The following is a 72,089-nucleotide window of genomic DNA, read 5'->3' on the forward strand; positions in this document are numbered from 1 at the left end:
TGTGTTTTAAGGTTCTTTTGGCTTGCCAACATTTTCTGGACCTCAGGGGTGTAGGATGCATTTTCTCAGCCAAAAATGTTTTTGGGAATTTCAGGGGTCTAGGGTATAGATTAAGGCCCTTTACAGTCTGCTGATATTTTCGGGACAGTCGGAGGTCTGTGACACATTTTCTGGACCAGTAACCTTTCCTGGACTTTAGGGGTCTAGGCAATTTGTAAACCCCTTTTTTGGGCCTCCAAAGTTTTCTAGATTTTTGGAGGGCTAAGATATGTTTTTAAGGCTCTTTTTGGCTTGCCAACATTTTCTGGACCTCGGGGTTGTAGGATGCATTTTTTGGGCCTAAAATGTTTTTGGGAATTTCAGGGGTCTAGGATGCGGATTAAGTCGCTTTACAGGCTGGCGATATTTTTGAGACATTCAGAGGTCTGTGACACATTTTCTGGGACACCAACTTTTCCTGGACTTTAGGGGGTCTCGGCAATTTGTAAACCCCTTTTTCAGGCCTCCAAAGTTTTCTAGATTTTTGGCGTCTAAGATGTGTTTTAAGGCTCTTTTTGGCTTGCCAACATTTTCTGGACCTCAGGGGTGAAGGATGCATTTTTTTCGGCCAAAAATGTTTTTGGGAATTTCAGGGGTCTAGGGTATAGATTAAGGCCCTTTACAGTCTGCTGATATTTTCAGGACAGTCGGAGGTCTGTGACACATTTTCTCGGCCACCAACTTTTCCTGGACTTTAGGGGGTCTAGGCAATTTGTAAACCCCTTTTTCAGGCCTCCAAAGTTTAGTAGATTTTTAGAGGGTTAAGATGTGTTCTAAGGCTCATTTTGGCCTGCCAATATTTTCTGGACCTCAGGGGTGTAGGATGCATTTTTTGGGTCAAAAATGTTTTTGGGAATTTCAGGGGTCTAGGATGCAGATTAAGGCCCTTTACAGGCTGGTGATATATTTTTGGGACATTCAGAGTTCTGTGACACATTTTATTTCCCACCAATTTTTCCTGGACTTTAGGGGGTCTAGGCAATTTGTAAACCCCTTTTTCGGGTCTCCAAAGTTTTCTAGATTTTTAGAGGGTTAAGATGTGTTCTAAGGCTCATTTTGGCCTGCCAACATTTTCTGGACCTCAGGGGTGTAGGATGCATTTTTTGGGCAAAAAATATTTTTGGGAATTTCAGGGGTCTAGGATGCAGATTAAGGCCCTTTGCAGGCTGGTGATATTTTTGGGACATTCGGAGCTCTGTGACACATTTTGTGGGCCACCAACTGTTCCTGGACTTTAGGGGATCTAGGCAATTTGTAAACCCCTTTTTCGGGCCTCCCAAGGTTCCTGGATTTTTGGCGGGCTAAGATGTGTTTTAAGGCTCATTTTCGCTTGCCAACATTTTCTGGACCTCAGGGGTGTAGGATGCATTTTTTGGGTCAAAAATGTTTTTGGGAATTTCAGGGGTCTAGGATGCAGATTAAGGCCCTTTACAGGCTGGTGATATATTTTTGGGACATTCAGAGTTCTGTGACACATTTTATGGCCCACTGATTTTTCCTGGACTTTAGGGGGTCTAGGCAATTTGTAAACCCCTTTTTCAGGCCTCCAAAGTTTAGTAGATTTTTAGAGGGTTAAGATGTGTTCTAAGGCTCATTTTGGCCTGCCAACATTTTCTGGACCTCAGGGGTGTAGGATGCATTTTTTGGGTCAAAAATGTTTTTGGGAATTTCAGGGGTCTAGGATGCAGATTAAGGCCCTTTACAGGCTGGTGATATATTTTTGGGACATTCAGAGTTCTGTGACACATTTTATGGCCCACCAATTTTTCCTGGACTTTAGGGGGTCTAGGCAATTTGTAAACCCCTTTTTCGGGTCTCCAAAGTTTTCTAGATTTTTGGAGGACTTTGATGTGTTTTAAGGATCTTTTTGGCTTGCCAACATTTTCTGGACCTCAGGGGTGTAGGATGCATTTTTTGGGCAAAAAATATTTTTGGGAATTTCAGGGGTCTAGGATGCAGATTAAGGCCCTTTGCAGGCTGGTGATATTGTTGGGACATTCGGAGCTCTGTGACATATTTTGTGGGCCACCAACTTTTCACGGACTTTAGGGGTTCTAGGCAATTTGTAAACCCCTTTTTCGGGCCTCCCAAGGTTCCTGGATTTTTGGCGGGCTAAGATGTGTTTTAAGGCTCATTTTCGCTTGCCAACATTTTCTGGACCTCAGGGGTGTAGGATGCATTTTTTGGGCAAAAAATATTTTTGGGAATTTCAGGGGTCTAGGATGCGGATTAATGTCCTTTACAGGCTGGTGATATTTTTGGGACATTCAGAGCTCTGTGACACATTTTCTGGGCCACCAACTGTTCCTGGACTTTAGGGGGTCTAGGCAATTTGTAAACCCCTTTTTCGGGCCTCCCAAGTTTTCTGGATTTTTGGAGGGCTAAGATTTGTTTTAAGGCTCTTTTTGGCTTGCCAACATTTTCTGGACCTCAGGGGTGAAGGATGCATTTTTTCGGCCAAAAATGTTTTTGGGAATTTCAGGGGTCTAGGATGCGGATTAAGGCCATTTACAGGCTACGATAGTTTTGGGACATTCAGAGGTTTGTGACACATTTTCTGGGCCACTATCTTTTCCTGGACTTTAGGGGGTCTAGGCAATTTGTAAACCCCTTTTTCGGGCCTCCAAAGATTTCTAGATTTTTGGAGGGCTAAGATGTGTTTTAAGGCTCTTTTTGGCTTGCCAACATTTTCTGGACCTCAGGGGTGTAGGATGCATTTTTTGGGCCAAAAATGTTTTTGGGAATTTCGGGGATATACGATGCAGATTAAGGCCCTTTACAGGCTGGTGGTATATTTTGGACATTCAGAGCCCTGTGACACCTTTTCTGGGCCACCAACTTTTCCTGGACTTTAGGGGGTCTACGCAATTTGTAAACCCCTTTTTCGGGCCTCCAAAGTTTTCTAGATTTTTGGAGGGCTGAGATGTGTTTTAAGGCACTTTTTGGCTTGCCAACATTTTCTGGACCATCATGGATGTAGGATGCATTATTTGGCCCAAAAATGTTTTTGGGAATTTCAGGGGTCTAGGATGCAGATTAAGGCCCTTTACAGGCTGGCGATATATTTTTCGGACATTCAGAGTTCTGTGACACATTTTATGGGCCACCAACTTTTCCTGGACTTTAGGGGGTCTAGGCAATTTGTAAACCCCTTTTTCGGGTCTCCCAAGTTTTCTAGATTTTTGGAGGGCTAAAATGTGTTTTAAGGCTCATTTTGGCTTGCCAACATTTTCTGGACCTCAGGGGTGTAGGATGCATTTTTTAGCCCAAAAATGTTTTTGGGAATTTCAGGGGTCTAGGATGCAGATTAAGGCCCTTTACAGGCTGGCGATATATTTTTGGGACATTCAGAGTTCTGTGACACATTTTCTGGGCCACCAACTTTTGCTGGACTTTAGGGGATCTAGGCAATTTGTAGACCCCTTCTTCAGGCCTCCAAAGTATTCTAGATTTTTGGAGGACTAAAATGTGTTTTAAGGTTCTTTTTCGGCTTGCCAACATTTTCTGGACCTCAGGGGTGTAGGATGCATTTTCTCAGCCAAAAATGTTTTTGGGAATTCCAGGGGTCTAGGGTATAGATTAAGGCCCTTTACACTCTGCTGATATTTTCGGGACAGTAGGAGGTCTGTGACACATTTTCTGAGCCAGCAACCTTTCCTGGACTTTAGGGGTCTAGGCAATTTGTAAACCCCTTTTTTGGGCCTCCCAAGTTTTCTGGATTTTTGGAGGGCTAAGATTTGTTTTAAGGCTCTTTTTGGCTTGCCAACATTTTCTGGACCTCAGGGGTGTAGGATGCATTTTTTGGGCCAAAAATGTTTTTGGGAATTTCAGGGGTCTAGGATGCGGATTACGTCCCTTTATAGGCTGGCGATATTTTTGGGACATTCAGAGCTCTGTGACACATTTTCTGGGCCACCAACTCTTCCTGGACTTTAGGGGGGTCTAGGCAATTTGTAAACCCCTTTTTCGGGCCTCCAAAGTTTTCTAGATTTTTGGAGGGCTAAGATATGGTTTAAGGCTCTTTTTGGCTTGCCGACATTTTCTGGACCTCAGGGGTGTAGGATGCATTTTTTGGGCCTAAAATGTTTTTGGGAATTTCAGGGGTCTAGGATGCAGATTAAGGCCCTTTACAGGCTGGCGATATATTTTTGGGACATTCAGAGTTCTGTGACACATTTTCTGGGCCACCAACTTTTGCTGGACTTTAGGGGATCTAGGCAATTTGTAGACCCCTTCTTCAGGCCTCCAAAGTATTCTAGATTTTTGGAGGACTAAAATGTGTTTTAAGGTTCTTTTTCGGCTTGCCAACATTTTCTGGACCTCAGGGGTGTAGGATGCATTTTCTCAGCCAAAAATGTTTTTGGGAATTCCAGGGGTCTAGGGTATAGATTAAGGCCCTTTACACTCTGCTGATATTTTCGGGACAGTAGGAGGTCTGTGACACATTTTCTGAGCCAGCAACCTTTCCTGGACTTTAGGGGTCTAGGCAATTTGTAAACCCCTTTTTTGGCCCTCCCAAGTTTTCTGGATTTTTGGAGGGCTAAGATTTGTTTTAAGGCTCTTTTTGGCTTGCCAACATTTTCTGGACCTCAGGGGTGCAGGGTGCATTTTTTGGGCCAAAAATGTTTTTGGGAATTTCAGGGGTCTAGGATGCGGATTACGTCCCTTTATAGGCTGGCGATATTTTTGGGACATTCAGAGCTCTGTGACACATTTTCTGGGCCACCAACTCTTCCTGGACTTTAGGGGGGTCTAGGCAATTTGTAAACCCCTTTTTCGGGCCTCCAAAGTTTTCTAGATTTTTGGAGGGCTAAGATATGGTTTAAGGCTCTTTTTGGCTTGCCGACATTTTCTGGACCTCAGGGGTGTAGGATGCATTTTTTGGGCCTAAAATGTTTTTGGGAATTTCAGGGGTCTAGGATGCGGATTAAGTCCCTTTACAGGCTGGCGATATTTTTGAGACATTCAGAGGTCTGTGACACATTTTCTGGGACACCAACTTTTCCTGGACTTTAGGGGGTCTAGGCAATTTGTAAACCCCTTTTTCAGGCCTCCAAAGTTTTCTAGATTTTTGGCGGGCCAAGGTGTGTTTTAAGGCTCTTTTTGGCTTGCCAACATTTTCTGGACCTCAGTGGTGTAGGATGCATTTTTTGGGCCAAAAATGTTTTTGGGAATTTCAGGGGTCTAGGATGCGGATTAAGTCCCTTTACAGGCTGCAATATTTTTGGGACATTCGGAGGTCTGTGACATATTTTCTGAGCCACCAACTTTTCCTGGACTTTAGGGGGTCTAGGCAATTTGTAAACCCCTTTTTCAGGCCTACAAAGTTTTCTAGAATTTTGGAGGGCTAAGATATGTTTTAAGGCTCTTTTTGGCTTGCCAACATTTTCTGGACCTCAGGTGTGAAGGATGCATTTTTTCGGCCAAAAATGTTTTTGGGAATTTCAGGGGTCTAGGATGCGGATTAAGGCCATTTACAGGCTACGATAGTTTTGGGACATTCAGAGGTTTGTTACACATTTTCTGGGCCACCATCTTTTCCTGGACTTAAGGGGGTCTAGGCAATTTGTAAACCCCTTTTTCAGGCCTCCAACGTTTTGTAGATTTTTAGAGGGTTAAGATGTGTTTTAAGGCTCTTTTTGGCTTGCCAACATTTTCTGGACCTCAGGGGTGTAGGATGCATTTTTTGGGCCAAAAATGTTTTTGGGAATTTCAGGGATATACGATGCAGATTAAGGCCCTTTACAGGCTGATGGTATTTTTTGGACATTCAGAGCCCTGTGACACCTTTTCTGGGCCACCACCTTTTCCTGGACTTTAGGGGGTCTACGCAATTTGTAAACCCCTTTTTCGGGCCTCCAAAGTTTTCTAGATTTTTGGAGGGCTGTGATGTGTTTTAAGGCACTTTTTGGCTTGCCAACATTTTCTGGACCATCATGGATGTAGGATGCATTTTTTGGGCCAAAAATGTTTTTGGGAATTTCAGGGATATAGGATGTGGATTAAGGTCCTTTACAGGCTGGTGATATTTTTGGAACATTCAGAGCTCTGTGACACATTTTCTGGGCCACCAAATTTTCCTGGACTTTAGTGGGTCTAGGCAATTTGTAAACCACTTTTTCAGGCCTCCAAAGTTTTGTAGATTTTTAGAGGGCTAAGATATGTTTTAAGTCTCTTTTTGGCTTGCCAACATTTTCTGGACCTCAGGGGTGTAGGATGCATTTTTTGGGCCAAAAATGTTTTTGGGAATTTCAGGGGTCTAGGATGCAGATTAAGGCCCTTTACAGGCTGGCGATATATTTTTGGGACATTCAGAGTTCTGTGACACATTTTATGGGCCACCAACTTTTCCTGGACTTTAGGGGGTCTAGGCAATTTGTAAACCCCTTTTTCGGGGCTCCCAAGTTTTCTAGATTTTTGGAGGGCTAAAATGTGTTTTAAGGCTCATTTTGGCTTGCCAACATTTTCTGGACATCAGGGTTGTAGGATGCATTTTTTAGCCCAAAAATGTTTTTGGGAATTTCAGGGGTCTAGGATGCAGATTAAGGCCCTTTACAGGCTGGCGATATATTTTTGGGACATTCAGAGTTCTGTGACACATTTTCTGGGCCATGCCACCAACTTTTGCTGGACTTTAGGGGGTCTAGGCAATTTGTAGACCCCTTCTTCAGGCCTCCAAAGTTTTCTAGATTTTTGGAGGGCTAAAATGTGTTTTAAGGTTCTTTTTCGGCTTGCCAACATTTTCTGGACCTCAGGGGTGTAGGATGCATTTTCTCAGCCAAAAATGTTTTTGGGAATTCCAGGGGTCTAGGGTATAGATTAAGGCCCTTTACACTCTGCTGATATTTTCGGGACAGTCGGAGGTCTGTGACACATTTTCTGGGCCAGCAACCTTTCCTGGACTTTAGGGGTCTAGGCAATTTGTAAACCCCTTTTTTGGGCCTCCAAAGTTTTCTAGATTTTTGGAGGGCTAAGATATGTTTTTAAGGCTCTTTTTGGCTTGCCAACATTTTCTGGACCTCAGGGGTGTAGGATGCATTTTTTGGGCCTAAAATGTTTTTGGGAATTTCAGGGGTCTAGGATGCGGATTAAGTCCCTTTACAGGCTGGCAATATTTTTGAGACATTCAGAGGTCTGTGACACATTTTCTGGGACACCAACTTTTCCTGGACTTTAGGGGGTCTAGGCAATTTGTAAACCCCTTTTTCAGGCCTCCAAAGTTTTCTAGATTTTTGGCAGGCCAAGCTGTGTTTTAAGGCTCTTTTTGGCTTGCCAACATTTTCTGGACCTCAGTGGTGTAGGATGCATTTTTTGGGCCAAAAATGTTTTTGGGAATTTCAGGGGTCTAGGATGCGGATTAAGGCCATTTACAGGCTACGATAGTTTTGGGACATTCAGAGGTTTGTGACACATTTTCTGGGCCACCATCTTTTCCTGGACTTTAGGGGGTCTAGGCAATTTATAAACCCCTTTTTCGGGCCTCCAAAGATTTCTAGATTTTTGGAGGGCTAAGATGTGTTTTAAGGCTCTTTTTGGCTTGCCAACATTTTCTGGACCTCAGGGGTGTAGGATGCATTTTTTGGGCCTGAAATGTTTTTGGGAATTTCTGGGGTCTAGGATGCGGATTAAGTCCCTTTACAGGCTGGCGATATTTTTGAGACATTCAGAGGTCTGTGACACATTTTCTGGGCCACCAACTTTTCCTGGACTTTAGGGGGTCTATGCAATTTGTAAACCCCTTTTTCGGGCCTCCAAAGTTTTCTAGATTTTTGGAGGGCTGAGATGTGTTTTAAGGCACTTTTTGGCTTGCCAACATTTTCTGGACCATGACGGTCCAAAGATGTAGGATGCATTATTTGGGCCAAAAATGTTTTTGGGAATTTCAGGGATATAGGATGCGGATTAAGGTCCTTTACAGGCTGGTGATATTTTTGGGACATTCAGAGCTCTGTGACACATTTTCTGGGCCACCAACTTTTCCTGGACTTTAGGGGGTCTAGGCAATTTGTAAACCCCTTTTTGAGGCCTCCAAATTCTTGTAGATTTTTAGAGGGTTAAGATGTGTTTTAAGGCTCTTTTTGGCTTGCCAACATTTTCTGGGCCTCAGGGGTGTAGGATGCATTTTTTGGGCCAAAAATGTTTTTGGGAATTTCAGGGGTCTAGGATGCGGATTAAGGCCCTTTACAGGCTGTTGATATTTTTTGGACATTCAGAGTTCTGTGACACATTTTCTGGGCCACCAACTTTTCCTGGACTTTAGGGGGTCTAGGCAATTTGTAAACCCCTTTTTCGGGCCTCCCAAGTTTTCTAGATTTTTGGCGGGCTAAGATGTGTTCTAAGGCTCATTTTGGCCTGCCAACATTTTCTGGACCTCAGGGGTGTAGGATGCATTTTTTGGGTCAAAAATGTTTTTGGGAATTTCAGGGGTCTAGGATGCAGATTAAGGCCCTTTACAGGCTGGCGATATATTTTTGGGACATTCAGAGTTCTGTGACACATTTTATGGCCCACCAATTTTTCCTGGACTTTAGGGGGTCTAGGCAATTTGTAAACCCCTTTTTCGGGTCTCCAAAGTTTTCTAGATTTTTGGAGGGCTAAGATGTGTTTTAAGGATCTTTTTGGCTTGCCAACATTTTCTGGACCTCAGGGGTGTAGGATGCATTTTTTGGGCAAAAAATATTTTTGGGAATTTCAGGGGTCTAGGATGCAGATTAAGGCCCTTTGCAGGCTGGTGATATTTTTGGGACATTCGGAGCTCTGTGACACATTTTGTAGGCCACCAACTTTTCCTGGACTTTAGGGGGTCTAGGCAATTTGTAAACCCCTTTTTCAGGCCTCCAAAGTTTTCAAGGTGTTTGGAGGGCTAAGATGTGTTTTAAGGCTCTTTTTTGCTTGCCAACATTTTCTGGACCTCAGGGGTGTAGGATGCATTTTTTGGGCAAAAAATATTTTTGGGAATTTCAGGGGTCTAGGATGCGGATTAATGTCCTTTACAGGCTGGTGATATTTTTGGGACATTCAGAGCTCTGTGACACATTTTCTGGGCCACCAACTTTTCTTGGACTTTAGGGGGTCTAGGCAATTTGTAAACCCCTTTTTCAGGCCTCCAAAGTTTTGTAGATTTTTAGAGGGTTAAGATGTGTTTTAAGGCTCTTTTTGGCTTGCCAACATTTTCCGGACCTCAGGGATGTAGGATGCATTTTTTGGGCCAAAAAGGTTTTTGGGAATTTCAGGGGTCTAGGATGCGGATTAAGACCCTTTACAGACTGGCAATATATTTTTGGGACATTCAGAGTTCTGTGACACATTTTGTGGGCCACCAACCTTTCCTGGACTTTAGGGGGTCTAGGCAATTTGTAAACCCCTTTTTCGGGCCTCCCAAGTTTTATGGATTTTTGGCGGGATAAGATGTGTTTTAAGGCTCATTTTGGCTTGCCAACATTTTCTGGACCTCAGGGGTGTAGGATGCATTTTTCGTGGGCCAAAAATCTTTTTGGGGAATTTCAGGGGTCTAGGATGCGGATTAAGGCCCTTTACAGGCTGGCGATAGTTTTGGGACATTCAGAGGTTTGTGACACATTTTCTGGGCCACCAACTTTTCCTGGACTTAGGGGGTCTAGGCAATTTGTAAACCCCTTCTTCAGGCCTCCAAAGTTTTCTAGATATTTGGAGGGCTAAAATGTGTTTTAAGATTCTTTTTGGCTTGCCAACATTTTCTGGACCTCAGGGGTGTAGGATGCATTTTCTCAGTCAAAAATGTTTTTGGGAATTTCAGGGGTCTAGGGTATAGATTAAGGCCCTTTACAGTCTGCTGATATTTTTGGTACAGTCAGAGGTCTGTGACACATTTTCTGGGCCACCATCTTTTCCTGGACTTTAGGGGTCTAGGCAATTTGTAAACCCCTTTTTCGGGCCTCCCAAGTTTTCTAGATTTTTGGAGGGCTAAAATGTGTTTTAAGGCTCATTTTGGCTTGCCTACATTTTCTGGACCTCAGGGGTGTAGGATGCATTTTTTGGGCCAAAAATGTTTTTGGGAATTTCAGGGGTCAGGGATGCGGATTAAGGCCCTTTACAGGCTGCAATATTTTTGGGACATTCGGAGGTCTGTGACACATTTTCTGGGCCACCAACTTTTCCTGGACTTTAGGGGGTCTAGGCAATTTGTAAACCCCTTTTTCGGGCCTCCAAAGTTTTCTAGATTTTTGGAGGGCTAAGATGTGTTTTAAGGCTCTTTTTGGCTTGCCAACATTTTCTGGACCTCAGGGGTGTAGCATGCATTTTTTGGGCCAAAAGTGTTTGTGGGAATTTCAGGGGTCTAGGATGCAGATTAAGGCCCTTTACAGGCTGGCGATATTTTTGGGACATTCAGAGTTCTGTGACACATTTTCTGAGCCACCAACTTTTCCTGGACTTAGGGGGTCTAGGCAATTTGTAAACCCCTTCTTCAGGCCTCCAAAGTTTTCTAGATTTTTGGAGGGCTAAAATGTGTTTTAAGGTTCTTTTGGCTTGCCAACATTTTCTGGACCTCAGGGGTGTAGGATGCATTTTCTCAGCCAAAAATGTTTTTGGGAATTTCAGGGGTCTAGGGTATAGATTAAGGCCCTTTACAGTCTGCTGATATTTTCGGGACAGTCGGAGGTCTGTGACACATTTTCTGGACCAGTAACCTTTCCTGGACTTTAGGGGTCTAGGCAATTTGTAAACCCCTTTTTTGGGCCTCCAAAGTTTTCTAGATTTTTGGAGGGCTAAGATATGTTTTTAAGGCTCTTTTTGGCTTGCCAACATTTTCTGGACCTCGGGGTTGTAGGATGCATTTTTTGGGCCTAAAATGTTTTTGGGAATTTCAGGGGTCTAGGATGCGGATTAAGTCGCTTTACAGGCTGGCGATATTTTTGAGACATTCAGAGGTCTGTGACACATTTTCTGGGACACCAACTTTTCCTGGACTTTAGGGGGTCTCGGCAATTTGTAAACCCCTTTTTCAGGCCTCCAAAGTTTTCTAGATTTTTGGCGTCTAAGATGTGTTTTAAGGCTCTTTTTGGCTTGCCAACATTTTCTGGACCTCAGGGGTGAAGGATGCATTTTTTTCGGCCAAAAATGTTTTTGGGAATTTCAGGGGTCTAGGGTATAGATTAAGGCCCTTTACAGTCTGCTGATATTTTCAGGACAGTCGGAGGTCTGTGACACATTTTCTCGGCCACCAACTTTTCCTGGACTTTAGGGGGTCTAGGCAATTTGTAAACCCCTTTTTCAGGCCTCCAAAGTTTAGTAGATTTTTAGAGGGTTAAGATGTGTTCTAAGGCTCATTTTGGCCTGCCAATATTTTCTGGACCTCAGGGGTGTAGGATGCATTTTTTGGGTCAAAAATGTTTTTGGGAATTTCAGGGGTCTAGGATGCAGATTAAGGCCCTTTACAGGCTGGTGATATATTTTTGGGACATTCAGAGTTCTGTGACACATTTTATTTCCCACCAATTTTTCCTGGACTTTAGGGGGTCTAGGCAATTTGTAAACCCCTTTTTCGGGTCTCCAAAGTTTTCTAGATTTTTAGAGGGTTAAGATGTGTTCTAAGGCTCATTTTGGCCTGCCAACATTTTCTGGACCTCAGGGGTGTAGGATGCATTTTTTGGGCAAAAAATATTTTTGGGAATTTCAGGGGTCTAGGATGCAGATTAAGGCCCTTTGCAGGCTGGTGATATTTTTGGGACATTCGGAGCTCTGTGACACATTTTGTGGGCCACCAACTGTTCCTGGACTTTAGGGGATCTAGGCAATTTGTAAACCCCTTTTTCGGGCCTCCCAAGGTTCCTGGATTTTTGGCGGGCTAAGATGTGTTTTAAGGCTCATTTTCGCTTGCCAACATTTTCTGGACCTCAGGGGTGTAGGATGCATTTTTTGGGTCAAAAATGTTTTTGGGAATTTCAGGGGTCTAGGATGCAGATTAAGGCCCTTTACAGGCTGGTGATATATTTTTGGGACATTCAGAGTTCTGTGACACATTTTATGGCCCACTGATTTTTCCTGGACTTTAGGGGGTCTAGGCAATTTGTAAACCCCTTTTTCAGGCCTCCAAAGTTTAGTAGATTTTTAGAGGGTTAAGATGTGTTCTAAGGCTCATTTTGGCCTGCCAACATTTTCTGGACCTCAGGGGTGTAGGATGCATTTTTTGGGTCAAAAATGTTTTTGGGAATTTCAGGGGTCTAGGATGCAGATTAAGGCCCTTTACAGGCTGGTGATATATTTTTGGGACATTCAGAGTTCTGTGACACATTTTATGGCCCACCAATTTTTCCTGGACTTTAGGGGGTCTAGGCAATTTGTAAACCCCTTTTTCGGGTCTCCAAAGTTTTCTAGATTTTTGGAGGACTTTGATGTGTTTTAAGGATCTTTTTGGCTTGCCAACATTTTCTGGACCTCAGGGGTGTAGGATGCATTTTTTGGGCAAAAAATATTTTTGGGAATTTCAGGGGTCTAGGATGCAGATTAAGGCCCTTTGCAGGCTGGTGATATTGTTGGGACATTCGGAGCTCTGTGACATATTTTGTGGGCCACCAACTTTTCACGGACTTTAGGGGTTCTAGGCAATTTGTAAACCCCTTTTTCGGGCCTCCCAAGGTTCCTGGATTTTTGGCGGGCTAAGATGTGTTTTAAGGCTCATTTTCGCTTGCCAACATTTTCTGGACCTCAGGGGTGTAGGATGCATTTTTTGGGCAAAAAATATTTTTGGGAATTTCAGGGGTCTAGGATGCGGATTAATGTCCTTTACAGGCTGGTGATATTTTTGGGACATTCAGAGCTCTGTGACACATTTTCTGGGCCACCAACTGTTCCTGGACTTTAGGGGGTCTAGGCAATTTGTAAACCCCTTTTTCGGGCCTCCCAAGTTTTCTGGATTTTTGGAGGGCTAAGATTTGTTTTAAGGCTCTTTTTGGCTTGCCAACATTTTCTGGACCTCAGGGGTGAAGGATGCATTTTTTCGGCCAAAAATGTTTTTGGGAATTTCAGGGGTCTAGGATGCGGATTAAGGCCATTTACAGGCTACGATAGTTTTGGGACATTCAGAGGTTTGTGACACATTTTCTGGGCCACTATCTTTTCCTGGACTTTAGGGGGTCTAGGCAATTTGTAAACCCCTTTTTCGGGCCTCCAAAGATTTCTAGATTTTTGGAGGGCTAAGATGTGTTTTAAGGCTCTTTTTGGCTTGCCAACATTTTCTGGACCTCAGGGGTGTAGGATGCATTTTTTGGGCCAAAAATGTTTTTGGGAATTTCGGGGATATACGATGCAGATTAAGGCCCTTTACAGGCTGGTGGTATATTTTGGACATTCAGAGCCCTGTGACACCTTTTCTGGGCCACCAACTTTTCCTGGACTTTAGGGGGTCTACGCAATTTGTAAACCCCTTTTTCGGGCCTCCAAAGTTTTCTAGATTTTTGGAGGGCTGAGATGTGTTTTAAGGCACTTTTTGGCTTGCCAACATTTTCTGGACCATCATGGATGTAGGATGCATTATTTGGCCCAAAAATGTTTTTGGGAATTTCAGGGGTCTAGGATGCAGATTAAGGCCCTTTACAGGCTGGCGATATATTTTTCGGACATTCAGAGTTCTGTGACACATTTTATGGGCCACCAACTTTTCCTGGACTTTAGGGGGTCTAGGCAATTTGTAAACCCCTTTTTCGGGTCTCCCAAGTTTTCTAGATTTTTGGAGGGCTAAAATGTGTTTTAAGGCTCATTTTGGCTTGCCAACATTTTCTGGACCTCAGGGGTGTAGGATGCATTTTTTAGCCCAAAAATGTTTTTGGGAATTTCAGGGGTCTAGGATGCAGATTAAGGCCCTTTACAGGCTGGCGATATATTTTTGGGACATTCAGAGTTCTGTGACACATTTTCTGGGCCACCAACTTTTGCTGGACTTTAGGGGATCTAGGCAATTTGTAGACCCCTTCTTCAGGCCTCCAAAGTATTCTAGATTTTTGGAGGACTAAAATGTGTTTTAAGGTTCTTTTTCGGCTTGCCAACATTTTCTGGACCTCAGGGGTGTAGGATGCATTTTCTCAGCCAAAAATGTTTTTGGGAATTCCAGGGGTCTAGGGTATAGATTAAGGCCCTTTACACTCTGCTGATATTTTCGGGACAGTAGGAGGTCTGTGACACATTTTCTGAGCCAGCAACCTTTCCTGGACTTTAGGGGTCTAGGCAATTTGTAAACCCCTTTTTTGGGCCTCCCAAGTTTTCTGGATTTTTGGAGGGCTAAGATTTGTTTTAAGGCTCTTTTTGGCTTGCCAACATTTTCTGGACCTCAGGGGTGTAGGATGCATTTTTTGGGCCAAAAATGTTTTTGGGAATTTCAGGGGTCTAGGATGCGGATTACGTCCCTTTATAGGCTGGCGATATTTTTGGGACATTCAGAGCTCTGTGACACATTTTCTGGGCCACCAACTCTTCCTGGACTTTAGGGGGGTCTAGGCAATTTGTAAACCCCTTTTTCGGGCCTCCAAAGTTTTCTAGATTTTTGGAGGGCTAAGATATGGTTTAAGGCTCTTTTTGGCTTGCCGACATTTTCTGGACCTCAGGGGTGTAGGATGCATTTTTTGGGCCTAAAATGTTTTTGGGAATTTCAGGGGTCTAGGATGCAGATTAAGGCCCTTTACAGGCTGGCGATATATTTTTGGGACATTCAGAGTTCTGTGACACATTTTCTGGGCCACCAACTTTTGCTGGACTTTAGGGGATCTAGGCAATTTGTAGACCCCTTCTTCAGGCCTCCAAAGTATTCTAGATTTTTGGAGGACTAAAATGTGTTTTAAGGTTCTTTTTCGGCTTGCCAACATTTTCTGGACCTCAGGGGTGTAGGATGCATTTTCTCAGCCAAAAATGTTTTTGGGAATTCCAGGGGTCTAGGGTATAGATTAAGGCCCTTTACACTCTGCTGATATTTTCGGGACAGTAGGAGGTCTGTGACACATTTTCTGAGCCAGCAACCTTTCCTGGACTTTAGGGGTCTAGGCAATTTGTAAACCCCTTTTTTGGGCCTCCCAAGTTTTCTGGATTTTTGGAGGGCTAAGATTTGTTTTAAGGCTCTTTTTGGCTTGCCAACATTTTCTGGACCTCAGGGGTGCAGGGTGCATTTTTTGGGCCAAAAATGTTTTTGGGAATTTCAGGGGTCTAGGATGCGGATTACGTCCCTTTATAGGCTGGCGATATTTTTGGGACATTCAGAGCTCTGTGACACATTTTCTGGGCCACCAACTCTTCCTGGACTTTAGGGGGGTCTAGGCAATTTGTAAACCCCTTTTTCGGGCCTCCAAAGTTTTCTAGATTTTTGGAGGGCTAAGATATGGTTTAAGGCTCTTTTTGGCTTGCCGACATTTTCTGGACCTCAGGGGTGTAGGATGCATTTTTTGGGCCTAAAATGTTTTTGGGAATTTCAGGGGTCTAGGATGCGGATTAAGTCCCTTTACAGGCTGGCGATATTTTTGAGACATTCAGAGGTCTGTGACACATTTTCTGGGACACCAACTTTTCCTGGACTTTAGGGGGTCTAGGCAATTTGTAAACCCCTTTTTCAGGCCTCCAAAGTTTTCTAGATTTTTGGCGGGCCAAGGTGTGTTTTAAGGCTCTTTTTGGCTTGCCAACATTTTCTGGACCTCAGTGGTGTAGGATGCATTTTTTGGGCCAAAAATGTTTTTGGGAATTTCAGGGGTCTAGGATGCGGATTAAGTCCCTTTACAGGCTGCAATATTTTTGGGACATTCGGAGGTCTGTGACATATTTTCTGAGCCACCAACTTTTCCTGGACTTTAGGGGGTCTAGGCAATTTGTAAACCCCTTTTTCAGGCCTACAAAGTTTTCTAGAATTTTGGAGGGCTAAGATATGTTTTAAGGCTCTTTTTGGCTTGCCAACATTTTCTGGACCTCAGGTGTGAAGGATGCATTTTTTCGGCCAAAAATGTTTTTGGGAATTTCAGGGGTCTAGGATGCGGATTAAGGCCATTTACAGGCTACGATAGTTTTGGGACATTCAGAGGTTTGTTACACATTTTCTGGGCCACCATCTTTTCCTGGAGTTAAGGGGGTCTAGGCAATTTGTAAACCCCTTTTTCAGGCCTCCAAAGTTTTCTAGATTTTTGGAGGGCTGTGATGTGTTTTAAGGCACTTTTTGGCTTGCCAACATTTTCTGGACCATCATGGATGTAGGATGCATTTTTTGGGCCAAAAATGTTTTTGGGAATTTCAGGGATATACGATGCAGATTAAGGCCCTTTACAGGCTGGTGGTATTTTTTGGACATTCAGAGCCCTGTGACACCTTTTCTGGGCCACCACCTTTTCCTGGACTTTAGGGGGTCTACGCAATTTGTAAACCCCTTTTTCGGGCCTCCAAAGTTTTCTAGATTTTTGGAGGGCTGTGATGTGTTTTAAGGCACTTTTTGGCTTGCCAACATTTTCTGGACCATCATGGATGTAGGATGCATTTTTTGGGCCAAAAATGTTTTTGGGAATTTCAGGGATATAGGATGTGGATTAAGGTCCTTTACAGGCTGGTGATATTTTTGGAACATTCAGAGCTCTGTGACACATTTTCTGGGCCACCAAATTTTCCTGGACTTTAGTGGGTCTAGGCAATTTGTAAACCACTTTTTCAGGCCTCCAAAGTTTTGTAGATTTTTAGAGGGTTAAGATGTGTTTTAAGGCTCTTTTTGGCTTGCCAACATTTTCTGGACCTCAGGGGTGTAGGATGCATTTTTTGGGCCAAAAATGTTTTTGGGAATTTCAGGGGTCTAGGATGCAGATTAAGGCCCTTTACAGGCTGGCGATATATTTTTGGGACATTCAGAGTTCTGTGACACATTTTATGGGCCACCAACTTTTCCTGGACTTTAGGGGGTCTAGGCAATTTGTAAACCCCTTTTTCGGGGCTCCCAAGTTTTCTAGATTTTTGGAGGGCTAAAATGTGTTTTAAGGCTCATTTTGGCTTGCCAACATTTTCTGGACATCAGGGTTGTAGGATGCATTTTTTAGCCCAAAAATGTTTTTGGGAATTTCAGGGGTCTAGGATGCAGATTAAGGCCCTTTACAGGCTGGCGATATATTTTTGGGACATTCAGAGTTCTGTGACACATTTTCTGGGCCATGCCACCAACTTTTGCTGGACTTTAGGGGGTCTAGGCAATTTGTAGACCCCTTCTTCAGGCCTCCAAAGTTTTCTAGATTTTTGGAGGGCTAAAATGTGTTTTAAGGTTCTTTTTCGGCTTGCCAACATTTTCTGGACCTCAGGGGTGTAGGATGCATTTTCTCAGCCAAAAATGTTTTTGGGAATTCCAGGGGTCTAGGGTATAGATTAAGGCCCTTTACACTCTGCTGATATTTTCGGGACAGTCGGAGGTCTGTGACACATTTTCTGGGCCAGCAACCTTTCCTGGACTTTAGGGGTCTAGGCAATTTGTAAACCCCTTTTTTGGGCCTCCAAAGTTTTCTAGATTTTTGGAGGGCTAAGATATGTTTTTAAGGCTCTTTTTGGCTTGCCAACATTTTCTGGACCTCAGGGGTGTAGGATGCATTTTTTGGGCCTAAAATGTTTTTGGGAATTTCAGGGGTCTAGGATGCGGATTAAGTCCCTTTACAGGCTGGCAATATTTTTGAGACATTCAGAGGTCTGTGACACATTTTCTGGGACACCAACTTTTCCTGGACTTTAGGGGGTCTAGGCAATTTGTAAACCCCTTTTTCAGGCCTCCAAAGTTTTCTAGATTTTTGGCAGGCCAAGCTGTGTTTTAAGGCTCTTTTTGGCTTGCCAACATTTTCTGGACCTCAGTGGTGTAGGATGCATTTTTTGGGCCAAAAATGTTTTTGGGAATTTCAGGGGTCTAGGATGCGGATTAAGGCCATTTACAGGCTACGATAGTTTTGGGACATTCAGAGGTTTGTGACACATTTTCTGGGCCACCATCTTTTCCTGGACTTTAGGGGGTCTAGGTAATTTATAAACCCCTTTTTCGGGCCTCCAAAGATTTCTAGATTTTTGGAGGGCTAAGATGTGTTTTAAGGCTCTTTTTGGCTTGCCAACATTTTCTGGACCTCAGGGGTGTAGGATGCATTTTTTGGGCCTGAAATGTTTTTGGGAATTTCTGGGGTCTAGGATGCGGATTAAGTCCCTTTACAGGCTGGCGATATTTTTGAGACATTCAGAGGTCTGTGACACATTTTCTGGGCCACCAACTTTTCCTGGACTTTAGGGGGTCTATGCAATTTGTAAACCCCTTTTTCGGGCCTCCAAAGTTTTCTAGATTTTTGGAGGGCTGAGATGTGTTTTAAGGCACTTTTTGGCTTGCCAACATTTTCTGGACCATGACGGTCCAAAGATGTAGGATGCATTATTTGGGCCAAAAATGTTTTTGGGAATTTCAGGGGTATAGGATGCGGATTAAGGTCCTTTACAGGCTGGTGATATTTTTGGGACATTCAGAGCTCTGTGACACATTTTCTGGGCCACCAACTTTTCCTGGACTTTAGGGGGTCTAGGCAATTTGTAAACCCCTTTTTGAGGCCTCCAAATTCTTGTAGATTTTTAGAGGGTTAAGATGTGTTTTAAGGCTCTTTTTGGCTTGCCAACATTTTCTGGGCCTCAGGGGTGTAGGATGCATTTTTTGGGCCAAAAATGTTTTTGGGAATTTCAGGGGTCTAGGATGCGGATTAAGGCCCTTTACAGGCTGTTGATATTTTTTGGACATTCAGAGTTCTGTGACACATTTTCTGGGCCACCAACTTTTCCTGGACTTTAGGGGGTCTAGGCAATTTGTAAACCCCTTTTTCGGGCCTCCCAAGTTTTCTAGATTTTTGGCGGGCTAAGATGTGTTCTAAGGCTCATTTTGGCCTGCCAACATTTTCTGGACCTCAGGGGTGTAGGATGCATTTTTTGGGTCAAAAATGTTTTTGGGAATTTCAGGGGTCTAGGATGCAGATTAAGGCCCTTTACAGGCTGGCGATATATTTTTGGGACATTCAGAGTTCTGTGACACATTTTATGGCCCACCAATTTTTCCTGGACTTTAGGGGGTCTAGGCAATTTGTAAACCCCTTTTTCGGGTCTCCAAAGTTTTCTAGATTTTTGGAGGGCTAAGATGTGTTTTAAGGATCTTTTTGGCTTGCCAACATTTTCTGGACCTCAGGGGTGTAGGATGCATTTTTTGGGCAAAAAATATTTTTGGGAATTTCAGGGGTCTAGGATGCAGATTAAGGCCCTTTGCAGGCTGGTGATATTTTTGGGACATTCGGAGCTCTGTGACACATTTTGTAGGCCACCAACTTTTCCTGGACTTTAGGGGGTCTAGGCAATTTGTAAACCCCTTTTTCAGGCCTCCAAAGTTTTCAAGGTGTTTGGAGGGCTAAGATGTGTTTTAAGGCTCTTTTTTGCTTGCCAACATTTTCTGGACCTCAGGGGTGTAGGATGCATTTTTTGGGCAAAAAATATTTTTGGGAATTTCAGGGGTCTAGGATGCGGATTAATGTCCTTTACAGGCTGGTGATATTTTTGGGACATTCAGAGCTCTGTGACACATTTTCTGGGCCACCAACTTTTCTTGGACTTTAGGGGGTCTAGGCAATTTGTAAACCCCTTTTTCAGGCCTCCAAAGTTTTGTAGATTTTTAGAGGGTTAAGATGTGTTTTAAGGCTCTTTTTGGCTTGCCAACATTTTCTGGACCTCAGGGATGTAGGATGCATTTTTTGGGCCAAAAAGGTTTTTGGGAATTTCAGGGGTCTAGGATGCGGATTAAGACCCTTTACAGGCTGGCAATATATTTTTGGGACATTCAGAGTTCTGTGACACATTTTGTGGGCCACCAACCTTTCCTGGACTTTAGGGGGTCTAGGCAATTTGTAAACCCCTTTTTCGGGCCTCCCAAGTTTTATGGATTTTTGGCGGGATAAGATGTGTTTTAAGGCTCATTTTGGCTTGCCAACATTTTCTGGACCTCAGGGGTGTAGGATGCATTTTTCGTGGGCCAAAAATCTTTTTGGGGAATTTCAGGGGTCTAGGATGCGGATTAAGGCCCTTTACAGGCTGGCGATAGTTTTGGGACATTCAGAGGTTTGTGACACATTTTCTGGGCCACCAACTTTTCCTGGACTTAGGGGGTCTAGGCAATTTGTAAACCCCTTCTTCAGGCCTCCAAAGTTTTCTAGATATTTGGAGGGCTAAAATGTGTTTTAAGATTCTTTTTGGCTTGCCAACAATTTCTGGACCTCAGGGGTGTAGGATGCATTTTCTCAGTCAAAAATGTTTTTGGGAATTTCAGGGGTCTAGGGTATAGATTAAGGCCCTTTACAGTCTGCTGATATTTTTGGTACAGTCAAAGGTCTGTGACACATTTTCTGGGCCACCATCTTTTCCTGGACTTTAGGGGTCTAGGCAATTTGTAAACCCCTTTTTCGGGCCTCCCAAGTTTTCTAGATTTTTGGAGGGCTAAAATGTGTTTTAAGGCTCATTTTGGCTTGCCTACATTTTCTGGACCTCACGGGTGTAGGATGCATTTTTTGGGCCAAAAATGTTTTTGGGAATTTCAGGGGTCAGGGATGCGGATTAAGGCCCTTTACAGGCTGCAATATTTTTGGGACATTCGGAGGTCTGTGACACATTTTCTGGGCCACCAACTTTTCCTGGACTTTAGGGGGTCTAGGCAATTTGTAAACCCCTTTTTCGGGCCTCCAAAGTTTTCTAGATTTTTGGAGGGCTAAGATGTGTTTTAAGGCTCTTTTTGGCTTGCCAACATTTTCTGGACCTCAGGGGTGTAGCATGCATTTTTTGGGCCAAAAGTGTTTGTGGGAATTTCAGGGGTCTAGGATGCAGATTAAGGCCCTTTACAGGCTGGCAATATTTTTGGGACATTCAGAGTTCTGTGACACATTTTCTGAGCCACCAACTTTTCCTGGACTTAGGGGGTCTAGGCAATTTGTAAACCCCTTCTTCAGGCCTCCAAAGTTTTCTACATTTTTGGAGGGCTAAAATGTGTTTTAAGGTTCTTTTGGCTTGCCAACATTTTCTGGACCTCAGGGGTGTAGGATGCATTTTCTCAGCCAAAAATGTTTTTGGGAATTTCAGGGGTCTAGGGTATAGATTAAGGCCCTTTACAGTCTGCTGATATTTTCGGGACAGTCGGAGGTCTGTGACACATTTTCTGGACCAGTAACCTTTCCTGGACTTTAGGGGTCTAGGCAATTTGTAAACCCCTTTTTTGGGCCTCCAAAGTTTTCTAGATTTTTGGAGGGCTAAGATATGTTTTTAAGGCTCTTTTTGGCCTGCCAACATTTTCTGGACCTCGGGGTTGTAGGATGCATTTTTTGGGCCTAAAATGTTTTTGGGAATTTCAGGGGTCTAGGATGCGGATTAAGTCGCTTTACAGGCTGGCGATATTTTTGAGACATTCAGAGGTCTGTGACACATTTTCTGGGACACCAACTTTTCCTGGACTTTAGGGGGTCTCGGCAATTTGTAAACCCCTTTTTCAGGCCTCCAAAGTTTTCTAGATTTTTGGCGTCTAAGATGTGTTTTAAGGCTCTTTTTGGCTTGCCAACATTTTCTGGACCTCAGGGGTGAAGGATGCATTTTTTTCGGCCAAAAATGTTTTTGGGAATTTCAGGGGTCTAGGGTATAGATTAAGGCCCTTTACAGTCTGCTGATATTTTCAGGACAGTCGGAGGTCTGTGACACATTTTCTGGGCCACCAACTTTTCTGGACTTTAGGGGGTCTAGGCTATTTGTAAACCCCTTTTTTGTGTCTCCAAAAGTTTTCTAGATTTTTGGTGGGCTAAAATGTGTTTTAAGGCACCTTTTGGCTTGCCAACATTTTCTGGACCTCAGGGGTGTAGGATACATTTTTTGGGCCAAAAATGTTTTTGGGAATTTCAGGGGTCTAGGATGCAGATTAAGGCCCTTTACAGGCTGGTGATATATTTTTGGGACATTCAGAGTTCTGTGACACATTTTATTTCCCACCAATTTTTCCTGGACTTTAGGGGGTCTAGGCAATTTGTAAACCCCTTTTTCGGGTCTCCAAAGTTTTCTAGATTTTTGGAGGACTAAGATGTGTTTTAAGGATCTTTTTGGCTTGCCAACATTTTCTGGACCTCAGGGGTGTAGGATGCATTTTTTGGGCAAAAAATATTTTTGGGAATTTCAGGGGTCTAGGATGCAGATTAAGGCCCTTTGCAGGCTGGTGATATTTTTGGGACATTCGGAGCTCTGTGACACATTTTGTGGGCCACCAACTGTTCCTGGACTTTAGGGGATCTAGGCAATTTGTAAACCCCTTTTTCGGGCCTCCCAAGGTTCCTGGATTTTTGGCGGGCTAAGATGTGTTTTAAGGCTCATTTTCGCTTGCCAACATTTTCTGGACCTCAGGGGTGTAGGATGCATTTTTTGGGTCAAAAATGTTTTTGGGAATTTCAGGGGTCTAGGATGCAGATTAAGGCCCTTTACAGGCTGGTGATATATTTTTGGGACATTCAGAGTTCTGTGACACATTTTATGGCCCACCGATTTTTCCTGGACTTTAGGGGGTCTAGGCAATTTGTAAACCCCTTTTTCAGGCCTCCAAAGTTTAGTTGATTTTTAGAGGGTTAAGATGTGTTCTAAGGCTCATTTTGGCCTGCCAACATTTTCTGGACCTCAGGGGTGTAGGATGCATTTTTTGGGTCAAAAATGTTTTTGGGAATTTCAGGGGTCTAGGATGCAGTCAGGGGTCTAGGATGCAGATTAAGGCCCTTTACAGGCTGGTGATATATTTTTGGGACATTCAGAGTTCTGTGACACATTTTATGGCCCACCAATTTTTCCTGGACTTTAGGGGATCTAGGCAATTTGTAAACCCCTTTTTCGGGTCTCCAAAATTTTCTAGATTTTTGGAGGACTAAGATGTGTTTTAAGGATCTTTTTGGCTTGCCAACATTTTCTGGACCTCAGGGGTGTAGGATGCATTTTTTGGGCAAAAAATATTTTTGGGAATTTCAGGGGTCTAGGATGCAGATTAAGGCCCTTTGCAGGCTGGTGATATTTTTGGGACATTCGCAGCTCTGTGACATATTTTGTGGGCCACCAACTTTTCCTGGACTTTAGGGGATCTAGGCAATTTGTAAACCCCTTTTTCGGGCCTCCCAAGGTTCCTGGATTTTTGGCGGGCTAAGATGTGTTTTAAGGCTCATTTTCGCTTGCCAACATTTTCTGGACCTCAGGGGTGTAGGATGCATTTTTTGGGCAAAAAATATTTTTGGGAATTTCAGGGGTCTAGGATGCGGATTAATGTCCTTTACAGGCTGGTGATATTTTTGGGACATTCAGAGCTCTGTGACACATTTTCTGGGCCACCAACTGTTCCTGGACTTTAGGGGGTCTAGGCAATTTGTAAACCCCTTTTTCGGGCCTCCCAAGTTTTCTGGATTTTTGGAGGGCTAAGATTTGTTTTAAGGCTCTTTTTGGCTTGCCAACATTTTCTGGACCTCAGGGGTGAAGGATGCATTTTTTCGGCCAAAAATGTTTTTGGGAATTTCAGGGGTCTAGGATGCGGATTAAGGCCATTTACAGGCTACGATAGTTTTGGGACATTCAGAGGTTTGTGACACATTTTCTGGGCCACTATCTTTTCCTGGACTTTAGGGGGTCTAGGCAATTTGTAAACCCCTTTTTCGGGCCTCCAAAGATTTCTAGATTTTTGGAGGGCTAAGATGTGTTTTAAGGCTCTTTTTGGCTTGCCAACATTTTCTGGACCTCAGGGGTGTAGGATGCATTTTTTGGGCCAAAAATGTTTTTGGGAATTTCGGGGATATACAATGCGGATTAAGGCCCTTTACAGGCTGGTGATATTTTCAGGACAGTCGGAGGTCTGTGACACATTTTCTGGGCCACCAACGTTTCTGGACTTTAGGGGATCTAGGCTATTTGTAAACCCCTTTTTCGGGCCTCCAAAAGTTTTCTAGATTTCTGGTGGGCTAAGATGTGTTTTAAGGCACCTTTTGGCTTGCCAACATTTTCTGGACCTCAGGGGTGTAGGATACATTTTTTGGGCCAAAAATGTTTTTGGGAATTTCAGGGATATACGATGCAGATTAAGGCCCTTTACAGGCTGGTGGTATTTTTTGGACATTCAGAGCCCTGTGACACCTTTTCTGGGCCACCAACTTTTCCTGGACTTTAGGGGGTCTACGCAATTTGTAAACCCCTTTTTCGGGCCTCCAAAGTTTTCTAGATTTTTGGAGGGCTGAGATGTGTTTTAAGGCACTTTTTGGCTTGCCAACATTTTCTGGACCTCATGGATGTAGGATGCATTTTTTGGCCCAAAAATGTTTTTGGGAATTTCAGGTGTCTAGGATGCAGATTAAGGCCCTTTACAGGCTGGCGATATATTTTTCGGACATTCAGAGTTCTGTGACACATTTTATGGGCCACCAACTTTTCCTGGACTTTAGGGGTCTAGGCAATTTGTAAACCCCTTTTTCGGGTCTCCCAAGTTTTCTAGATTTTTGGAGGGCTAAAATGTGCTTTAAGGCTCATTTTGGCTTGCCAACATTTTCTGGACCTCAGGGGTGTAGGATGCATTTTTTAGCCCAAAAATGTTTTTGGGAATTTCAGGGGTCTAGGGTATAGATTAAGGCCCTTTACACTCTGCTGATATTTTCGGGACAGTAGGAGGTCTGTGACACATTTTCTGAGCCAGTAACCTTTCCTGGACTTTAGGGGTCTAGGCAATTTGTAAACCCCTTTTTTGGGCCTCCCAAGTTTTCTGGATTTTTGGAGGGCTAAGATTTGTTTTAAGGCTCTTTTTGGCTTGCCAACATTTTCTGGACCTCAGGGGTGTAGGATGCATTTTTTGGGCCAAAAATGTTTTTGGGAATTTCAGGGGTCTAGGATGCGGATTACGTCCCTTTATAGGCTGGCGATATTTTTGGGACATTCAGAGCTCTGTGACACATTTTCTGGGCCACCAACTCTTCCTGGACTTTAGGGGGGTCTAGGCAATTTGTAAACCCCTTTTTCGGGCCTCCAAAGTTTTCTAGATTTTTGGAGGGCTAAGATATGGTTTAAGGCTCTTTTTGGCTTGCCGACATTTTCTGGACCTCAGGGGTGTAGGATGCCTTTTTTGGGCCTAAAATGTTTTTGGGAATTTCAGGGGTCTAGGATGAGGATTAAGTCCCTTTACAGGCTGGCGATATTTTTGAGACATTCAGAGGTCTGTGACACATTTTCTGGGACACCAACTTTTCCTGGACTTTAGGGGGTCTAGGCAATTTGTAAACCCCTTTTTCAGGCCTCCAAAGTTTTCTAGATTTTTGGCGGGCCAAGGTGTGTTTTAAGGCTCTTTTTGGCTTGCCAACATTTTCTGGACCTCAGTGGTGTAGGATGCATTTTTTGGGCCAAAAATGTTTTTGGGAATTTCAGGGGTCTAGGATGCGGATTAAGTCCCTTTACAGGCTGCAATATTTTTGGGACATTCGGAGGTCTGTGACATATTTTCTGAGCCACCAACTTTTCCTGGACTTTAGGGGGTCTAGGCAATTTGTAAACCCCCTTTTCAGGCCTACAAAGTTTTCTAGAATTTTGGAGGGCTAAGATATGTTTTAAGGCTCTTTTTGGCTTGCCAACATTTTCTGGACCTCAGGTGTGAAGGATGCATTTTTTCGGCCAAAAATGTTTTTGGGAATTTCAGGGGTCTAGGATGCGGATTAAGGCCATTTACAGGCTACGATAGTTTTGGGACATTCAGAGGTTTGTTACACATTTTCTGGGCCACCATCTTTTCCTGGACTTAAGGGGGTCTAGGCAATTTGTAAACCCCTTTTTCAGGCCTCCAAAGTTTTGTAGATTTTTAGAGGGTTAAGATGTGTTTTAAGGCTCTTTTTGGCTTGCCAACATTTTCTGGACCTCAGGGGTGTAGGATGCATTTTTTGGGCCAAAAATGTTTTTGGGAATTTCAGGGATATACGATGCAGATTAAGGCCCTTTACAGGCTGGTGGTATTTTTTGGACATTCAGAGCCCTGTGACACCTTTTCTGGGCCACCACCTTTTCCTGGACTTTAGGGGGTCTACGCAATTTGTAAACCCCTTTGAAGTGGGAGAATGGAAGACCAGGCTCCCGTCCTTCACCTCTCGCGCTTGGCCTAGAGGGTCACGGCCCAGACACCCGCCGCGAGAAGAGTTCGTCCAGTTACCAGACGACCAGGTACCATGGTACAGGAACATACGGATGTGTCCACCTGCCTGCCCAGCAGCCCGCACTGGCCGTGCCGACACCTGCGGGCCGGATCAGCTAGACTAAAAACCACACGTCGTTAGAGATGCCATGACGACCTAGACAACGGGAAGCACATCTGTATAAATATACACACTTAACATTCCCACACCAATCTACACGAAGAATATACTCAGTGCTCTGACGTAGGCGACAGGCATATTCACGGACATGCATCTTTATTATTTTTACATAGGCTTTCAGAGTACAGAAACGCAAGACGCATCATGAACTCATCTATAACGCTTGCTCATGCTTCCCTTGAAACCCGTTACCACCGTGAGAGGTATAATGGAAACACGATATTGGTCATGGAAATATATGCCACTATAATCTAAAGCACCCATGCACGAAATGGATCACTTATGCACCAGGCCCAAGTAGGCCTCAAGCAAGAGTTCCGTGGACATTAACAAAGCAAAAGTCAGGTTGCTGATCCTGCAGAATGAGCCTGGTGGAGCACCCAGCCAAGGTCGCAATGTTGCAAACCCACATCCAAGACCAAATCATCAAAGGCACGATGTTGCAACCTCGCACTCCGCGTACCAACGTTAGAATCATATCTACAAATTAAACCAGACACACAGTGGAAAAACAATATTAATTGTGCAGAATTCTGCCTCAAACACGGTCCCGCCTCACGTGACCAAGCCGAACCTGACGAGATGCCAAAACCCAGGAGAGACAGGGCGTCTGGGTCCCGCACTACGAGACACAGGCCGGGACACTTGAAAGGCTCAATGGACACCTGCTACAGTGGGAACGGTCAGCTCCCACCTATGAATAAATCCTCACATTGTCTGCATGTACCCATATTGAAACATTGTTGCAAACACGGGTACACCGAGAGCTGGGAACAACGGTGGTCCCAGGCTGGGGAGCTCACGGATGCACCAATCAGAACATGGGGCTCTTATCTCAGACGTCAGTAACATTAGCCAATCCTCAGGGGTCTTCATGTAACAATTCTTATGTATCTAATTGAAGGGACAACCCAGATATACCACCTGACTACACCTTGACCACTAATATCATTCTCTATATGTGTACTATACTAACCCTACCACTCGAGCAACCAATTAAGAGTGGCGGTAGGTTTTTGTTGACTTTTTGAAGTGACGCAAGTAGCGCGTCATATTACAGTAAAAAGGGCCTGCGAGCCCCACGATCGTGTGTGTGTCAGGACGAACGCGTACGCTCCTTGACCCATCCCTGCCGTTTGCATAATAAACAGCAGAAGTTGCCTTGCTCCTTGTGTGTGCCTCATACTCTGTCTCGATCCGAGATATACACGGGAGGAGTTGGGGCCTCCCTGCCCGGAGGTCTGCGGGCGGCCCGGCCGACCCCGGCAGAATTTCCCCCCGACAAGTTGGAGGCACTGCTGAGATCTGTTTAAGATCGACTTTTATTTTTAATTTTTCCAGGCACTCCCGTTGCGAGGAGGCCCGGCGGCGCGGCCCCCTCTGCCGTTGCCCCCTTCTGAGGACTACAGGACCATCGCGGAGCTGCGAGAGGACCGGACAGCGCAATCCGGATATTGGCCCTCGGGAGCCGGTTGAGAAGTATCCCGCCCGCGGTCAGCGAGTGTCCAGACGTGGTCCAGATGAGGGGAGGTGGCGAGCCGCTTGGAGGGGTGCACGCAGTCGAGCGGCCCTGCATCGAGAGAACTTGGTGAGCATGACACGCACAACAAGCAATGCGAAATTGTGAGGGAGGGGGAGGAAGTAAATAAGGGAGGAGGGAGGAATTGTAAAGTGGCGAGGGTTTAATTGAGTGTTGCTAAATGGAATGAATGGTAGCGAAACGAGTGCGAAAGCAGGCGGCTAACGTTACGCGAAAGAGGGGGGCGGGGCACGAAAACATCACGTGCAGCCGCTCGTAACAGTGAGCTAACGTTACGCGAAAGAGGGGGGCGGGGTACGAAAACATCACGTGCAGCCGCTCGTAAGACACTGATTGGCCTGAATCGCGGATACGTGTGAGGGTGGGTGTGTGGTTTCCTACGATTTGATATTTATTATTGAATGAGTAGATGAGGTTCCCTATTGTTCGAGCAAGAAACTCGATAGGTAGATGACGTTTCCCTGTGGGCGGTGGCTAGTTACATAGTTGCCCAAAACGGAAGATAATTGGCTGGTTAAGCCCTCCTGTTGAGGGGCGTATCACACGCGAGGCGACGCAGCGTGCGCAGTCCGGTTATAGTATTGATGAGATTACCTTGTTCCAGGAGAGACAGGAAGACAGCTGTAGGGTTAGCGGGGTAGATTACAAGTGTATTTTGAATTTAAAGAACATAACACGAATATACCAGTAGCTCGAAGAAATCGGTGACGTCACCAGTAGGGATTTAATAGGATATCGTGAGCACAAGGAACCTTGGGTTCGAGAGTGGTGGGGAGGAGAAGTATGATAAAGGAGCTGATACGGAGATAAACTATAAACCAGTGGATCGAAAGAAGAAGGGGAAAGGGGCGTGGCTGCGCACGGAGAACGCCGGCCACGGCAAGTGTAAAAGGGGGAGGAGAACGGAGAAACAGGACAACTGTATAAGATCGTCGTAAGGGGTACGCAGCCGCAGGGGGCTGCGTGCGCTTCGGCCGCAGGGGGCCGTAGGGGAAGGAATATAATATAACATCACATTTATTACTATTGCATAATTTGTCAAAGGATTGTCGTAAGTCCCCACACTTGCGGGGCGAGGTAAGCAATACAAGGTTGTATATTGTAAATTGGTAGTAAGGGGAAGGGTAACAAGGGGAGTACAACCATGTCATACGGGAGAGGGTCGGGAGGGTGGGGGAACACCCTCACTACCCCACTACAGCACATATGCACCACACTGCCACCACACAGGGAGAAGTTAATTAAGTACAGCATAGAGTGGACCCAGGGGACCGACAATAAAATGTTAACACCATGGCCGCCTAATGGTAGTTTCGATCCATATGCCCAACACTCACTACTGAACCATCTGCACAATACATACAAGGGGAAGAAGTTGGCAAACCACGTGGAGGTGTTTAACTTATGGAGGATGTTCCAGGGGTCTCGACCAGGACCAAATGGAATGTTCACTATGGGGGAAACACCGGAAGAAAAGGAGATTAAGAAAGAAGGAACGGGTGGGGAAAAGGAGTGCGAAAGCACAAAGAATACGGGGATCGAAAGACAGGGAGGAGAAAATGTTGATAAATCAGACGACATAAAAAAGGAACCGAGCAATGAGATACCCATAACACCGGGAGTGAAAACAGAGGGAGGAGGGTTGTACCCGTTAAGAGAATTAGGAGAAATAGAAGGACGGTTAAGGGCGGCTGAAGGATACTCAAACCCGGCATACAGCCCTCCACCATATGTAGCTCATGGGAAGATACCAATGGGGGAAGGGAGGATTAGAGAAGAGCAGACTGAAGAGATAGGAGACGATGAGTGGGTAGCTGCACAGATATTGTTAAAATTACGAGGCTCACTAACTGGAGAAGAAAGGGAGGCGGTAAGGAGAACAAACGAGGATAGTGCCAGAGAGAGTGAAATGAGGGGAGAGGAGCTACTACGGCAGAAGGAAGAGATTTTGGAGGAAAGATTAGCAAAACTAAGGGAAGAGCAGAATGAACTGATCAAACAACTTGAGAGGGAGGAAAGAGAGAGAGTGAGGAAAAGGAAAGAAGGTAAGGACGAATTGGAAAGATTAAGGGAACGAAGCGAGGAACAAAAGAGAGAAGCTGAAAGGGTAAAAGCAGCAGCAGATAGGGTATCAAGAGTAGTGCTGAGAGAGAAGAAGAAGGAAGAAGAAGAAAAGGAAAAAGAAATGGAAATATGGAGGAGGAGGATAATATCTGAGACAGCTAAAAAATATGAAGAGGGGAAGGTAATAGAGAGTATAGTAGAAAGAGAAAGGGTGAAATGGGAAAGGAAGAGGGAGGATGAAAGGATATTGGAACAGATGAGCAACGAAGTAATGGAGGAATTAAAAAGGAAAAGAGAGGAAAATAGTAGGGAAATGGAGGAGAGAAGTGAAGAAGGAAGAGAAGGGAGGGGTAGGGAGAGTGAAAGATGGGGAGATGTATACAAAAGTAGGGAGGTAGCAACGACATCAGCACTAGGGGGGACAGTTGGTAACAACGAAAGGGGAGAAAGAGACTTAATAGATTTAAAAACAGTAACAATAAAAGGAAAAAAGGCAGAGTGGGGGGTGGAATTTATAAATAATTTTTGCAGTGAGGAGGAAGAAGGAGTGGAGAAGGATGGAAGAGAGAGTGAAAGGGAAAGCTTAGATAAACTATACCTCACTAGAACAAACATAGATTCGCCCTGGATAAGTAGAAGAGGGGAGGAGCTGGAGAGAAGTAAGGAGGAAACGAAAAGAATAGGGGAAACACAAACCAATGAAACCACGCCACCCACATCTCCATCACGCCGCCCTCCCACGTCACTACCTACGTGTTCAACCACCGCACGCTCTCTGCACAGAATAAAGCTCGCGCCCTTCATGAACGAACTTACACCGTATGCATGTCGGCTTAGGGACCTCCCTAGTCGCAGGCAAGACAGACAAATAAACATACCCATATTGAACACAGGAAATGATGAAAGAAGGGGAAAGGAAGAAGAGGGAGGTAGGGGAAGAGGTAGTAAGGAAGAATTTGAAGTAGTAAAAGAAATGGGGGAAGAGGAGGGGTGTGAAGACTCAATATCATGGAGCGTAAAGGGTGAAAAAAGACAGAATTTAATGCCACTGCTGGAGAGAGGAGGGGTTAGACCACAGTATGTACCTTGGAAACATACGGATAAGGAAAATATAAAATGTAGGCTCCCATCACTAAGTGGAGGTGCGGGTAAGTGGATATATGAAATGGAAAAACACACCGCAGGACAGAAACTAGCAGTAGGAGATGTGAAGGGCCTGTTAATATCAATATTAGGGGATAGAGCGGATGACATTTGGAAAAGAGCGGGATTCCATGGAGTAACAATAACAAACACATCGCATGATGGGGCACCATTTGCAAACTGCAGACATGCGCTATGGCAGGCACTGAGAGTGCAGTACCCAGACACCTCAGACATAGGAGCCATTACTTCCCGTAAGATGGGTGAAAATGAGGATCCTGTTGATTATATCCAGGACATTCAAGAGAAGTGGCGCATGGAGACTAGAGAACAATGGGACAAGACACCAGCCATATTTTATCATATACTAGTACAAGGGCTCCCAGAAGGAGTTCAGAAACAGCTAAAGAAAGTAGTAGGAATGGAAGCAAAACCATGGCCAGAAATACAACTGACTATAGTACATCACTGCAGGACATGGCAAGGAAAGATGAAACAAAAGGAGGAGGACAGGAAAACAGAAGAGGCCAAATTAGTACAGAAAAAACTTACTAAATACACAATGGAAGGGGCACTAATAACTACGCCCACACCAATGACCCAAAGCCCAACGCAAGTAGTGGCTGCACAAGATCAAGCTCAAATAGCGCCCCCACAAGGTGTAATACAGCAAGTGCCGCCTCTGCAATTACACACACCGAACATGGGAGGAGGGTACCCAATGCAAGGAACTGGGTATTATAGTTATAACAGAGGGAGAGGAGGGTTTATGAGAGGGAGAGGATATGGATATAATACCCAACAACAGGCTGGGGGACTCAGAAATAACTACTCCACAGGGCAACCCGTATACCAAGACAACGCAGGGAGCTTCCCATGGCAAAACAGGGAACCACCCGTGTGTTGGAGCTGCGGAATATTAGGACACATGTCACGTACATGTAGGGTCAGGCCAGGAACACCAGCATGGAATGAACAAGCACAACCTAGGACATCACAAGAACAGCAGGGCATACAACAGCAGCAGATGTCACAACAAGGGAGTGGCCAACCACAACAACCACAACAGCAACAAACCTATTCACTGCCACAACAACAAATAACACAGTATCTGCCACCGCCACAACAACAAGTAGCGTTAATACAACCACCACCACAAAATGAACGAACACAATTGGGTGGGGTGACGGTGTTGGGACACAACCCTTACACAGGGAATGGCCAATCATTGTACCCCCAATAGGCCAGCCCACAGACGGCCTTGGTGTGTCCCATCCTGTCAGTAACACCTAATAGTGCGGAGGAACCACACATAGAGGTAAAGATAGGTGACAAAAAATTATCATTTCTTGTTGACACCGGGGCAACCCGGTCTTGTATAAGGGAAGGTAAATTTAAGATGTCAGGCGAAGCCATGAACACCCAAGGATTTTCTGGGGCTAAAGGGTTGGTTCCATTTACTGATAACGTTCCGTTATCTATTGGAGATTATGATCTGTCAGTTCCACTTTTGTATTATAGCGCCTCACCAGTAAATATACTGGGGAGGGACATAATGAACAGGTTGAACATGACGATCTCGTTTACAGAGGATGGCATAATTTGCTCTACTCCAGGGATTAACATGCTCGCAGCACGACAGATTTTGCAAGCATACTGTGGACAGACAGCGATTAGGGCGGAGCCAGTAGATGGCGAGATATTTCAATATGGCACTGACATGGCATTTGCATGGATGCCAGGGATAGAAGGGAAAATATGGAGGAGACCAGCAGCCTATCTATTCCGACCAGAAACACCAGCTAATGAACTGGAAGGGAAGGTGTTTGCAGTGGACATTGAGAGCATTATTGCAACAGCTGATTATGTTGCTGTGCACGCCCAAGATAAAGAAGGGAGAGCTTGGAGGGCGGTGATAGCACTAGCAGAAGGGTGTAGGCTGACCCAGGTGTCCGATGAAGAGCTGTTCTCAGAAGAAAAGGAAGAAAATGAAATGGTGTTCATGATGAGCGTAGAAATATGGCTAAGAGTGGCTCACAAACAAGTAGCACAGAAAATTGCAATGGCACTTGAGGCACCCGCAGGCACCCCAGTCCCATTTTTTAAGGAGGATATGTCAAAGGTGCCCAAATCATTATGGACTATTAGCCCTTATGACGTAGGATGCATAAAAAGCATAGGGGGTGTAAGGATAAAGTTGAAAAAGGGTGCCATATTACCAAGAGTGAAACAGTACCCATTGTCAAAAGAGGCAGATGAGGGCATATATGAAACCATAACGGCCCTTATAAACAATGGCATATTGGTCCCCTCAGAATCACCATGTAACACAGCTGTGTACCCGGTGCGCAAGGCTAAAGGGGGGTCTTGGCGCTTCATACAGGACCTCAGACCCTTGAACAACATAGTAGAAGCAGAGTATCCAGTAACAGCAAACCCGGCCACAATATTGTGTGGCATTCCGGCAGAAGCATCACGTTTTACAGTGATTGACCTTAAAAATGCTTTTTTCTCAATACCATTACACCCAGACTCACAAGATTTGACAAGCTTTACTTACCGAAATACAAAGTGGAAACATACCAGATTACCACAGGGGTATTGTGAATCACCCTCAATTTTCAATAGAGTAATACAGATGGATTTGGGTAACGTTGAGGTGGAAAGCACAGTGTTACAGTATGTGGATGACATAATAATTTGTAGTACAAACGAAAGCAAATGTAGAGAGGACTCATTAAAAATGTTGACGATACTGGCAGAAAAGGGGTACAAGGTAGACATGGAAAAGATACAATACTGTCAGGAACAGGTACTTTACATTGGCCAACTGATATCCCAACATGGAAGAAGGATTGCACCACAAAGAGCACAGGCCATCTCAAGCACTCCCGTGCCACAGACTGTGAGAGAACTACAGCAATTTCTGGGGCTGTGCAACTACTGTAGAGCATGGGTATTTGATTACAGCTCATACATAGGACCCCTGCTTGAGGGGTTGAAGGAAGCAAATAAAGGGGAGAAAAAGTTGGGATGGACTATGGAAATGAGGGAGGCATTTGACGAATTAAAAGACGCAATATCAACTGCTCCAGTACTGGCATCCCCAGACTATGAGCGGCGCTTCTTTATATTTTCACATTGCGACTCAGCAGTGATGAAAGCAGTATTGGCCCAAAAAACTAGCATGGGCTATAAACCAGTAGCATTTTACAGCGGTCACTTAGACCCTATAATGTTAGGCCAATTCTCTTGTGAACAAGGTCTCGCTGCAGCTGCTTTTGCAGTAGAAAAAGCATCAGCAATAACTATGGGGTGTCCAACTACACTATTTGTGGAACATGCACTATTTGCGATATTGAATAAACCTAAGTCCACACTAACAACACAGAGGGCATCAGGTTATGAGATTATTTTGTCTAAAGCTGAACTAGCAATTGTTAGATGTAGCACGGTTAACCCTGCAAGGTTCCTAGCAGAAGTAATTGAAGAAGGAGATTACGCCCACGACTGCACCCAAGTAACTGAACTATACTCATGTACTAGGAAAGTTGAAGAAAACGCACTAGAGGGAGGTGAGCTTTTGTTTATTGATGGGTCATCAACTATTGATCAAGGAGATGGGATACGAAGGACTGGGGCAGCTGTAGTAAAAATGATGAAGGCGCCGGTGTGTGTGGCTATGAAGTGTGTACAATTACCACAGCATTACTCTGCTCAAGCGGCGGAACTCGTTGCACTCATATTGGCATTAAAGGAAAGTTTTAATAAAAGAGTAACCATATATTCCGACAGTGCATATGTTACATCCACTGTCCACTCAGGGCTATCAAAATGGAGAAGAAGAGGGTTTAGGAGAGCTGATGGCACTCCAGTACAACATGCCCTCTTGTTGGCTGAACTAATTGAAGTAATAAACGATCCCCAAGAACTAGCCCTAGTAAAATGCACCGCACACACCAATGGAGAAGACTATGTATCAAAAGGAAATGCAGCAGCAGACGCACATGCGAAATATGCTGCATATTTTGGTGAGATATGGAACCCCACCGACTCACAGAGAGGGAGAGGGAGGGGAATAGCGAGGGAGATGTTAATAAGAGAAGGGTACACCCATCTCCCAGCCACACAGATTATGGAGCTACAAGCGGCTGCACCAATGGCCGAAAAAGAAGTATGGGTGAAAAGAGGATGCACAATGTCACCAACTGACGCACTATGGCGCCAGGGTGGCACTGGGAAAGTTGTAATACCGTTGGCACTGTTAAATACCGCCCTGAGCCAATTACATCACCCTGCCCATACAGGCAAGGAAATAATTGCAGCACGAATTAGAGAAGATTGGTTTTGTCCCGAGCTAACCTCTCATGTGTCAAATTTTATCAGCAATTGCCTCACATGTCAACAGTTTACGGCCGGCCATACTTTAAAAGTGATAAGAGGTACAATACCCCGGCCAGAAGGACCTTTTCGGCACCTTCACATTGACTATGTTGATATGATCAACATCTGTCAAGGCAATAGGTATATGATTGTAGTAGTATGCCCATTTTCTAGGTGGATTGAAGCAGGGCCCTGTTCACACCCTGATGCGTTTAGAGCAGCCAAATTCATAGTAAGGGAGGTCTTCCCCAGATGGGGAGTGTGTGAGGTGTTAAGATCAGACAACGGGCCCCATTTCGCAAACGAAATGTTCCAGCATATCACATCCCTGCTGAACATTAAACACAAATTTGCATGTGCATACCACCCACAGGCTAATGGTGTATGTGAACGCCTGAATGGCTTATTGAAGGAGGCAATTGCTAAAATACAACAAACAACAAAGAAAAGTTGGTTGTATTGCCTCCCGTTAGCATTGTTTGAACTTAGAAACAGGCCAGGGTCCGACCACCACCTCACCCCACACGAAGTGGTTACTGGACGCCAAATGCGCCTTCCCCTAACACCAACGTCAAGGGCATTCACCGACCACGAAAGTTCAGCGAATGTGTTAGGTGATGAAATGTATCAATATGTGTCTTCTTTGATTACTAGTGTCGTGTTTGTGTCTCAACAGCTCGAGCGCACACGGGGCGGGTCCACCAGCAATCAAGAAAAAGACGAAAGTACGGAATTGGAAAAGGAGAACTCCTGCAAACTTGCCAAAGGTGACCACGTACTACTTCGCAATTTCAATAGAAGGTGGCATGAGAAGAGGTTCACTGGCCCCCATCTGGTAGAGGACGTATCAACAAGAGCAGTAAAACTAAAGGATAAGCGTGCCTGGAACCACCTACATGACGTAAAGATCTACAAACTGCAGACCCGCCCCAGCGCCAACGACAGAGCAATTGGAAGAACAGCAACCACATCCCCTACAGCGGAAGAAAGTTCAACCACAGACAACGACCCAATTGTTCCCTCGGAGACAATAACTGACCAAGAAGGAAGTGATCCCCATACTGCCCACCCCATGATCACTCGCTCAAAGAGTAAAAATACTTCCGCCATTTGAGCACAAACCCCCCCATTGACTGCTAAGTACAGTTGTAACTAAAACTGAAGGACATGCTTGCACTAATACACATGTAAACACGTGAATGTTCTCTTTTTCTCTCGCACATACAGGAACTGCGTAATATTGTATTGTTAAGAAAAGTTAATTAACAAGTTCAGTGTACAGGCGTAGATGGTGCTGCCAGACGATAACTACCCAGAAGAATTGTCACACCAATTTGTATACGAAATAAAGAGGCCAACATACTTAAAAAGGAGAAGGGTACGTGTATACTACACAGCCTTCCTCCTGGCCATAGAATATCACATGCCCCACCTCCACCCATACTTGCCAGTCCTAAGAGACCCATCACTTAGAGTAGCGTGGGAGCAGCTCTTCGCCTGGGCACTGAATGACTACTTGATAGGGAGAGCTTAAAGGTAACAAAACTAACATCTAATAACCAGCACTTTTGAGAATTTTCAGGCGGGCAACTATAACGTCGCAAGAATAAGCTGCCAGGACCGCAGCAAGGTAAGAGCAAAATGCCGGTGAAATTAGCATATGTAATAAAAATAATAGGGATTTTTATGATCACCGGGTTCTTGGCTGCTTCTGTCTGGCAGTACAGCTATGCTATTGATTTTATTGCTGCACCCAACCTTAATATACCCCCGTCCCCTGCTGCAACAGGTGTTACGTCAGGTGGTAATAGTAATTTTGCACCCAAGCAAAATAGAGTTAAACGCAGCACATACTCAGACAATAAAGGTATTGATAATTATGTACAAGATTCAGCACACGTCACAAACAACATATGGTACCAACACATGACCCGCATTGGTAAGCAGACAACTGAGGATAGCTGTTACGTTTGCTCATTAATACCATACGCCATGAGCGCTTCACGAACATTTGTTGCCACAGAAATAGATGAAAAAACAGCACAGTGCGTAATATATTTGGCCCTGTTCCAAACAAAAGGAAGATTTCAAGGAACAGTAGTGCACATGACATGGAAAACACGAGACTCATACCCATATGAAAACAACTTCCTCAAGACCTATCTAAGTTATCACAAGACCAGTTTACATGCTGAAGCATTCAGGTACATAACAAGTGGCCCTGCAAAAGGAGAAACAAAGAAGGTAACACTGCAGTACCTACCATGTGATTGGTACGCCACTGAAGTTCCGGGTAAACAAGGATGCTGGGAAAGGCCGCTACTGACGATAACAGGAAAGGTGTTCCTGGGCAACAGCTGGGAGATAGGAGTGATTGGCAGCAACATGGTAACAAAAGAAACTATCTCAACTATCGAGACACACAATCATCGATGTTGGACGACGTGGATCAAGTATGTACCAATGCTCACATGGGTAGAAGAAGATGAAGACCCGATAACTATACTACCATTGACTGCACCCAAAGTATGCTACCAGCATAAAGGAGAGGTGGACGTAGGATATAACACCAATTGTGCAAACGTGATGGAGTTACCTGAGGGGGGAGCGGGAACAGCAGTAATAATGGACCATTATTGGGCCTGTGGGGAAAAGGCATATCATACATTGCCTCCCCTGTGGAATGGTGTGTGCACAATGATACACGTCAATGTACCATCACTAGTGGTACCTAAGAAGCATGTCGATGTGGCGAAATTTCCTAAAATGGATGAAGGGGATAAGAGAAGAAAGAGATCTGCACCACTCCAGAAGGAGCAAGGAAACAGGACCAACAGCAATGATACTGTCCTAAACAGGAGAAAAAGACAAGGAGAGCCATTGACAGGAAATTACCTGTGGGGAAGATCGGAAACGGAACTAACATCAATACCGCCAGAACATAGACTATTCAGCAGAGCAGCAATGTTCTTCTCCTCAATAATACATCCGGGACTGCAGGCATACGCAAACGCAAAATGGCTCCAAATAACAAGGTGGGAACTAATGATGACCATCAATTCAACAGTAAATGGGTTCAACGCAATTAAAGAGGAGCTGCGAGCTGTAAGGATGGTTGCACTCCAGAACAGATATGTATTGGACCTCCTCACAGCAATGGAAGGAGGAGTTTGTGCAAAGATAGGACAATCTTGCTGCACGTTCATACCTGCCAACGATGCTGACAATGGTACGCTGACAGAAGCAGTTTCACAATTGGCCCAGATGCACTCCAAAATGATGGACGAAAGTAACGGTGTGAACAAGGATAAGAGCTGGTTTTCACTATTATGGTCATGGATGCCATCTTGGCTGTCAGATGGACTGAAAATAATAGTGGGATGTGCTATTTTGGCTGGAGCTGCCCTGATAATAATTAGGTTTTGGAAGGCCCGGAAGGCACGCACGACTGACGAGTTGCTGGAAATGGTGGGAATGCACCCCTTGATGCCAGCAGATGATGGTCAGCATACAGGGGTGATAATACAAGAGAGGGAGAAGCTGCGCACACAAATCATCGCCAACCATCTAGATCCACCATCAGTGAAGATCGAGAACCCAAGGAACCCCAGGAGCTACATAGGAAGATGGGTATACTGTACTCCTGGAAGAACATGTGAATACATGTATTGGTCGTTTGAAGATCATGTAAACCATTATGGACATCTCGGAGGGATAACTAAGATATGGAGGGTAAGAGGAGATAACGAGAAGGATATGTTTGTGGTCGACAAGTCGACCAGAGGGGGGACTGAAGTGGGAGAATGGAAGACCAGGCTCCCGTCCTTCACCTCTCGCGCTTGGCCTAGAGGGTCACGGCCCAGACACCCGCCGCGAGAAGAGTTCGTCCAGTTACCAGACGACCAGGTACCATGGTACAGGAACATACGGATGTGTCCACCTGCCTGCCCAGCAGCCCGCACTGGCCGTGCCGACACCTGCGGGCCGGATCAGCTAGACTAAAAACCACACGTCGTTAGAGATGCCATGACGACCTAGACAACGGGAAGCACATCTGTATAAATATACACACTTAACATTCCCACACCAATCTACACGAAGAATATACTCAGTGCTCTGACGTAGGCGACAGGCATATTCACGGACATGCATCTTTATTATTTTTACATAGGCTTTCAGAGTACAGAAACGCAAGACGCATCATGAACTCATCTATAACGCTTGCTCATGCTTCCCTTGAAACCCGTTACCACCGTGAGAGGTATAATGGAAACACGATATTGGTCATGGAAATATATGCCACTATAATCTAAAGCACCCATGCACGAAATGGATCACTTATGCACCAGGCCCAAGTAGGCCTCAAGCAAGAGTTCCGTGGACATTAACAAAGCAAAAGTCAGGTTGCTGATCCTGCAGAATGAGCCTGGTGGAGCACCCAGCCAAGGTCGCAATGTTGCAAACCCACATCCAAGACCAAATCATCAAAGGCACGATGTTGCAACCTCGCACTCCGCGTACCAACGTTAGAATCATATCTACAAATTAAACCAGACACACAGTGGAAAAACAATATTAATTGTGCAGAATTCTGCCTCAAACACGGTCCCGCCTCACGTGACCAAGCCGAACCTGACGAGATGCCAAAACCCAGGAGAGACAGGGCGTCTGGGTCCCGCACTACGAGACACAGGCCGGGACACTTGAAAGGCTCAATGGACACCTGCTACAGTGGGAACGGTCAGCTCCCACCTATGAATAAATCCTCACATTGTCTGCATGTACCCATATTGAAACATTGTTGCAAACACGGGTACACCGAGAGCTGGGAACAACGGTGGTCCCAGGCTGGGGAGCTCACGGATGCACCAATCAGAACATGGGGCTCTTATCTCAGACGTCAGTAACATTAGCCAATCCTCAGGGGTCTTCATGTAACAATTCTTATGTATCTAATTGAAGGGACAACCCAGATATACCACCTGACTACACCTTGACCACTAATATCATTCTCTATATGTGTACTATACTAACCCTACCACTCGAGCAACCAATTAAGAGTGGCGGTAGGTTTTTGTTAACTTTTTGAAGTGACGCAAGTAGCGCGTCATATTACAGTAAAAAGGGCCTGCGAGCCCCACGATCGTGTGTGTGTCAGGACGAACGCGTACGCTCCTTGACCCATCCCTGCCGTTTGCATAATAAACAGCAGAAGTTGCCTTGCTCCTTGTGTGTGCCTCATACTCTGTCTCGATCCGAGATATACACGGGAGGAGTTGGGGCCTCCCTGCCCGGAGGTCTGCGGGCGGCCCGGCCGACCCCGGCAGAATTTCCCCCCGACACCTTTTTCGGGCCTCCAAAGTTTTCTAGATTTTTGGAGGGCTGAGATGTGTTTTAAGGCACTTTTTGGCTTGCCAACATTTTCTGGACCATCATGGATGTAGGATGCATTTTTTGGGCCAAAAATGTTTTTGGGAATTTCAGGGATATAGGATGTGGATTAAGGTCCTTTACAGGCTGGTGATATTTTTGGAACATTCAGAGCTCTGTGACACATTTTCTGGGCCACCAAATTTTCCTGGACTTTAGTGGGTCTAGGCAATTTGTAAACCACTTTTTCAGGCCTCCAAAGTTTTGTAGATTTTTAGAGGGTTAAGATGTGTTTTAAGGCTCTTTTTGGCTTGCCAACATTTTCTGGACCTCAGGGGTGTAGGATGCATTTTTTGGGCCAAAAATGTTTTTGGGAATTTCAGGGGTCTAGGATGCAGATTAAGGCCCTTTACAGGCTGGCGATATATTTTTGGGACATTCAGAGTTCTGTGACACATTTTATGGGCCACCAACTTTTCCTGGACTTTAGGGGGTCTAGGCAATTTGTAAACCCCTTTTTCGGGTCTCCCAAGTTTTCTAGATTTTTGGAGGGCTAAAATGTGTTTTAAGGCTCATTTTGGCTTGCCAACATTTTCTGGACATCAGGGTTGTAGGATGCATTTTTTAGCCCAAAAATGTTTTTGGGAATTTCAGGGGTCTAGGATGCAGATTAAGGCCCTTTACAGGCTGGCGATATATTTTTGGGACATTCAGAGTTCTGTGACACATTTTCTGGGCCACCAACGTTTGCTGGACTTTAGGGGGTCTAGGCAATTTGTAGACCCCTTCTTCAGGCCTCCAAAGTTTTCTAGATTTTTGGAGGGCTAAGATATGTTTTTAAGGCTCTTTTTGGCTTGCCAACATTTTCTGGACCTCAGGGGTGTAGGATGCATTTTTTGGGCCTAAAATGTTTTTGGGAATTTCAGGGGTCTAGGATGCGGATTAAGTCCCTTTACAGGCTGGCAATATTTTTGAGACATTCAGAGGTCTGTGACACATTTTCTGGGACACCAACCTTTCCTGGACTTTAGGGGGTCTAGGCAATTTGTAAACCCCTTTTTCAGGCCTCCAAAGTTTTCTAGATTTTTGGCAGGCCAAGCTGTGTTTTAAGGCTCTTTTTGGCTTGCCAACATTTTCTGGACCTCAGTGGTGTAGGATGCATTTTTTGGGCCAAAAATGTTTTTGGGAATTTCAGGGGTCTAGGATGCGGATTAAGGCCATTTACAGGCTACGATAGTTTTGGGACATTCAGAGGTTTGTGACACATTTTCTGGGCCACCATCTTTTCCTGGACTTTAGGGGGTCTAGGCAATTTATAAACCCCTTTTTCGGGCCTCCAAAGATTTCTAGATTTTTGGAGGGCTAAGATGTGTTTTAAGGCTCTTTTTGGCTTGCCAACATTTTCTGGACCTCAGGGGTGTAGGATGCATTTTTTGGGCCAAAAATGTTTTTGGGAATTTCGGGGATATACAATGCGGATTAAGGCCCTTTACAGGCTGGTGATATTTTCAGGACAGTCGGAGGTCTGTGACACATTTTCTGGGCCACCAACGTTTCTGGACTTTAGGGGGTCTAGGCAATTTGTAAACCCCTTTTTGGGGCCTCCCAAGTTTTCTGGATTTTTGGTGGGCTAAGATGTGTTTTAAGGCACCTTTTGGCTTGCCAACATTTTCTGGACCTCAGGGGTGTAGGATACATTTTTTGGGCCAAAAATGTTTTTGGGAATTTCAGGGATATACGATGCAGATTAAGGCCCTTTACAGGCTGGTGGTATTTTTTGGACATTCAGAGCTCTGTGACACATTTTCTGAGCCACCAACTTTTCCTGGACTTAGGGGGTCTAGGCAATTTGTAAACCCCTTCTTCAGGCCTCCAAAGTTTTCTAGATTTTTGGAGGGCTAAAATGTGTTTTAAGGTTCTTTTTGGCTTGCCAACATTTTCTGGACCTCAGGGGTGTAGGATGCATTTTCTCAGCCAAAAATGTTTTTGGGAATTTCAGGGGTCTAGGGTATAGATTAAGGCCCTGTACAGTCTGCTGATATTTTCGGGACAGTCGGAGGTCTGTGACACATTTTCTGAACCAGCAACCTTTCCTGGACTTTAGGGGTCTAGGCAATTTGTAAACCCCCTTTTTGGGCCTCCAAAGTTTTCTAGATTTTTGGAGGGCTAAGATATGTCTTAAGGCTCTTTTTGGCTTGCCAACATTTTCTGGACCTCAGGGGTGTAGGATGCATTTTTGGGCCAAAAATGTTTTTGGGAATTTCAGGGATATACGATGCAGATTAAGGCCCTTTACAGGCTGGCGGTATTTTTTGGACATTCAGAGCTCTGTGACACCTTTTCTCGGCCACCAACTTTTCCTGGACTTTAGGGGATCTAGGCAATTTGTAAACCCCTTTTTCAGGCCTCCAAAGTTTAGTAGATTTTTAGAGGGTTAAGATGTGTTTTAATGCTCTTTTTGGTTTACCAACATTTTCTGGACCTCAGGGGTGTAGGATGCATTTTTTGGGCCTGAAATGTTTTTGGGAATTTCTGGGGTCTAGGATGCGGATTAAGTCCCTTTACAGGCTGGTGATATTTTTGAGACATTCAGAGGTCTGTGACACATTTTCTGGGCCACCAACTTTTCCTGGACTTTAGGGGGTCTATGCAATTTGTAAACCCCTTTTTCGGGCCTCCAAAGTTTTCTAGATTTTTGGAGGGCTGAGATGTGTTTTAAGGCACTTTTTGGCTTGCCAACATTTTCTGGACCATGACGGTCCAAAGATGTAGGATGCATTATTTGGGCCAAAAATGTTTTTGGGAATTTCAGGGATATAGGATGCGGATTAAGGTCCTTTACAGGCTGGTGATATTTTTGGGACATTCAGAGCTCTGTGACACATTTTCTGGGCCACCAACTTTTCCTGGACTTTAGGGGGTCTAGGCAATTTGTAAACCCCTTTTTCAGGCCTCCAAATTCTTGTAGATTTTTAGAGGGTTAAGATGTGTTTTAAGGCTCTTTTTGGCTTGCCAACATTTTCTGGGCCTCAGGGGTGTAGGATGCATTTTTTGGGCCAAAAATGTTTTTGGGAATTTCAGGGGTCTAGGATGCGGATTAAGGCCCTTTACAGGCTGTTGATATTTTTTGGACATTCAGAGTTCTGTGACACATTTTCTGGGCCACCAACTTTTCCTGGACTTTAGGGGGTCTAGGCAATTTGTAAACCCCTTTTTCGGGCCTCCCAAGTTTTCTAGATTTTTGGCGGGCTAAGATGTGTTCTAAGGCTCATTTTGGCCTGCCAACATTTTCTGGACCTCAGGGGTGTAGGATGCATTTTTTGGGTCAAAAATGTTTTTGGGAATTTCAGGGGTCTAGGATGCAGATTAAGGCCCTTCACAGGCTGGCGATATATTTTTGGGACATTCAGAGTTCTGTGACACATTTTATGGCCCACCAATTTTTCCTGGACTTTAGGGGGTCTAGGCAATTTGTAAACCCCTTTTTCGGGTCTCCAAAGTTTTCTAGATTTTTGGAGGGCTAAGATGTGTTTTAAGGATCTTTTTGGCTTGCCAACATTTTCTGGACCTCAGGGGTGTAGGATGCATTTTTTGGGCAAAAAATGTTTTTGGGAATTTCAGGGGTCTAGGATGCGGATTAAGGCCCTTCACAGGCTGGCAATATTTTTGGGACATTCAGAGTTCTGTGAAACATTTTCTGGGCCACCAACTGTTCCTGGACTTTAGGGGGTCTAGGCAATTTGTAAACCCCTTTTTCGGGCCTCCCAAGTTTTCTGGATTTTTGGAGGGCAAGATTTGTTTTAAGGCTCTTTTTGGCTTGCCAACATTTTCTGGACCTCAGGGGTGTAGGATGCATTTTCTCAGCCAAAAATGTTTTTGGGAATTCCAGGGGTCTAGGGTATAGATTAAGGCCCTTTACAGTCTGCTGATATTTTCAGGACAGTCGGAGGTCTGTGACACATTTTCTGGGACACCAACTTTTCTGGACTTTAGGGGGTCTAGGCTATTTGTAAACCCCTTTTTCGGGCCTCCAAAAGTTTTCTAGATTTTTGGTGGGCTAAGATGTGTTTTAAGGCACCTTTTGGCTTGCCAACATTTTCTGGACCTCAGGGATGTAGAATGCATTTTTTGGGCCAAAAATGTTTTTGGGAATTTCAGGGATATAGGATGCGGATTAAGGCCCTTTACAGGCTGGCGGTATTTTTGGGACATTCAGAGCTCTGTGACACCTTTTCTGGGCCACCAACCTTTCCTGGACTTTAGGGGGTCTAGGCAATTTGTAAACCCCTTTTTCGGGCCTCCCAAGTTTTCTGGAATTTTGGCTGGCTAAGATGTGTTTTAAGGCTCATTTTGGCTTGCCAACATTTTCTGGACCTCAGGGGTGTAGGATGCATTTTTTGGGCCAAAAATCTTTTTGGGGATTTTCAGGGGTCTAGGATGCGGATTAAGGCCCTTTACAGGCTGGCGATAGTTTTGGGACATTCAGAGGTTTGTTACACATTTTCTGGGCCACCAACTTTTCCTGGACTTAGGGGGTCTAGGCAATTTGTAAACCCCTTCTTCAGGCCTCCAAAGTTTTCTAGATATTTGGAGGGCTAAAATGTGTTTTAAGGTTCTTTTTGGCTTGCCAACATTTTCTGGACCTCAGGGGTGTAGGATGCATTTTCTCAGCCAAAAATGTTTTTGGGAATTTCAGGGGTCTAGGGTATAGATTAAGGCCCTTTACAGTCTGCTGATATTTTCGGGACAGTCGGAGGTCTGTGACACATTTTCTGGACCAGTAACCTTTCCTGGACTTTAGGGGTCTAGGCAATTTGTAAACCCCATTTTTGGGCCTCCAAAGTTTTGTAGATTTTTGGAGGGCTAAGATATGTTTTAAGGCTCTTTTTGGCTTGCCAACATTTTCTGGACCTCACGGTTGTAGGATGCATTTTTTGGGCATAAAATGTTTTTGGGAATTTCAGGGGTCTAGGATGCGGATTAAGTCCCTTTACAGGCTGGCGATATTTTTGAGACATTCAGAGGTCTGTGACACATTTTCTGGGACACCAACTTTTCCTGGACTTTAGGGGGTCTAGGCAATTTGTAAACCCCTTTTTCAGGCCTCCAAAGTTTTCTAGATTTTTGGCGGGCTAAGATGTGTTTTAAGGCTCTTTTTGGCTTGCCAACATTTCCTGGACCTCAGTGGTGTAGGATGCATTTTTGGGCCAAAAATGTTTTTGGGAATTTCAGGGGTCTAGGATGCGGATTAAGTCCCTTTACAGGCTGCAATATTTTTGGGACATTCGGAGGCCTGTGACACATTTTCTGGGCCACCAACTTTTCCTGGACTTGAGGGGGTCTAGGCAATTTGTAAACCCCTTTTTCAGGCCTCCAAAGTTTTCTAGATTTTTGGAGGGCTAAGATATGTTTTAAGGCTCTTTTTGGCTTGCCAACATTTTCTGGACCTCGGGGATGAAGGATGCATTTTTTTCGGCCAAAAATGTTTTTGTGAATTTCAGGGGTCTAGGGTATAGATTAAGGCCCTTTACAGTCTGCTGATATTTTCAGGACAGTCGGAGGTCTGTGACACATTTTCTGGGCCACCAACTTTTCTGGACTTTAGGGGGTCTAGGCTATTTGTAAACCCCTTTTTTGTGTCTCCAAAAGTTTTCTAGATTTTTTGTGGGCTAAAATGTGTTTTAAGGCACCTTTTGGCCTGCCAACATTTTCTGAACCTCAGGGGTGTAGGATACATTTTTTGGGCCAAAAATGTTTTTGGGAATTTCAGGGATATACGATGCGGATTAAGGCCCTTTACAGGCTGGCGGTATTTTTTGGACATTCAGAGCTCTGTGACACCTTTTCTCGGCCACCAACTTTTCCTGGACTTTAGGGGATCTAGGCAATTTGTAAACCCCTTTTTCGGGCCTCCCAAGGTTTCTGGATTTTTGGCGGGCTAAGATGTGTTTTAAGGCTCATTTTCGCTTGCCAACATTTTCTGGACCTCAGGGGTGTAGGATGCATTTTTTGGGCCAAAAATATTTTTGGGAATTTCAGGGGTCTAGGATGCAGATTAAGGCCCTTTACAGGCTTGCGATATTTTTGGGACATTCAGAGTTCTGTGACACATTTTCTGAGCCACCAACTTTTCCTGGACTTAGGGGGTCTAGGCAATTTGTAAACCCCTTCTTCAGGCCTCCAAAGTTTTCTAGATTTTTGGAGGGCTAAAATGTGTTTTAAGGTTCTTTTTGGCTTGCCAACATTTTCTGGACCTGAGGGGTGTAGGATGCATTTTCTCAGCCAAAAATGTTTTTGGGAATTTCAGGGGTCTAGAGTATAGATTAAGGCCCTTTACAGTCTGCTGATATTTTCGGGACAGTCGGAGGTCTGTGACACATTTTCTGGACCAGCAACCTTTCCTGGACTTTAGGGGTCTAGGCAATTTGTAAACCCCTTTTTTGGGCCTCCAACGTTTTCTAAATTTTTGGAGGGTTAAGATATGTTTTAAGGCTCTTTTTGGCTTGCCAACATTTTCTGGACCTCAGGGGTGTAGGATGCATTTTTGGGCCAAAAATGTTTTTGGGAATTTCAGGGGTCTAGGATGCGCATTAAGTCCCTTTACAGGCTGCAATATTTTTGGGACATTCGGAGGTCTGTGACACATTTTCTGGGCCACCAACTTTTCCTGGACTTGAGGGGGCCTAGGCAATTTGTAAACCCCTTTTTCAGGCCTCCAAAGTTTTCTAGATTTTTGGAGGGCTAAGATATGTTTTAAGGCTCTTTTTGGCTTGCAAACATTTTCTGGACCTCAGGGGTGAAGGATGCATTTTTTCGGCCAAAAATGTTTTTGGGAATTTCAGGGGTCTAGGATGCAGATTAAGGCCCTTTACAGGCTTGCGATATTTTTGGGACATTCAGAGTTCTGTGACACATTTTCTGAGCCACCAACTTTTCCTGGACTTAGGGGGTCTAGGCAATTTGTAAACCCCTTCTTCAGGCCTCCAAAGTTTTCTAGATTTTTGGAGGGCTAAAATGTGTTTTAAGGTTCTTTTTGGCTTGCCAACATTTTCTGGACCTGAGGGGTGTAGGATGCATTTTCTCAGCCAAAAATGTTTTTGGGAATTTCAGGGGTCTAGAGTATAGATTAAGGCCCTTTACAGTCTGCTGATATTTTCGGGACAGTCGGAGGTCTGTGACACATTTTCTGGGCCAGCAACCTTTCCTGGACTTTAGGGGTCTAGGCAATTTGTAAACCCCTTTTTTGGGCCTCCAAAGTTTTCTGGATTTTTGGAGGGCTAAGATATGTTTTTAAGGCTCTTTTTGGCTTGCCAACATTTTCTGGACCTCAGGGGTGTAGGATGCATTTTTTGGGCCTAAAATGTTTTTGGGAATTTCAGGGGTCTAGGATGCGGATTAAGTCCCTTTACAGGCTGGCAATATTTTTGAGACATTCAGAGGTCTGTGACACATTTTCTGGGACACCAACCTTTCCTGGACTTTAGGGGGTCTAGGCAATTTGTAAACCCCTTTTTCAGGCCTCCAAAGTTTTCTAGATTTTTGGCAGGCCAAGCTGTGTTTTAAGGCTCTTTTTGGCTTGCCAACATTTTCTGGACCTCAGTGGTGTAGGATGCATTTTTTGGGCCAAAAATGTTTTTGGGAATTTCAGGGGTCTAGGATGCGGATTAAGGCCATTTACAGGCTACGATAGTTTTGGGACATTCAGAGGTTTGTGACACATTTTCTGGGCCACCATCTTTTCCTGGACTTTAGGGGGTCTAGGCAATTTATAAACCCCTTTTTCGGGCCTCCAAAGATTTCTAGATTTTTGGAGGGCTAAGATGTGTTTTAAGGCTCTTTTTGGCTTGCCAACATTTTCTGGACCTCAGGGGTGTAGGATGCATTTTTTGGGCCAAAAATGTTTTTGGGAATTTCGGGGATATACAATGCGGATTAAGGCCCTTTACAGGCTGGTGATATTTTCAGGACAGTCGGAGGTCTGTGACACATTTTCTGGGCCACCAACGTTTCTGGACTTTAGGGGGTCTAGGCAATTTGTAAACCCCTTTTTGGGGCCTCCCAAGTTTTCTGGATTTTTGGTGGGCTAAGATGTGTTTTAAGGCACCTTTTGGCTTGCCAACATTTTCTGGACCTCAGGGGTGTAGGATACATTTTTTGGGCCAAAAATGTTTTTGGGAATTTCAGGGATATACGATGCAGATTAAGGCCCTTTACAGGCTGGTGGTATTTTTTGGACATTCAGAGCTCTGTGACACATTTTCTGAGCCACCAACTTTTCCTGGACTTAGGGGGTCTAGGCAATTTGTAAACCCCTTCTTCAGGCCTCCAAAGTTTTCTAGATTTTTGGAGGGCTAAAATGTGTTTTAAGGTTCTTTTTGGCTTGCCAACATTTTCTGGACCTCAGGGGTGTAGGATGCATTTTCTCAGCCAAAAATGTTTTTGGGAATTTCAGGGGTCTAGGGTATAGATTAAGGCCCTGTACAGTCTGCTGATATTTTCGGGACAGTCGGAGGTCTGTGACACATTTTCTGAACCAGCAACCTTTCCTGGACTTTAGGGGTCTAGGCAATTTGTAAACCCCTTTTTTGGGCCTCCAAAGTTTTCTAGATTTTTGGAGGGCTAAGATATGTCTTAAGGCTCTTTTTGGCTTGCCAACATTTTCTGGACCTCAGGGGTGTAGGATGCATTTTTGGGCCAAAAATGTTTTTGGGAATTTCAGGGATATACGATGCAGATTAAGGCCCTTTACAGGCTGGCGGTATTTTTTGGACATTCAGAGCTCTGTGACACCTTTTCTCGGCCACCAACTTTTCCTGGACTTTAGGGGATCTAGGCAATTTGTAAACCCCTTTTTCAGGCCTCCAAAGTTTAGTAGATTTTTAGAGGGTTAAGATGTGTTTTAATGCTCTTTTTGGCTTACCAACATTTTCTGGACCTCAGGGGTGTAGGATGCATTTTTTGGGCCTGAAATGTTTTTGGGAATTTCTGGGGTCTAGGATGCGGATTAAGTCCCTTTACAGGCTGGTGATATTTTTGAGACATTCAGAGGTCTGTGACACATTTTCTGGGCCACCAACTTTTCCTGGACTTTAGGGGGTCTATGCAATTTGTAAACCCCTTTTTCGGGCCTCCAAAGTTTTCTAGATTTTTGGAGGGCTGAGATGTGTTTTAAGGCACTTTTTGGCTTGCCAACATTTTCTGGACCATGACGGTCCAAAGATGTAGGATGCATTATTTGGGCCAAAAATGTTTTTGGGAATTTCAGGGATATAGGATGCGGATTAAGGTCCTTTACAGGCTGGTGATATTTTTGGGACATTCAGAGCTCTGTGACACATTTTCTGGGCCACCAACTTTTCCTGGACTTTAGGGGGTCTAGGCAATTTGTAAACCCCTTTTTCAGGCCTCCAAATTCTTGTAGATTTTTAGAGGGTTAAGATGTGTTTTAAGGCTCTTTTTGGCTTGCCAACATTTTCTGGGCCTCAGGGGTGTAGGATGCATTTTTTGGGCCAAAAATGTTTTTGGGAATTTCAGGGGTCTAGGATGCGGATTAAGGCCCTTTACAGGCTGTTGATATTTTTTGGACATTCAGAGTTCTGTGACACATTTTCTGGGCCACCAACTTTTCCTGGACTTTAGGGGGTCTAGGCAATTTGTAAACCCCTTTTTCGGGCCTCCCAAGTTTTCTAGATTTTTGGCGGGCTAAGATGTGTTCTAAGGCTCATTTTGGCCTGCCAACATTTTCTGGACCTCAGGGGTGTAGGATGCATTTTTTGGGTCAAAAATGTTTTTGGGAATTTCAGGGGTCTAGGATGCAGATTAAGGCCCTTCACAGGCTGGCGATATATTTTTGGGACATTCAGAGTTCTGTGACACATTTTATGGCCCACCAATTTTTCCTGGACTTTAGGGGGTCTAGGCAATTTGTAAACCCCTTTTTCGGGTCTCCAAAGTTTTCTAGATTTTTGGAGGGCTAAGATGTGTTTTAAGGATCTTTTTGGCTTGCCAACATTTTCTGGACCTCAGGGGTGTAGGATGCATTTTTTGGGCAAAAAATGTTTTTGGGAATTTCAGGGGTCTAGGATGCGGATTAAGGCCCTTCACAGGCTGGCAATATTTTTGGGACATTCAGAGTTCTGTGAAACATTTTCTGGGCCACCAACTGTTCCTGGACTTTAGGGGGTCTAGGCAATTTGTAAACCCCTTTTTCGGGCCTCCCAAGTTTTCTGGATTTTTGGAGGGCAAGATTTGTTTTAAGGCTCTTTTTGGCTTGCCAACATTTTCTGGACCTCAGGGGTGTAGGATGCATTTTCTCAGCCAAAAATGTTTTTGGGAATTCCAGGGGTCTAGGGTATAGATTAAGGCCCTTTACAGTCTGCTGATATTTTCAGGACAGTCGGAGGTCTGTGACACATTTTCTGGGACACCAACTTTTCTGGACTTTAGGGGGTCTAGGCTATTTGTAAACCCCTTTTTCGGGCCTCCAAAAGTTTTCTAGATTTTTGGTGGGCTAAGATGTGTTTTAAGGCACCTTTTGGCTTGCCAACATTTTCTGGACCTCAGGGATGTAGAATGCATTTTTTGGGCCAAAAATGTTTTTGGGAATTTCAGGGATATAGGATGCGGATTAAGGCCCTTTACAGGCTGGCGGTATTTTTGGGACATTCAGAGCTCTGTGACACCTTTTCTGGGCCACCAACCTTTCCTGGACTTTAGGGGGTCTAGGCAATTTGTAAACCCCTTTTTCGGGCCTCCCAAGTTTTCTGGAATTTTGGCTGGCTAAGATGTGTTTTAAGGCTCATTTTGGCTTGCCAACATTTTCTGGACCTCAGGGGTGTAGGATGCATTTTTTGGGCCAAAAATCTTTTTGGGGATTTTCAGGGGTCTAGGATGCGGATTAAGGCCCTTTACAGGCTGGCGATAGTTTTGGGACATTCAGAGGTTTGTTACACATTTTCTGGGCCACCAACTTTTCCTGGACTTAGGGGGTCTAGGCAATTTGTAAACCCCTTCTTCAGGCCTCCAAAGTTTTCTAGATATTTGGAGGGCTAAAATGTGTTTTAAGGTTCTTTTTGGCTTGCCAACATTTTCTGGACCTCAGGGGTGTAGGATGCATTTTCTCAGCCAAAAATGTTTTTGGGAATTTCAGGGGTCTAGGGTATAGATTAAGGCCCTTTACAGTCTGCTGATATTTTCGGGACAGTCGGAGGTCTGTGACACATTTTCTGGACCAGTAACCTTTCCTGGACTTTAGGGGTCTAGGCAATTTGTAAACCCCTTTTTTGGGCCTCCAAAGTTTTGTAGATTTTTGGAGGGCTAAGATATGTTTTAAGGCTCTTTTTGGCTTGCCAACATTTTCTGGACCTCACGGTTGTAGGATGCATTTTTTGGGCATAAAATGTTTTTGGGAATTTCAGGGGTCTAGGATGCGGATTAAGTCCCTTTACAGGCTGGCGATATTTTTGAGACATTCAGAGGCCTGTGACACATTTTCTGGGACACCAACTTTTCCTGGACTTTAGGGGGTCTAGGCAATTTGTAAACCCCTTTTTCAGGCCTCCAAAGTTTTCTAGATTTTTGGCGGGCTAAGATGTGTTTTAAGGCTCTTTTTGGCTTGCCAACATTTTCTGGACCTCGGGGATGAAGGATGCATTTTTTTCGGCCAAAAATGTTTTTGTGAATTTCAGGGGTCTAGGGTATAGATTAAGGCCCTTTACAGTCTGCTGATATTTTCAGGACAGTCGGAGGTCTGTGACACATTTTCTGGGCCACCAACTTTTCTGGACTTTAGGGGGTCTAGGCTATTTGTAAACCCCTTTTTTGTGTCTCCAAAAGTTTTCTAGATTTTTTGTGGGCTAAAATGTGTTTTAAGGCACCTTTTGGCCTGCCAACATTTTCTGAACCTCAGGGGTGTAGGATACATTTTTTGGGCCAAAAATGTTTTTGGGAATTTCAGGGATATACGATGCGGATTAAGGCCCTTTACAGGCTGGCGGTATTTTTTGGACATTCAGAGCTCTGTGACACCTTTTCTCGGCCACCAACTTTTCCTGGACTTTAGGGGATCTAGGCAATTTGTAAACCCCTTTTTCGGGCCTCCCAAGGTTTCTGGATTTTTGGCGGGCTAAGATGTGTTTTAAGGCTCATTTTCGCTTGCCAACATTTTCTGGACCTCAGGGGTGTAGGATGCATTTTTTGGGCCAAAAATATTTTTGGGAATTTCAGGGGTCTAGGATGCAGATTAAGGCCCTTTACAGGCTTGCGATATTTTTGGGACATTCAGAGTTCTGTGACACATTTTCTGAGCCACCAACTTTTCCTGGATTTAGGGGGTCTAGGCAATTTGTAAACCCCTTCTTCAGGCCTCCAAAGTTTTCTAGATTTTTGGAGGGCTAAAATGTGTTTTAAGGTTCTTTTGGGCTTGCCAACATTTTCTGGACCTGAGGGGTGTAGGATGCATTTTCTCAGCCAAAAATGTTTTTGGGAATTTCAGGGGTCTAGAGTATAGATTAAGGCCCTTTACAGTCTGCTGATATTTTCGGGACAGTCGGAGGTCTGTGACACATTTTCTGGACCAGCAACCTTTCCTGGACTTTAGGGGTCTAGGCAATTTGTAAACCCCTTTTTTGGGCCTCCAACGTTTTCTAAATTTTTGGAGGGTTAAGATATGTTTTAAGGCTCTTTTTGGCTTGCCAACATTTTCTGGACCTCAGGGGTGTAGGATGCATTTTTGGGCCAAAAATGTTTTTGGGAATTTCAGGGGTCTAGGATGCGCATTAAGTCCCTTTACAGGCTGCAATATTTTTGGGACATTCGGAGGTCTGTGACACATTTTCTGGGCCACCAACTTTTCCTGGACTTGAGGGGGCCTAGGCAATTTGTAAACCCCTTTTTCAGGCCTCCAAAGTTTTCTAGATTTTTGGAGGGCTAAGATATGTTTTAAGGCTCTTTTTGGCTTGCAAACATTTTCTGGACCTCAGGGGTGAAGGATGCATTTTTTCGGCCAAAAATGTTTTTGGGAATTTCAGGGGTCTAGGGAATAGATTAAGGCCCTTTACAGTCTGCTGATATTTTCAGGACAGTTGGAGGTCTGTGACACATTTTCTGGGCCACCAACTTTTCTGGACTTTAGGGGGTCTAGGCTATTTGTAAACCCCTTTTTTGTGTCTCCAAAAGTTTTCAAGATTTTTGGTGGGCTAAAATGTGTTTTAAGGCTCCTTTTGGCTTGCCAACATTTTCTGGGCCTCAGGGGTGTAGGATACATTTTTTGGGCCAAAAATGTTTTTAGGAATTTCAGGGATATACGATGCGGATTAAGGCCCTTTACAGGCTGGTGATATTTTTTGGACATTCAGAGTTCTGTGACACATTTTCTGGGCCACCAACTTTTCCTGGACTTTAGGGGATCTAGGCAATTTGTAAACCCCTTTTTCGGGCCTCCCAAGGTTTCTGGATTTTTGGCGGGCTAAGATGTGTTTTAAGGCTCATTTTCGCTTGCCAACATTTTCTGGACCTCAGGGGTGTAGGATGCATTTTTTGGGCCAAAAATATTTTTGGGAATTTCAGGGGTCTAGGATGCAGATTAAGGCCCTTTACAGGCTTGCGATATTTTTGGGACATTCAGAGTTCTGTGACACATTTTCTGAGCCACCAACTTTTCCTGGACTTAGGGGGTCTAGGCAATTTGTAAACCCCTTCTTCAGGCCTCCAAAGTTTTCTAGATTTTTGGAGGGCTAAAATGTGTTTTAAGGTTCTTTTTGGCTTGCCAACATTTTCTGGACCTGAGGGGTGTAGGATGCATTTTCTCAGCCAAAAATGTTTTTGGGAATTTCAGGGGTCTAGAGTATAGATTAAGGCCCTTTACAGTCTGCTGATATTTTCGGGACAGTCGGAGGTCTGTGACACATTTTCTGGACCAGCAACCTTTCCTGGACTTTAGGGGTCTAGGCAATTTGTAAACCCCTTTTTTGGGCCTCCAACGTTTTCTAAATTTTTGGAGGGTTAAGATATGTTTTAAGGCTCTTTTTGGCTTGCCAACATTTTCTGGACCTCAGGGGTGTAGGATGCATTTTTGGGCCAAAAATGTTTTTGGGAATTTCAGGGGTCTAGGATGCGCATTAAGTCCCTTTACAGGCTGCAATATTTTTGGGACATTCGGAGGTCTGTGACACATTTTCTGGGCCACCAACTTTTCCTGGACTTGAGGGGGCCTAGGCAATTTGTAAACCCCTTTTTCAGGCCTCCAAAGTTTTCTAGATTTTTGGAGGGCTAAGATATGTTTTAAGGCTCTTTTTGGCTTGCAAACATTTTCTGGACCTCAGGGGTGAAGGATGCATTTTTTCGGCCAAAAATGTTTTTGGGAATTTCAGGGGTCTAGGGAATAGATTAAGGCCCTTTACAGTCTGCTGATATTTTCAGGACAGTTGGAGGTCTGTGACACATTTTCTGGGCCACCAACTTTTCTGGACTTTAGGGGGTCTAGGCTATTTGTAAACCCCTTTTTTGTGTCTCCAAAAGTTTTCAAGATTTTTGGTGGGCTAAAATGTGTTTTAAGGCTCCTTTTGGCTTGCCAACATTTTCTGGGCCTCAGGGGTGTAGGATGCATTTTTTGGGCCAAAAATGTTTTTGGGAATTTCAGGGGTCTAGGATGCGGATTAAGGCCCTTTACAGGCTGGTGATATTTTTTGGACATTCAGAGTTCTGTGACACATTTTCTGGGCCACCAACTTTTCCTGGACTTTAGGGGGTCTAGGCAATTTGTAAACCCCTTTTTCGGGCCTCCCAAGTTTTCTGGATTTTTGGCGGGCTAAGATGTGTTTTAAGGCTCATTTTGGCTTGCCAACATTTTCTGGACCTCAGGGGTGTAGGATGCATTTTTTGGGCCAAAAATCTTTTTGGGAATTTCAGGGGTCTAGGATGCGGATTAAGGCCATTTACAGACTACGATAGTTTTGGGACATTCAGAGGTTTGTGACACATTTTCTGGGCCACCATCTTTTCCTGGACTTTAGGGGGTCTAGGCAATTTGTAAACCCCTTTTTCGGGCCTCCCAAGTTTTCTGGATTTTTGGAGGGCTAAGATTTGTTTTAAGGCTCTTTTTGGCTTGCCAACATTTTCTGGACCTCAGGGGTGTAGGATGCATTTTCTCAGCCAAAAATGTTTTTGGGAATTTCAGGGGTCTAGGGTATAGATTAAGGCCCTTTACAGTCTGCTGATATTTTCGGGACAGTCAGAGGTCTGTGACACATTTTTGGGCCAGCAACCTTTCCTGGACTTTAGGGGTCTAGGCAATTTGTAAACCCCTTTTTCAGGCCTCCAAAGTTTTGTTGATTTTTAGAGGGTTAAGATGTGTTTTAAGGTTCTTTTTGGCTTGCCAACATTTTCTGGACCTCAGGGGTGTAGGATGCATTTTTTGGGCCAAAAATGATTTTGGGAATTTCAGGGGTCTAGGATGCGGATTAAGGCCCTTTACAGGCTGGCGATATTTTTGGGACATTCAGAGTTCTGTGACACATTTTCTGGGCCACCAACTGTTCCTGGACTTTAGGGGGGTCTAGGCAATTTGTAAACCCCTTTTCCGGGCCTCCAAAAGTTTTCTAGATTTTTGGTGGGCTAAGATGTGTTTTAAGGCATCTTTTGGCTTGCCAACATTTTCTGGACCTCAGGGATGTAGGATGCATTTTTTGGGCCAAAAATGTTTTTGGGAATTCCAGGGGTCTAGGGTATAGATTAAGGCCCTTTACAGTCTGCTGATATTTTCAGGACAGTCGGAGGTCTGTGACACATTTTCTGGGCCACCAACTTTTCTGGACTTTAGGGGGTCTAGGCTATTTGTAAACCCCTTTTTCGGGCCTCCAAAGTTTTCTAGATTTTTGGAGGGCTGAGATGTGTTTTAAGGCACTTTTTGGCTTGCCAACATTTTCTGGACCATGACGGTCCAAAGATGTAGGATGCATTATTTGGGCCAAAAATGTTTTTGGGAATTTCAGGGATATAGGATGCGGATTAAGGTCCTTTACAGGGCGGTGATATTTTTGGGACATTCAGAGCTCTGTGACACATTTTCTGGGCCACCAACTTTTCCTGGACTTTAGGGGGTCTAGGCAATTTGTAAACCCCTTTTTCAGGCCTCCAAATTTTTGTAGATTTTTAGAGGGTTAAGATGTGTTTTAAGGCTCTTTTTGGCTTGCCAACATTTTCTGGACCTCAGGGGTGTAGGATGCATTTTTTGGGCCAAAAATGTTTTTGGGAATTTCAGGGGTCTAGGGTATAGATTAAGGCCCTTTACAGTCTGCTGATATTTTCAGGACAGTTGGAGGTCTGTGACACATTTTCTGGGCCACCAACTTTTCTGGACTTTAGGGGGTCTAGGCTATTTGTAAACCCCTTTTTCGGGCCTCCAAAAGTTTTCTAGATTTTTGGTGGGCTAAGATGTGTTTTAAGGTACCTTTTGGCTTGCCAACATTTTCTGGATCTCAGGGGTGTAGGATACATTTTTTGGGCCAAAAATGTTTTTGGGAATTTCAGGGATATGGGATGCGGATTAAGGCCCTTTACAGGCTGGCGGTATTTTTGGGACATTCAGAGCTCTATGACACCTTTTCTGGGCCACCAATTTTTCCTGGACTTTAGGGGGTCTAGGCAATTTGTAAATCCCTTTTTCGGGTCTCCAAAGTTTTCTAGATTTTTGGAGGGCTAAGATGTGTTTTAAGGATCTTTTTGGCTTGCCAACATTTTCTGGACGTCAGGTGTGTAGGATGCATTTTTTGGGCAAAAAATATTTTTGGGAATTTCAGGGGTCTAGGATGCAGATTAAGGCCCTTTGCAGGCTGGTGATATTTTTGGGACATTCGGAGCTCTGTGACACATTTTGTGGGCCACCAACTTTTCCTGGACTTTAGGGGGTCTAGGCAATTTGTAAACCCCTTTTTCAGGCCTCCAAAGTTTTCAAGATGTTTGGAGGGCTAAAATGTGTTTTAAGGCTCTTTTTTGCTTGCCAACATTTTCCGGACCTCAGGGGTGTAGGATGCATTTTTTTTCCCAAAAATATTTTTGGGAATTTCAGGGGTCTAGGATGCGGATTAATGTCCTTTACAGGCTGGTGATATTTTTGGGACATTCAGAGCCCTGTGACACCTTTTCTGGGCCACCAACCTTTCCTGGACTTTAGGGGGTCTACGCAATTTGTAAACCCCTTTTTCGGGCCTCCAAAACTTTCTAGATTTTTGGAGGGCTGAGATGTGTTTTAAGGCACTTTTTGGCTTGCCAACATTTTCTGGACCTCAGGGGTGTAGGATGCATTTTTTGGGCCAAAAATGTTTTTGGGAATTTCAGGGGTCTAGGATGCAGATTAAGGCCCTTTACAGGCTGGCGATATATTTTTGGGACATTCAGAGTTCTGTGTCACATTTTATGGGCCACCAACTTTTCCTGGACTTTAGGGGGTCTGGGCAATTTGTAAACCCCTTTTTCAGGCCTCCAAAGTTTAGTAGATTTTTAGAGGGTTAAGATGTGTTCTAAGGCTCATTTTGGCCTGCCAACATTTTCTGGACCTCAGGGGTGTAGGATGCATTTTTTGGGTCAAAAATGTTTTTGGGAATTTCAGGGGTCTAGGATGCAGATTAAGGCCCTTTACAGGCTGGCGATATATTTTTGGGACATTCAGAGTTCTGTGACACATTTTATGGCCCACCAATTTTTCCTGGACTTTAGGGGGTCTAGGCAATTTGTAAACCCCTTTTTCGGGTCTCCAAAGTTTTCTAGATTTTTGGCGGGCTAAGATGTGTTTTAAGGATCTTTTTGGCTTGCCAACATTTTCTGGACCTCAGGGGTGTAGGATGCATTTTTTGGGCAAAAAATATTTTTGGGAATTTCAGGGGTCTAGGATGCAGATTAAGGCCCTTTGCAGGCTGGTGATATTTTTGGGACATTCGGAGCTCTGTGACACATTTTGTGGGCCACCAACTTTTCCTGGACTTTAGGGGGTCTAGGCAATTTGTAAACCCCTTTTTCAGGCCTCCAAAGTTTTTTAGATTTTTAGAGGGCTAAGATGTGTTTTAAGGTTCTTTTTGGCTTGCCAACATTTTCTGGACCTCAGGGGTGTAGGATGCATTTTTTGGGCCAAAAATGTTTTTGGGAATTTCAGGGGTCTAGGATGCAGATTAAGGCCCTTTACAGGCTGGCAATATTTTTGGGACATTCAGAGTTCTGTGACACATTTTCTGGGCCACCAACTGTTCCTGGACTTTAGGGGGTCTAGGAAATTTGTAAACCCCTTTTTCGGGCCTCCCAAGTTTTCTGGATTTTTGGAGGGCTAAGATTTGTTTTAAGGCTCTTTTTGGCTTGCCAACATTTTCTGGACCTCAGGGGTGTAGGATGCATTTTCTCAGCCAAAAATGTTTTTGGGAATTCCAGGGGTCTAGGGTATAGATTAAGGCCCTTTACAGTCTGCTGATATTTTCAGGACAGTCGGAGGTCTGTGACACATGAAGTGGGAGAATGGAAGACCAGGCTCCCGTCCTTCACCTCTCGCGCCTGGCCTAGAGGGTCACGGCCCAGACACCCGCCGCGAGAAGAGTTTGTCCATTTACCAGACGACCAGGTACCCTGGTACAGGAACATACGGATGTGTCCGCCTGCCTGCCCAGCAGCCCGCACTGGCCATGCCGACACCTGCGGCTCGGATCAGCTAGACTAAAATCCACACGTCGTTAGAGATGCCATGACGACCTAGACCACGGGAAGCACATCTGTACAAATATACACACTGAACATTTCCACACCAATCTACACGAAGAACATACTCAGTGCTCTGACGTAGGCGACAGGCACATTCACGGACGTGCATCTTTATTATTTTTACATAGGCTTTCAGAATGCAGAAACGCAAGACGCATCATGAACTCATATATAACGCTTGCTCACGCTTCTCTTGAAACCCGTTACCACCATGAGAGGTATAATGGAAACACGATACTGATCATGAAAATATATGCCATTATAACCTAAAAGCACCTATGCACCAAACCGACTACTTAAGCACCAGGCCGAGTAGGCCTCAAACAAGAGCTCCCGTGGACATTAACAAAGCAAGAGTCAGGTTGCTGATCCTGCAGAAAGAACCCGGTGGAGCAACCAGCCAAGGTCGCAATGTTGCAAACCCACATCCAAGAACAAATCATCAAAGGCACGATGTTGCAACCTCGCACTCCGCGCCTCAACGATAAAGGCACGCCGGCAAATTAAACCAGACGCGCAGGAGAAAAAACAATATTAATTGTGCAGAATTCTGCCTCTTTCACGGTCCCTCCCCACGTGACCAAGCCGAACCTGACGAGATGCCAAAACCCGGGAGAGAAAAGGCGTCTGGGTCCCTCACTACGAGACACAGGCCGATACACTTGAAAGGCTCAATGGACATCTGCTACAGTGGGAGCGGTCAGCCTTCCGCCTATGAATAAATCCTCACATTGTCTGCACGTACCCATATTGAAACATTGTTGCAAACATAGGTACACCGAGAGCTGGGAACAACGGTGGTCCCAGGCTGGGAAGCTCACGGATGCACCAATCAGAACATGGGGCCCTTATCTCAGACGTCAGTAATACTAGCCAATCCTCAGGAGTCTTCATGTAACAATTCTTATGTATCTAATTGTAGGGACAACCCAGATATACCACCTGACTACACCTTGTCCACTAATATCATTCTCTATATGTGTACTATACTAACCCTACCACTCGAGCAACCAATTAAGAGTGGCGATAGGTTTTTTGTTAACTTTCTGAAGTGACGCAAGTAGCGCGTCATAATGCAGTAAATAGGGCCTGCGAGCCCCACGATTGTGTGTGTGTCAGGACGAACGCGTACGCTCCTTGACCCATCCCTGCCGTTTTGTCTAAATAAACAGCAGAGTCACCTTGCTCCTTGTGTGTGTCTCATACTCTATCTCATCTGGGATATACGGGAGGAGTTGGGGCCTCCCTGCCCGGAGGTCTGCGGACGGCCCGGCCGACCCCGGCAGAATTTCCCCCCGACAAGTTGGAGGCACTGCTGAGATCTGTTTAAGATCGACTTTTATTTTTAGTTTTTCCAGGCACTCCCGTTGCGAGGAGGCCCGGCGGCGCGGCCCCCTCTGCCGTTGCCCCCTTCTGAGGACTACAGGACCATCGCGGAGCTGCGAGAAGACCGGACAGCGCAATCCGGATATTGGCCCTCGGGAGCCGGTTGAGAAGTATCCCGCCCGCGGTCGGCGAGTGTCCAGACGTGGTCCAGACGAGGGGAGGTGGCGAGCCGCTTGGAGGGGTGCACGCAGTCGAGCGGCCCTGCATCGAGAGAACTTGGTGAGCATGACACGCACAACAAGCAATGCGAAATTGTGAGGGAGGGGGAGGAAGTAAATAAGGGAGGAGGGAGGTATTGTACAGATGTGCGGCGAAGGTTTAACTGAGTGTTGCCAATGGAATGAATGGTAGCGAAACGAGTGCGAGAACAGTCGGCTAACGTTACGCGAAAGAGGGGGGCGGGGCACGAAAACATCACGTGCAACCGCTCGTAAGACACTGATGGCCTAAATTGCGACTACGTGTGAGGGTGGGTGTGTGTGGTTTCCTACGACTTGACACTTATTGATCAATGAGTAGATGAGGTTTCCTATTGTTCGAGCAAGAAACTCGATAGGTAGATGACGTTTCCCCGTGGGCGGTAGCTAGTTACATAGTTGCCCAAAACAGAAGATAATTGGCTGGTTAAGCCCTCCTGTTGAGGGGCGTATCACACGCGAGGCGACGCAGCGTGGGCAGTCCGGTTATATTATTGATGAGATTACCTTGTTCCAGGAGAGACAGGAAGACAGCTGTAGGGTTAGCGGGGTACATTGCAAGTGTATTTGAACTTAAAGAACATAACAAGAATATACCAGTAGCTCGAAGAAATCGGTGACGTCACCAGTAGGGATTTAATAAGATATCGCGAGCACAAGAAACTTTGGGTTGAGAGTGGTGGGGAAGAGAAAAATGATAAAGGAGCGGATACAGAGATAAACGATAAACAAGTGGATTGAAAGAGGAGAAGGGGAAAGGGGCGTGGCTGCGCACAGAGAACGCCGGCCACGACAAGTGTAAAAGGGGGAGGAGAACGGAGAAACAGGACGACTGTATAAGATCGTCGTAAGGGGTACGCAGCCGCAGGGGGCTGCGCGCGCTTCGGCCGCAGGGGGCCGTAGGGGAAGGAATATAATATAACATCATATTTATTATTATTGCATAATCTGTCAAAGGATTGTCGTAAGTCCCCACACTTGCGGGGCAAGGTAAGCAATACAAGGTTGTATATTGTAAACTGCTGGTAAAGAGAAGGGTAACAAGGGGAGGGCCACTATGTCATACGGGAGAGGGTCGGGAGGGTGGGGAAACACCCTCACTACCCCATTACAACACATATGCACCACACTGCCACCACATAGGGAGAAATTAATTAAGTACAGCATAGAGTGGACCCAGGGGACGGACAACAAAATGTTAACACCATGGCCGCCTAATGGTAGTTTCGATCCATATGCCCAACATTCACTACTAAACCATCTGCACAATACATACAAGGGGAAGAAGTTGGCAAACCATGTGGAGGTGTTTAACTTATGGAGGATGTTCCAGGGGTCCCGACCAGGACCAAATGGAATGTTCACTATGGGGGAAACACCGGAAGAAAAGGAGATTAAGAAAGAAGGAACAGATGGGGAAAAGGGGTGCGAAAGCACAAAGAATACGGGGAACGGAGGACAGGGAGGAGAAAAGATTGATAAATCAAACGACATAAAAAAGGAACTGAACAATGAGACACCCATAACACCGGGAGTGAAAACAGAGGGAGGAGGGTTGTACCCTTTAAGAGAATTAGGAGAAATAGAAGGACAGTTCAGGGCGGCTGAAGGATACTCGAACCCGGCATACAGCCCTCCACCATATGTGGCTCAAAGGAAGATACCAATGGGGGAAGAAAGGATTGGAGAAGAGCAGACTGCAGAGATAGGAAACGATGAGTGGGTAGCTGCACAGATATTATTGAAATTACGAGGCTCACTAACTGGAGAAGAAAGGGAGGCGGTAAGGAGAACAAACGAGGATAGTGCCAGAGAGAGTGAAATGAGGGGAGAAGAGCTACTATGGCAGAAGGAAGAGATTTTGGAGGAAAAATTAGCAAAACTAAGGAATGAGCAGAATGAATTGATCAAACAACTTGAGAGGGAGGAAAGAGAGAGAGTGAGGAAAAGGAAAGAAGGTAAGAACGAATTGGAAAAATTAAGGGAACGAAATGAGGAGCAAAAGAGAGAAGCTGAAAGGGTAAAAGCAGCAGCAGATAGGGTATCACGAGTAGTGCTGAGGGAGAAGAAGAAGGAAGAAGAAGAAAAGGAAAAGGAAATGGAAATATGGAGGAGGAGGGTACTATCAGAGACAGCTAAGAAATATGAAGAGGGGAAGGTAATAGAGAGTATAGTAGAAAGAGAAAGGGTGAAATGGGAAAGGAAGAAAGAGGATGAAAGAATATTGGAACAGATGAGCAACGAAGTAATGGAGGAATTGAAGAGGAAAAGGGAGGAAAATAGTAGGGAAATGGAGGAGAGAAGTGAAGGGGGAAGAGAAGGGAGGAGTAGGGAGAGTGAAAGATGGGGAGATGTATATAAAAGTAGAGAGGTAGCAACAACATCAACACTAGGGGGAACAGTTGGTAACAACGAAAGGGGAGAAAGAGACTTAATAGACTTAAAAACAGTAACAATAAAAGGAAAAAAGGCAGAGTGGGGGGTGCCATTTATGAATGACTTTTGCAGTGAAGAGGAAGAAGGAGTGGAAAAGGATGGAAGAAAGAGTGAAAGGGAAAGCTTAGATAAGCTATACCTCACTAGAACAAACATAGATTCGCCCTGGATGAGTAGAAGATGGGAGGAGCTGGAGAGAAGTGAGGAGGGAGTGAAAAGAATAGGAGAAACACAAACCCATGAAACCACGCCACCCACATCTCCATCACGCCCTCCCACGTCACACCATACATGTTCAACCACCGCACGCTCACTGCACAGAATAAAGCTCGCGCCCTTCATGAACAAACTTACACCTTATGCATGTCGACTTAGGGACCTCCCTAGTCGCAGGCAAGACAGACAAATAGACATACCCATATTGAACACAGGAAATGACGAAAAAAGGGGAAAGGAAGAAGAGGGAGGTAGGAGCAGAGGTAGTAAGGAAGAATTTGAAGTAGTAAAGGAAACGGGGGAAGAGGAGAGGTGCGAAGACTCAATATTATGGAGCGTAAAGGGTGACACAAGACAGAATTTAATGCCACTATTGGAGAGAGGAGGGGTTAGACCACAGTATGTACCTTGGAAACATACGGATAAAGAAAATATAAAATGTAGGCTCCCATCACTAAGTGGAGGTGCGGGTAAGTGGATATATGAAATGGAAAAACACACCGCAGGACAGAAACTAGCAGTAGGAGATGTGAAGGGCCTGTTAATATCAATATTAGGGGATAGAGCGGATGACATTTGGAAAAGAGCGGGATTCCATGGGGTAACAATAACGAACACATCGCATGATGGGGCACCATTTGCAAACTGTAGACATGCGCTATGGCAGGCACTAAGAGTGCAGTACCCAGACACATCAGACATAGGAGCCATTACTTCCCGTAAGATGGGTGACAATGAGGACCCTGTTGATTATATCCAGGATATTCAAGAGAAGTGGCGCATGGAAACTAGAGAACAATGGGACAAAACACCAGCCATATTTTATCATATACTAGTACAAGGGCTCCCAGAGGGGGTTCAGAAACAACTAAAGAAAGTAGTGGGGATGGAAGCAAAACCATGGCCAGAAATACAACTGACTATAGTACATCACTGCAGGACATGGCAAGGAAAAATGAAACAGAAGGAAGAGGATAGGAAAACAGAAGAGGCCAAACTAGTACAGAAAAAACTTACTAAATACACAATGGAAGGGGCACTAATAACTACGCCCACACCAATGGCCCAAAGCCCAACGCAAGTAGTGGCTGCACAAGATCCCGCCCAAATAGCGCCTCCACAAGGTGTAATACAGCAAGTGCCGCCTCTGCAATTACACGCACCAAACATGGGAGGAGGGTACCCAATGCAAGAAACTGGGTATTATAGCTATAACAGAGGGAGAGGAGGGTTTATGAGGGGGAGAGGATACGGATATAATACCCAACAACAGGCTGGGGGACTTAGAAATTACTACCCCACAGGGCAACCCGTATACCAGGACAACACAGGGAGCTTCCCATGGCAAAGCAGGGAACCACCCGTGTGTTGGAGCTGCGGACTATTAGGACACATGTCACGTACATGTAGGGTCAGGCCAGGAACACCAGCATGGAATGAACAAGCACAACCTAGGACCTCACAAGAACAGCAGGGCATACAACAACAGCAGATGACACAAAAGGGGAGTGACCCACAACAACAAACAACACAACAGCCACAAACCTATTCACTGCCACAACAACAAATAACACAGCAACTGCCACCGCCACAACAACAAGTAGCGTTAATACAACCACCACCCCAAACTGAACAAACGCAATTGGGTAGGGTGACGGTGTTGGGACACAACCCTTACACAGGGAATGGCCAATCATTGTACCCCCAATAGGTCAGCCCACAGACGGCCTTGGTGTGTCCCATCCTGTCAGTAACACCTAATAGTGCGGAGGAACCACGCATAGAGGTAACGATAGGTGACAAAAAATTATCATTCCTTGTTGACACCGGAGCAACCCGGTCTTGCATAAGGGAAGGTAAATTTAAGATGTCAGGCGAAGCCATGAACACCCAAGGATTTTCTGGGGCTAAAGGGTTGGTTCCATTTACTGATAACGTTCCCTTATCTATTGGAGATTATGATCTGTCAGTTCCACTTTTGTATTATAGTGCCTCACCAGTAAATATACTGGGGAGAGACATAATGAACAGGTTGAATATGACGATCTCCTTTACAGAGGATGGCATAATTTGCTCTACTCCAGGGATTAACATGATCGCAGCACGACAGATTTTGCAAGCATACTGTGGACAGACAGCGATTAGGGCGGAGCCAGTAGATGGCGAGCTATTCCAGTATGGCACAGACATGGCATTTGCATGGATGCCGGGGATAGAAGGGAAAATATGGAGGAGGCCAGCAGCCTATCTGTTCCGACCAGAAACACCAGTTAATGAACTGGAAGGGAAGGTGTTTGTAATGGACATTGAGAGCATTATTGCAACAGCTGATTATGTTGCTGTGCACGCCCAAGATAAAGAAGGGAGAGCATGGAGGGCGGTGATAGCACTAGCAGAAGGATGTAGGCTGACCCAGGTGTCAGATGAAGAGCTGTTCTCAGAAGAAAAGGAAGAAGATGAAATGGTGTTCATGATGAGTGTAGAAATATGGCTAAGAGTGGCCCACAAACAAGTAGCACAGAAAATTGCAGTGGCACTTGAGGCACCCGCAGGCACCCCAGTCCCATTTTTTAAGGAGGATATGTCAAAGGTGCCCAAATCATTATGGACTATTAGCCCTTATGACGTGGGATGCATAAAAAGCATAGGGGGTGTAAGGATAAAATTGAAAAAAGGTGCCATATTACCAAGAGTGAAACAGTACCCATTGTCAAAAGAAGCAGATGAAGGCATATATGAAACCATAACGGCCCTTATAAACAATGGCATATTGGTCCCCTCAGAATCACCATGTAACACAGCTGTGTACCCGGTGCGCAAGGCTAAAGGGGGGTCTTGGCGCTTCATACAGGACCTCAGACCCTTGAACAACATAGTAGAAGCAGAGTATCCAGTAACAGCAAACCCGGCCACAATATTGTGTGGCATTCCAGCAGAAGCATCACGATTTACAGTGATTGACCTTAAAAATGCTTTTTTCTCGATACCATTACACCCAGACTCACAAGATTTGACAAGCTTCACTTACCGAAATACAAAGTGGAAACATACCAGATTACCACAGGGGTATTGTGAATCACCCTCAATTTTCAATAGAGTAATACAGATGGATTTGGGTAACGTTGAGGTGGAAAGCACAGTGTTACAGTATGTGGATGACATAATAATTTGCAGTACAAACGAAAGTAAATGTAGAGAGGACTCCTTAAAGATGTTGACAATATTGGCTGAAAAGGGGTACAAGGTAGACATGGAAAAGATACAATACTGTCAGGAACAGGTACTTTACATTGGCCAATTGATATCCCAACATGGAAGAAGGATTGCACCACAAAGAGCACAGGCCATCTCAAGCACTCCCGTGCCACAGACTGTGAGAGAACTGCAGCAATTTCTGGGGCTGTGCAACTACTGTAGAGCATGGGTATTTGATTACAGCTCATACATAGGACCCCTGCTTGAGGGTTTGAAGGAAGCAAATAAAGGGGAGAAAAAGTTGGAATGGACTATGGAAATGAGGGAGGCATTTGACGAATTGAAAGACGCGATATCAACTGCTCCAGTACTGGCATCCCCAGACTATGAGCGACGCTTTTTTATATTTTCACATTGCGACTCAGCAGTGATGAAGGCAGTATTGGCACAAAAAACGAGCATGGGATATAAACCAGTAGCATTTTACAGCGGACACTTAGACCCTGTGATGTTAGGCCACTTCCCTTGTGAACAAGGTCTCGCTGCAGCTGCCTTTGCAGTAGAAAAAGCATCAGCAATAACTATGGGGTGTCCAACTACACTGTTTGTGGAACATGCACTATTTGCGATATTGAACAAACCTAAGTCCACACTAACGACACAGAGGGCATCAGGTTATGAGATTATTTTGTCTAAGGCTGAACTAGCAATTGTTAGATGTAGCACGGTTAACCCTGCAAGGTTCCTAGCAGAAGTAATTGAAGAGGGAGATTACGCCCACGACTGCACCCAAATAACTAAAATGTACTCATGTACTAGAAAAGTTGAAGAAAACGCACTAGAGGGAGGTGAGCTTTTGTTTATTGATGGGTCATCAACTATTGATCAAGGAGATGGGATACGAAGGACTGGGGCAGCAGTAGTAAAAATGATGGAGGCACCGGTGTGTGTGGCTATGAAGTGTGTACAATTACCACAGCATTACTCTGCTCAAGCCGCGGAACTGGTTGCACTAATATTGGCATTAAAGGAAAGTTTTAATAAAAGAGTAACAATATATTCCGACAGTGCATATGTTACATCCACTGTCCACTCAGGGTTATCAAAATGGAGAAGAAGAGGGTTTAGGAGAGCTGATGGCACTCCAGTACAACATGCCCTATTGTTGGCTGAACTAATTGAAGTAATAAACGACCCCCAAGAACTAGCCCTAGTCAAGTGCACCGCACACACCAATGGAGAAGACTACGTATCGAAAGGGAATGCAGCAGCAGACGCACATGCGAAATATGCCGCATACTTTGGTGAGATATGGAACCCCACAGACTCACAGAGAGGGAGAGGGAGGGGAATAGCTAGGGAGATGTTAATAAAAGAAGGGTACACCCATCTCCCAGCCACACAGATTATGGAACTACAAGCGGCTGCACCAATGGCCGAAAAAGAAGTATGGGTAAAAAGAGGATGTACAATGTCCCCAACCGACGCACTATGGCGCCAGGGTGGCACGGGGAAGGTTGTAATACCGTTGGCACTGTTAAATACCGCCCTGAGCCAATTACATCACCCTGCCCATACAGGCAAGGAAATAATAGCAGCACGAATTAGAGAAGATTGGTTTTGTCCTGAGTTAAACTCTCATGTGTCAAATTTTATCAGCAATTGCCTCACATGTCAACAGTTTACGGCCGGTCATACTCTAAAGGTGATAAGAGGTACCATACCCCGGCCAGAAGGACCTTTTCGGCACCTTCACATTGACTATGTTGATATGATCAACATATGTCAAGGTAATAGGTATATGATTGTAGTAGTATGCCCATTTTCTAGGTGGATTGAAGCAGGGCCCTGTTCACACCCTGATGCGTTTAGAGCAGCCAAATTCATAGTAAGGGAGGTCTTCCCCAGGTGGGGAGTGTGCGAGGTGTTAAGATCAGACAATGGCCCACATTTCGCAAACGAAATGTTCCAACATATCACATCCCTGCTGAACATTAAACACAAATTTGCATGTGCATACCACCCACAGGCTAATGGCGTATGTGAACGCCTGAATGGCTTATTGAAGGAGGCAATTGCAAAAATACAACAAACAACAAAGAAAAGTTGGTTGTATTGCCTTCCGTTAGCTTTATTTGAACTTAGGAATAGGCCAGGGTCCGACCACCACCTCACCCCCCACGAAGTGGTTACTGGACGTCAAATGCGCCTTCCCCTAACCCCAACGTCAAGGGCATTCACCGACCACGAAAGTTCAGCGAGTGTGTTAGGTGATGAAATGTATCAATATGTGTCTTCTTTGATTACTAGTGTTGTGTTTGTGTCTCAACAGCTCGAGCGCACACGGGGCGGGTCTACCAGCAATCAAGAAAAAGGCGCAAGTACAGAATTGGGAAAGGAGAACTTGTGCAAACTTGCCAAAGGTGACCACGTGCTACTTCGCAATTTCAATAGAAAGTGGAACGAGAAGAGGTTCACTGGCCCCCATCTGGTAGAGGACGTATCAACAAGAGCAGTAAAACTAAAGGATAAGCGTGCCTGGAACCAACTACATGACGTAAAGATCTACAAACTGCAGACCCGCCCCAGCGCCAACGACAGAGGTCCATTGGAAGAACAGCAACAACATCCCCGAGAGCGGAAGAAGGTTCCACCACAGACAACCCAATTGTTCCCTTGGAGACGATAACTGACAAAGAAGGGGGTGATCCCCATACTGCCCACCCCATGGTCACACGCTCAAAGAGTAAAAATACTTCCGCCATCTGAGCGCAAACCCCCCCATTGACTGCTAAGTACAGTTGTAACTAAAACTGAAGGACATTGCTTGCACCAATACACATGTAAACACGTGAATGTTCTCTTTTTTCTCTCGCACACACAGGAACTGCGTAATATTGTATTGTTAAGAAAAAGCTAATTAACAAGTTCAGTGTACAGGCGTAGATGGTGCTGCCAGACGATAACTACCCAGAAGAATTGTCACACCAATTAAACCCCCCCATTGACTGCTAAGTACAGTTGTAACTAAAACTGAAGGACATTGCTTGCACCAATACACATGTAAACACGTGATTGTTCTCTTTTTTCTCTCGCACACACAGGAACTGTGTAATATTGTATTGTTAAGAAAAAGCTAATTAACAAGTTCAGTGTACAGGCGTAGATGGTGCTGCCAGACGATAACTACCCAGAAGAATTGTCACACCAATTTGTATACGAAATAAAAAGGCCAACATACCTAAAAAGGAGAAGGGTACGTGTCTACTACACAGCCTTCCTCCTGGCCATAGAATATTACATGCCCCACCTCCGCCCATACTTGCCGGTCCTAAGAGACCGATCACTTAGAGTAGCGTGGGAGCAGCTCTTCGCCTGGGCACTGAATGACTACTTGATAGGGAGAGCTTAAAGGAAACAAAACTAACATTTAATAACGAGCACTTTTGAGAATTTTTAGGCGGGCAACTGTAACGTCGCAAGAATAAGCTGCCAGGACTGCAGCAAGGTAAGAGCAAAATGCCGGTGAGATTAGCATATGTAATAAAAATAATAGGGATTTTTATGATCACCAGGTTCTTGGCTGCCTCTGTCTGGCAGTACAGCTATGCTATCGATTTTATTGCTGCACCCAAACCTAATATACCCCCGTCCCCTGCTGCAACAGGTGTTACGTCAGGTGGTAATAGTAATTTTGCACCCAAGCAAAATAGAGTTAAACGCAGCACATACTCAGACAATAAAGGTATTGATAATTATGTACAAGATTCAGCACATGTCGCAAACAACATATGGTACCAACACATGACCCGCATTGGTAAGCAGACAACCGAGGATAGCTGTTACGTTTGCTCATTAATACCATACGCCATGAGCGCTTCACGAACATTTGTTGCCACAGAAATAGATGAAAAAACAGCACAGTGCATAATATATTTGGCCCTGTTCCAAACGAAAGGAAGATTTCAAGGAACAGTAGTGCACATGACATGGAAAACACGAGACTCATACCCATATGAAAACAACTTCCTCAAGACCTATCTGAGTTATCACAAGACCAGTTTACATGCTGAAGCATTCAGGTACATAACAAGTGGCCCTGCAAAAGGAGAAACAAAGAAGGTAACACTGCAGTATCTACCATGTGATTGGTACGCCACTGAAGTTCCGGGTAAACAAGGATGCTGAGAGAGGCCGCTACTGACGATAACAGGAAAAGTGTATCTGGGCAACAGCTGGGAGATAGGAGTGATTGGCAGCAACATGGTAACAAAAGAAACTATCTCAACTATAGAGACGCACAATCATCGATGTTGGATGACGTGGATCAAGTATGTACCAATGCTCACGTGGGTAGAAGAAGATGAAGACCCAATAACTATACTACCATTGACTGCGCCCAAGGTATGCTACCAGCATAAAGGAGAGGTGGACGTAGGATATAACACCAATTGTGCAAGTGTGATGGAGTTACCTGAGGGGGGAGCGGGAACAGCAGTAATAATGGACCATTATTGGGCCTGCGGAGAAAAGGCATATCATACACTGCCTCCCCTGTGGAATGGTGTGTGCACAATGGTACACGTCAATGTACCATCACTAGTGGTACCTAGGAAGAATGTTGATGTGGCGAAATTTCCTAAAATGGATGAAGGGGATAGGAGAAGAAAGAGATCTGCACCACTTCAGAAGGAGCAAGAGAACAGGACCAACAGCAATGATACTGTCCTAAATAGGAGAAAAAGACAAGGAGAGCCACTGACAGGAAATTACCTGTGGGGAAGGTCAGAAACGGAACTAACATCAATACCGCCAGAACACAGACTATTCAGCAGAGCAGCAATGTTCTTCTCCTCAATAATACATCCGGGACTGCAGGCATACGCAAACGCAAAATGGCTCCAAATAACCAGATGGGAATTAATGATGACCATCAATTCAACAGTAAATGGGTTTAACGCAATTAAGGAGGAGCTGCGAGCTGTAAGGATGGTAGCACTCCAGAACAGATATGTA

Source organism: Ambystoma mexicanum, chromosome 2p (assembly GCF_040938575.1).
Source record: "Ambystoma mexicanum isolate Mex_15411 chromosome 2p, UKY_AmexF1_1, whole genome shotgun sequence".
Taxonomy (NCBI): domain Eukaryota; kingdom Metazoa; phylum Chordata; class Amphibia; order Caudata; family Ambystomatidae; genus Ambystoma; species Ambystoma mexicanum.